Genomic DNA, 62017 nt, shown 5'->3' on the forward strand with positions numbered 1-62017 from the left:
TCACGTCCTGCCCTTCAACACTCCTGGGAGGGCTTTCCCTGAGAACCCTCATGTCTCTGCCCTCCCAGGAGGCTGTGGTTCTATGCAAAATAGGGGGTGCACCACGGGCCGTCCCCTTTCCTCTCTCTCGCCAATATCTTTCACCAAAGCTGAGCCCTGCAGGTAAATGTATCTATCTGGCTGAGGGGCCAGGGAGGGCCTTTGCCTGCAGTCTTACAAGCCAGAGTGCAGAGAAGGCAGCAACTCTGGGACCGGGACTCTGCTCAAAGACATATCTAACATGCCACAGTGGAGCTGAGATGGGCAAGACACGTGTCTCACAGGCTGGCAGCACACCAAGACAGTGGCAGGAAACTATGCTAACAAGGAAAGAGAAAAGTCACGTGTCTCGTGGCCTTCCCACCATTAGACAGTAGTCTGCGCAAGAAAACATCCAACAGTGACAGGACAACCAAGCAAATGACAAACGCCGTGCTGAATAAAGTCATCTTACATGACATTTCGTACAAAGGCCCAGATCATGGGGATGATCGCGCAGCAGAAGCAGCAAGTATCAGAGCCACCGAACCTGGGGTGAGTTACACGAGGAGAAAGGGCGACATGGGGACAGGGGCTAATGGCTCAGGGAACAGCTACCACAATGCAACCTCGGGTGTGGGGATGCCACTCATTGCGGGTACTGCCCTGGGATTTCCTTTTAGAAAGAATCGCTGGTTAAAGTGTAGTGCACAAAAAAACCAACTCCTCGATTACACTATTAGATAACATCCTTTAACTGCCCCACCCAACCTGTGTGAGTCTCACCCACTTCCCGCCTGCTCCCTCTAGTCTGAGAGTTGTATCTCCACAAAAAACACACAGTGGGGCTCAATGAGCTGCTCATGTCTGACATGGACACCTAAGCAGTGCTGGATTCACAACCTGAAAGCCTGCAAAGGAAAGTGTGCCCGGCAGAAGATAAGCTGCCTGGCAACTCAGAACCTTCTACTAAGAGAAGTAAGACATGTCACAATGGAGTCTAAGCCTACCTATCTTATGCCAGGACCTTAGAGCTGCAGGCAGGAGCACATAGGTAAAAACATATATTGAGTCCCAACACGCTCACTGTGGTGGTTGGTCTCTGTGGCGCAATCGGTTAGCGCGTTTGGCTGTTAACTGAAAGGTTGGTGGCTCAAGCCCACCCAGGGACGTATGCTTTTGCCTACATCAAGTCCTGAATTAAAACACAGCTGTCTGGCTTTGCTCTTAGAGCTCTCGCTTTGCCTGCGTGACATGCTCTATCTCAACATTTCTATCTTCTCTCTTCTCTTCACCTCTAGTCATTTCCACCAATAGGACTGGAAACGGGCCACCAAGCCTTCTACTTTAACCACAGGCGTACTGAGGTCCAATAAAAGGCACAGAAGCATTTCTTGATCCGGGGCTGAGAACTGCATGCACAGGGACCTCGTGGCGCAACGGTAGCGCGTCTGACTCCAGATCAGAAAGTTGCGTGTTCAAATCACGTCGGGGTCACTCTTTGACATTTTTTTCCCCACCAAGTCTATATCTCTGACTTCTAAAGCAAAGCCAAAAGAAGGGCGCTTTGCATTGGCCGGGAATCGAACCCGGGCCTCGCGCGTGGCAGGCGAGAATTCTACCACTGAACCACCAATGCTTCACTTACATAGGCTGAGCAGAGAGCCCTGCCGTAGACAGTAGTGATGAGGCCCATGCATTCGCATGGGACACCTATGAACAAAGTTTGCATGGCAAGCCTTGGACTGCCAAACGTTCACATGCTGATGGCAGGAATCAGATGCAGGAGACTGAAACTATGAATGTTTCTGCTTTTGCTAAGGACAGTGGTTTGGGCCAGTGTTGTGCTTGACAGAGCACGACATCAGCCTGCTCTCTGGCTGCTCCCGGGAGAAGTGGCTGACAGAAAGCACCCTCCAGACCACCAGCAATCTTGTGTTTCACAACATGCCACTGTCACTGGACTTTTCTTCTGGGAAAGCCTAGTCACTGACCTGGCCAGATTCCCTGTCCTCCCCAAAATCCTGGGGAGAAACGGGAAGAGTTCTGCGCCCTGCGCCCTCTTTCGCGTCCCTAACGCGCTCCCAACGCGCCCTACAGCCCTGGTCGGGCTCATACCACTGGGGCCTCTGCCGAGGAAGAGCCCCGGAAGCCTAGGGCCAGGCCTATTGCACAGGCATCTTAGACCAGGCCATTCCGGGATTGCTGTGTTTCACGTCCTGCCCTTCAACACTCCTGGGAGGGCTTTCCCTGAGAACCCTCATGTCTCTGCCCTCCCAGGAGGCTGTGGTTCTATGCAAAATAGGGGGTGCACCACGGGCCGTCCCCTTTCCTCTCTCTCGCCAATATCTTTCACCAAAGCTGAGCCCTGCAGGTAAATGTATCTATCTGGCTGAGGGGCCAGGGAGGGCCTTTGCCTGCAGTCTTACAAGCCAGAGTGCAGAGAAGGCAGCAACTCTGGGACCGGGACTCTGCTCAAAGACATATCTAACATGCCACAGTGGAGCTGAGATGGGCAAGACACGTGTCTCACAGGCTGGCAGCACACCAAGACAGTGGAAGGAAACTATGCTAACAAGGAAAGAGAAAAGTCACGTGTCTCGTGGCCTTCCCACCATTAGACAGTAGTCTGCGCAAGAAAACATCCAACAGTGACAGGACAACCAAGCAAATGACATACGCCGTGCTGAATAAAGTCATCTTAAATGACATTTCGTACAAAGGCCCAGATCATGGGGATGATCGCGCAGCAGAAGCAGCAAGTATCAGAGCCACCGAACCTGGGGTGAGTTACACGAGGAGAAAGGGCGACATGGGGACAGGGGCTATGGGCTCAGGGAACAGCTACCACAATGCAACCTCGGGTGTGGGGATGCCACTCATTGCGGGTACTGCCCTGGGATTTCCTTTTAGAAAGAATCGCTGGTTAAAGTGTAGAGCACAAAAAACCCTACTCCTCGATTACACTATTAGATAACATCCTTTAACTGCCCCACCCACCCTGTGTGAGTCTCACCCACTTCCCGCCTGCTCCCTCTAGTCTGAGAGTTGTATCTCCACAAAAAACACACAATGGGGCTCAATGAGCTGCTCATGTCTGACATGGACACCTAAGCAGTGCTGGATTCACAACCTGAAAGCCTGCAAAGGAAAGTGTGCCCGGCACAAGATAAGCTGCCTGGCAACTCAGAACCTTCTTCTAAGAGAAGTAAGACATGTCACAATGGAGTCTAAGCCTACCTGTCTTATGCCAGGACCTTAGAGCTGCAGGCAGGAGCACAAAGGTAAAAACATATATTGAGTCCCAACACACTCACTGCGGTGGTTGGTCTCTGTGGCGCAATCGGTTAGCGCGTTCGGCTGTTAACTGAAAGGTTGGTGGTTCAAGCCCACCCAGGGACGTATGCTTTTGCCTACATCAAGTCCTGAATTAAAACACAGCTGTCTGGCTTTGCTCTTAGAGCTCTTGCTTTGCCTGCGTGACATCGTCTATCTCAACATTTCTATCTTCTCTCATCTCTTCACCTCTAGTCATTTCCACCAATAGGACTGGAAACGGGACATCAAGTCCTGAATTAAAACACAGCTGTCTGGGTTTGCTCTTAGAGCTCTCGCTTTGCCTGCGTGACATGCTCTATCTCAACATTTCTATCTTCTCTCATCTCTTCACCTCTAGTCATTTCCACCAATAGGACTGGAAACGGGACACCAAGCCTTCTACTTTAACCACAGGCGTACTGAGGGCCAATAAAAGGCACAGAAGCATTTCTTGATCCGGGGCTGAGAACTGCATGCACAGGGACCTCGTGGCGCAAAGGTAGCGCGTTTGACTCCAGACCCGAAGGTTGCGTGTTCAAATCACGTCGGGGTCACTCTTTGACATTTTTTTCCCCACCAAGTCTATATCTCTGACTTCTAAAGCAAAGCCAAAAGAAGGGCACTTTCAATTGGCCGGGAATCGAACCCAGGCCTCCCGCGTGGCAGGCGAGAATTATACCACTGAACCACCAATGCTTCACTTACATAGGCTGAGCAGAGAGCCCTGCCGTAGACAGTAGTGATGAGGCCCATGCATTCGCATGGGACACCTATGAACAAAGTTTGCATGGCAAGCCTTGGACTGCCAAACGTTCACATGCTGATGGCAGGAATCAGATGCAGGAGACTGAAACTATGAATGTTTCTGCTTTTGCTAAGGACAGTGGTTTGGGGCCAGTGTTGTGCTTGACAGAGCACGACATCAGCCTGCTCTCTGGCTGCTCCCGGGAGAAGTGGCTGACAGAAAGCACCCTCCAGACCACCAGCAATCTTGTGTTTCACAACATGCCACTGTCACTGGACTTTCCTTCTGGGAAAGCCTAGTCACTGACCTGGCCAGATTCCCTGTCCTCCCCAAAATCCTGGGGAGAAACGGGCAGAGTTCTGCGCCCTGCGCCCTCTTTCGCGTCCCTAACGCGCTCCCAACGCGCCCTACAGCCCTGGTCGGGCACAGCGCTGGTCGGGCTCATACCACTGGGGCCTCTGCCGAGGAAGAGCCCCGGAAGCCTAGGGCCAGGCCTATTGCACAGGCATCTTAGACCAGGCCATTCTGGGATTGCTGTGTTTCACGTCCTGCCCTTCAACACTCCTGGGAGGGCTTTCCCTGAGAACCCTCATGTCTCTGCCCTCCCAGGAGGCTGTGGTTCTATGCAAAATAGGGGGTGCACCACGGGCCGTCCCCTTTCCTCTCTCTCGCCAATATCTTTCACCAAAGCTGAGCCCTGCAGGTAAATGTATCTATCTGGCTGAGGGGCCAGGGAGGGCCTTTGCCTGCAGTCTTACAAGCCAGAGTGCAGAGAAGGCAGCAGCTCTGGGACCGGGACTCTGCTCAAAGACATATCTAACATGCCACAGTGGAGCTGAGATGGGCAAGACACGTGTCTCACAGGCTGGCAGCACACCAAGACAGTGGCAGGAAACTATGCTAACAAGGAAAGAGAAAAGTCACGTGTCTCGTGGCCTTCCCACCATTAGACAGTAGTCTGCGCAAGAAAACATCCAACAGTGACAGGACAACCATGCAAATGACAAACGCCGTGCTGAATAAAGTCATCTTACATGACATTTCGTACAAAGGCCCAGATCATGGGGATGATCGCGCAGCAGAAGCAGCAAGTATCAGAGCCACCGAACCTGGGGTGAGTTACACGAGGAGAAAGGGCGACATGGGGACAGGGGCTATGGGCTCAGGGAACAGCTACCACAATGCAACCTCGGGTGTGGGGATGCCACTCATTGCGGGTACTGCCCTGGGATTTCCTTTTAGAAAGAATCGCTGGTTAAAGTGTAGTGCACAAAAAACCCAACTCCTCGATTACACTATTAGATAACATCCTTTAACTGCCCCACCCACCCTGTGTGAGTCTCACCCACTTCCCGCCTGCTCCCTCTAGTCTGAGAGTTGTATCTCCACAAAAAACACACAGTGGGGCTCAATGAGCTGCTCATGTCTGACATGGACACCTAAGCAGTGCTGGATTCACAACCTGAAAGCCTGCAAAGGAAAGTGTGCCCGGCAGAAGATAAGCTGCCTGGCAACTCAGAACCTTCTTCTAAGAGAAGTAAGACATGTCACAATGGAGTCTAAGCCTACCTGTCTTATGCCAGGACCTTAGAGCTGCAGGCAGGAGCACATAGGTAAAAACATATATTGAGTCCCAACACGCTCACTGTGGTGGTTGGTCTCTGTGGCGCTTTCGGTTAGCGCGTTTGGCTGTTAACTGAAAGGTTGGTGGCTCAAGCCCATCCAGGGACGTATGCTTTTGCCTACATCAAGTTTGAATTAAAACACAGCTGTCTGGCTTTGCTCTTAGAGCTCTCGCTTTGCCTGCGTGACATGCTCTATCTCAACATTTCTATCTTCTCTCATCTCTTCACCTCTAGTCATTTCCACCAATAGGACTGGAAACGGGACACCAAGCCTTCTACTTTAACCACAGGCGTACTGAGGGCCAATAAAAGGCACAGAAGCATTTCTTGATCCGGGGCTGAGAACTGCATGCACAGGGACCTCGTGGCGCAACGATAGCGCGTCTGACTCCAGATCTGAAGGTTGCATGTTCAAATCACGTCGGGGTCACTCTTTGACATTTTTTTCCCCACCAAGTCTATATCTCTGACTTCTAAAGCAAAGCCAAAAGAAGGGCGCTTTGCATTGGCTGGGAATCGAACCCGGGCCTCCCGCGTGGCAGGCGAGAATTCTACCACTGAACCACCAATGCTTCACTTACATAGGCTGAGCAGAGAGCCCTGCCGTAGACAGTAGTGATGAGGCCCATGCATTCGCATGGGACACCTATGAACAAAGTTTGCATGGCAAGCCTTGGACTGCCAAACGTTCACATGCTGATGGCAGGAATCAGATGCAGGAGACTGAAACTATGAATGTTTCTGCTTTTGCTAAGGACAGTGGTTTGGGGCCAGTGTTGTGCTTGACAGAGCACGACATCAGCCTGCTCTCTGGCTGCTCCCGGGAGAAGTGGCTGACAGAAAGCACCCTCCAGACCACCAGCAATCTTGTGTTTCACAACATGCCACTGTCACTGGACTTTCCTTCTGGGAAAGCCTAGTCACTGACCTGGCCAGATTCCCTGTCCTCCCCAAATTCCTGGGGAGAAACGGGCAGAGTTCTGCGCCCTGCGCCCTCTTTCGTGTCCCTAACGCGCTCCCAACGCGCCCTACAGCCCTGGTCGGGCTCATACCACTGGGGCCTCTGCCGAGGAAGAGCCCCGGAAGCCTAGGGCCAGGCCTATTGCACAGGCATCTTAGACCAGGCCATTCCGGGATTGCTGTGTTTCACGTCCTGCCCTTCAACACTCCTGGGAGGGCTTTCCCTGAGAACCCTCATGTCTCTGCCCTCCCAGGAGGCTGTGGTTCTATGCAAAATAGGGGGTGCACCACGGGCCGTCCCCTTTCCTCTCTCTCGCCAATATCTTTCACCAAAGCTGAGCCCTGCAGGTAAATGTATCTATCTGGCTGAGGGGCCAGGGAGGGCCTTTGCCTGCAGTCTTACAAGCCAGAGTGCAGAGAAGGCAGCAGCTCTGGGACCGGGACTCTGCTCAAAGACATATCTAACATGCCACAGTGGAGCTGAGATGGGCAAGACACGTGTCTCACAGGCTGGCAGCACACCAAGACAGTGGCAGGAAACTATGCTAACAAGGAAAGAGAAAAGTCACGTGTCTCGTGGCCTTCCCACCATTAGACAGTAGTCTGCGCAAGAAAACATCCAACAGTGACAGGACAACCATGCAAATGACAAACGCCGTGCTGAATAAAGTCATCTTACATGACATTTCGTACAAAGGCCCAGATCATGGGGATGATCGCGCAGCAGAAGCAGCAAGTATCAGAGCCACCGAACCTGGGGTGAGTTACACGAGGAGAAAGGGCGACATGGGGACAGGGGCTATGGGCTCAGGGAACAGCTACCACAATGCAACCTCGGGTGTGGGGATGCCACTCATTGCGGGTACTGCCCTGGGATTTCCTTTTAGAAAGAATCGCTGGTTAAAGTGTAGTGCACAAAAAAACCAACTCCTCGATTACACTATTAGATAACATCCTTTAACTGCCCCACCCACCCTGTGTGAGTCTCACCCACTTCCCGCCTGCTCCCTCTAGTCTGAGAGTTGTATCTCCACAAAAAACACACAGTGGGGCTCAATGAGCTGCTCATGTCTGACATGGACACCTAAGCAGTGCTGGATTCACAACCTGAAAGCCTGCAAAGGAAAGTGTGCCCGGCAGAAGATAAGCTGCCTGGCAACTCAGAACCTTCTTCTAAGAGAAGTAAGACATGTCACAATGGAGTCTAAGCCTACCTGTCTTATGCCAGGACCTTAGAGCTGCAGGCAGGAGCACAAAGGTAAAAACATATATTGAGTCCCAACACGCTCACTGCGGTGGTTGGTCTCTGTGGCGCAATCGGTTAGCGTGTTCGGCTGTTAACCGAAAGGTTGGAGGTTCAAGCCCACCCAGGGACGTATGCTTTTGCCTACATCAAGTCCTGAATTAAAACACAGCTGTCTGGCTTTGCTCTTAGAGCTCTCGCTTTGCCTGCGTGACATGCTCTATCTCAACATTTCTATCTTCTCTCATCTCTTCACCTCTAGTCATTTCCACCAATAGGACTGGAAACGGGACATCAAGTCCTGAATTAAAACACAGCTGTCTGGCTTTGCTCTTAGAGCTCTCGCTTTGCCTGCGTGACATGCTCTATCTCAACATTTCTATCTTCTCTCATCTCTTCACCTCTAGTCATTTCCACCAATAGGACTGGAAACGGGACACCAAGCCTTCTACTTTAACCACAGGCGTACTGAGGGCCAATAAAAGGCACAGAAGCATTTCTTGATCCGGGGCTGAGAACTGCATGCACAGGGACCTCGTGGCGCAACGGTAGCGCGTCTGACTCCAGATCAGAAGGTTGCGTGTTCAAATCACGTTGGGGTCACTCTTTGACATTTTTTTCCCCACCAAGTCTATATCTCTGACTTCTAAAGCAAAGCCAAAAGAAGGGCGCTTTGCATTGGCCGGGAATCGAACCCGGGCCTCCCGCGTGGCAGGCGAGAATTCTACCACTGAACCACCAATGCTTCACTCACATAGGCTGAGCAGAGAGCCCTGCCGTAGACAGTAGTGATGAGGCCCATGCATTCGCATGGGACACCTATGAACAAAGTTTGCATGGCAAGCCTTGGACTGCCAAACGTTCACATGCTGATGGCAGGAATCAGATGCAGGAGACTGAAACTATGAATGTTTCTGCTTTTGCTAAGGACAGTGGTTTGGGGCCAGTGTTGTGCTTGACAGAGCACGACATCAGCCTGCTCTCTGGCTGCTCCCCGGAGAAGTGGCTGACAGAAAGCACTCTCCAGACCACCAGCAATCTTGTGTTTCACAACATGCCACTGTCACTGGACTTTCCTTCTGGGAAAGCCTAGTCACTGACCTGGCCAGATTCCCTGTCCTCCCCAAAATCCTGGGGAGAAACGGGCAGAGTTCTGCGCCCTGCGCCCTCTTTCGCGTCCCTAACGCGCTCCCAACGCGCCCTACAGCCCTGGTCGGGCTCATACCACTGGGGCCTCTGCCGAGGAAGAGCCCCGGAAGCCTAGGGCCAGGCCTATTGCACAGGCATCTTAGACCAGGCCATTCCGGGATTGCTGTGTTTCACGTCCTGCCCTTCAACACTCCTGGGAGGGCTTTCCCTGAGAACCCTCATGTCTCTGCCCTCCCAGGAGGCTGTGGTTCTATGCAAAATAGGGGGTGCACCACGGGCCGTCCCCTTTCCTCTCTCTCGCCAATATCTTTCACCAAAGCTGAGCCCTGCAGGTAAATGTATCTATCTGGCTGAGGGGCCAGGGAGGGCCTTTGCCTGCAGTCTTACAAGCCAGAGTGCAGAGAAGGCAGCAACTCTGGGACCGGGACTCTGCTCAAAGACATATCTAACATGCCACAGTGGAGCTGAGATGGGCAAGACACGTGTCTCACAGGCTGGCAGCACACCAAGACAGTGGCAGGAAACTATGCTAACAAGGAAAGAGAAAAGTCACGTGTCTCGTGGCCTTCCCACCATTAGACAGTAGTCTGCGCAAGAAAACATCCAACAGTGACAGGACAACCAAGCAAATGACAAACGCCGTGCTGAATAAAGTCATCTTACATGACATTTCGTACAAAGGCCCAGATCATGGGGATGATCGCGCAGCAGAAGCAGCAAGTATCAGAGCCACCGAACCTGGGGTGAGTTACACGAGGAGAAAGGGCGACATGGGGACAGGGGCTATGGGCTCAGGGAACAGCTACCACAATGCAACCTCGGGTGTGGGGATGCCACTCATTGCGGGTACTGCCCTGGGATTTCCTTTTAGAAAGAATCGCTGGTTAAAGTGTAGTGCACAAAAAACCCAACTCCTCGATTACACTATTAGATAATATTCTTTAACTGCCCCACCCACCCTGTGTGAGTCTCACCCACTTCCCGCCTGCTCCCTCTAGTCTGAGAGTTGTATCTCCACAAAAAACACACAGTGGGGCTCAATGAGCTGCTCATGTCTGACATGGACACCTAAGCAGTGCTGGATTCACAACCTGAAAGCCTGCAAAGGAAAGTGTGCCCGGCAGAAGATAAGCTGCCTGGCAACTCAGAACCTTCTTCTAAGAGAAGTAAGACATGTCACAATGGAGTCTAAGCCTACCTGTCTTATGCCAGGACCTTAGAGCTGCAGGCAGGAGCACATAGGTAAAAACATATATTGAGTCCCAACACGCTCACTGTGGTGGTTGGTCTCTGTGGCGCAATCGGTTAGCGCGTTTGGCTGTTAACTGAAAGGTTGGTGGCTCAAGCCCACCCAGGGACGTATGCTTTTGCCTACATCAAGTTTGAATTAAAACACAGCTGTCTGGCTTTGCTCTTAGAGCTCTCGCTTTGCCTGCGTGACATGCTCTATCTCAACATTTCTATCTTTTCTCATCTCTTCACCTCTAGTCATTTCCACCAATAGGACTGGAAACGGGACACCAAGCCTTCTACTTTAACCACAGGCGTACTGAGGGCCAATAAAAGGCACAGAAGCATTTCTTGATCCGGGGCTGAGAACTGCATGCACAGGGACCTCGTGGCGCAACGGTAGCGCGTCTGACTCCAGATCAGAAGGTTGTGTGTTCAAATCACGTCGGGGTCACTCTTTGACATTTTTTTCCCCACCAAGTCTATAGCTCTGACTTCTAAAGCAAAGCCAAAAGAAGGGCGCTTTGCATTGGCCAGGAATCGAACCCGGGCCTCTCGCGTGGCAGGCGAGAATTCTACCACTGAACCACCAATGCTTCACTTGCATAGGCTGAGCAGAGAGCCCTGCCGTAGACAGTAGTGATGAGGCCCATGCATTCGCATGGGACACCTATGAACAAAGTTTGCATGGCAAGCCTTGGACTGCCAAACGTTCACATGCTGATGGCAGGAATCAGATGCAGGAGACTGAAACTATGAATGTTTCTGCTTTTGCTAAGGACAGTGGTTTGGGGCCAGTGTTGTGCTTGACAGAGCACGACATCAGCCTGCTCTCTGGCTGCTCCCGGGAGAAGTGGCTGACAGAAAGCACCCTCCAGACCACCAGCAATCTTGTGTTTCACAACATGCCACTGTCACTGGACTTTCCTTCTGGGAAAGCCTAGTCACTGACCTGGCCAGATTCCCTGTCCTCCCCAAAATTCCTGGGGAGAAACGGGCAAAGTTCTGCGCCCTGCGCCCTCTTTCGTGTCCCTAACGCGCTCCCAACGCGCCCTACAGCCCTGGTCGGGCTCATACCACTGGGGCCTCTGCCGAGGAAGAGCCCCGGAAGCCTAGGGCCAGGCCTATTGCACAGGCATCTTAGACCAGGCCATTCCGGGATTGCTGTGTTTCACGTCCTGCCCTTCAACACTCCTGGGAGGGCTTTCCCTGAGAACCCTCATGTCTCTGCCCTCCCAGGAGGCTGTGGTTCTATGCAAAATAGGGGGTGCACCACGGGCCGTCCCCTTTCCTCTCTCTCGCCAATATCTTTCACCAAAGCTGAGCCCTGCAGGTAAATGTATCTATCTGGCTGAGGGGCCAGGGAGGGCCTTTGCCTGCAGTCTTACAAGCCAGAGTGCAGAGAAGGCAGCAGCTCTGGGACCGGGACTCTGCTCAAAGACATATCTAACATGCCACAGTGGAGCTGAGATGGGCAAGACACGTGTCTCACAGGCTGGCAGCACACCAAGACAGTGGCAGGAAACTATGCTAACAAGGAAAGAGAAAAGTCACGTGTCTCGTGGCCTTCCCACCATTAGACAGTAGTCTGCGCAAGAAAACATCCAACAGTGACAGGACAACCATGCAAATGACAAACGCCGTGCTGAATAAAGTCATCTTACATGACATTTCGTACAAAGGCCCAGATCATGGGGATGATCGCGCAGCAGAAGCAGCAAGTATCAGAGCCACCGAACCTGGGGTGAGTTACATGAGGAGAAAGGGCGACATGGGGACAGGGGCTATGGGCTCAGGGAACAGCTACCACAATGCAACCTCGGGTGTGGGGATGCCACTCATTGCGGGTACTGCCCTGGGATTTCCTTTTAGAAAGAATCGCTGGTTAAAGTGTAGTGCACAAAAAACCCAACTCCTCGATTACACTATTAGATAACATCCTTTAACTGCCCCACCCACCCTGTGTGAGTCTCACCCACTTCCCGCCTGCTCCCTCTAGTCTGAGAGTTGTATCTCCACAAAAAACACACAGTGGGGCTCAATGAGCTGCTCATGTCTGACATGGACACCTAAGCAGTGCTGGATTCACAACCTGAAAGCCTGCAAAGGAAAGTGTGCCCGGCAGAAGATAAGCTGCCTGGCAACTCAGAACCTTCTTCTAAGAGAAGTAAGACATGTCACAATGGAGTCTAAGCCTACCTGTCTTATGCCAGGACCTTAGAGCTGCAGGCAGGAGCACATAGGTAAAAACATATATTGAGTCCCAACACGCTCACTGTGGTGGTTGGTCTCTGTGGCGCAATCGGTTAGCGCGTTTGGCTGTTAACTGAAAGGTTGGTGGCTCAAGCCCATCCAGGGACGTATGCTTTTGCCTACATCAAGTTTGAATTAAAACACAGCTGTCTGGCTTTGCTCTTAGAGCTCTCGCTTTGCCTGCGTGACATGCTCTATCTCAACATTTCTATCTTCTCTCATCTCTTCACCTCTAGTCATTTCCACCAATAGGACTGGAAACGGGACACCAAGCCTTCTACTTTAACCACAGGCGTACTGAGGGCCAATAAAAGGCACAGAAGCATTTCTTGATCCGGGGCTGAGAACTGCATGCACAGGGACCTCGTGGCGCAACGGTAGCGCGTCTGACTCCAGATCAGAAGTTTGCGTGTTCAAATCACGTCGGGGTCACTCTTTGACATTTTTTTCCCCACCAAGTCTATATCTCTGACTTCTAAAGCAAAGCCAAAAGAAGGGCGCTTTGCATTGGCCGGGAATCGAAACCGGGCCTCCCGCGTGGCAGGCGAGAATTCTACCACTGAACCACCAATGCTTCACTTACATAGGCTGAGCAGAGAGCCCTGCCGTAGACAGTAGTGATGAGGCCCATGCATTCGCATGGGACACCTATGAACAAAGTTTGCATGGCAAGCCTTGGACTGCCAAACGTTCACATGCTGATGGCAGGAATCAGATGCAGGAGACTGAAACTATGAATGTTTCTGCTTTTGCTAAGGACAGTGGTTTGGGGCCAGTGTTGTGCTTGACAGAGCACGACATCAGCCTGCTCTCTGGCTGCTCCCGGGAGAAGTGGCTGACAGAAAGCACCCTCCAGACCACCAGCAATCTTGTGTTTCACAACATGCCACTGTCACTGGACTTTCCTTCTGGGAAAGCCTAGTCACTGACCTGGCCAGATTCCCTGTCCTCCCCAAAAATCCTGGGGAGAAACGGGCAGAGTTCTGCGCCCTGCGCCCTCTTTCGCGTCCCTAACGCGCTCCCAACGCGCCCTACAGCCCTGGTCGGGCACAGCCCTGGTCGGGCTCATACCACTGGGGCCTCTGCCGAGGAAGAGCCCCGGAAGCCTAGGGCCAGGCCTATTGCACAGGCATCTTAGACCAGGCCATTCCGGGATTGCTGTGTTTCACGTCCTGCCCTTCAACACTCCTGGGAGGGCTTTCCCTGAGAACCCTCATGTCTCTGCCCTCCCAGGAGGCTGTGGTTCTATGCAAAATAGGGGGTGCACCACGGGCTGTCCCCTTTCCTCTCTCTCGCCAATATCTTTCACCAAAGCTGAGCCCTGCAGGTAAATGTATCTATCTGGCTGAGGGGCCAGGGAGGGCCTTTGCCTGCAGTCTTACAAGCCAGAGTGCAGAGAAGGCAGCAACTCTGGGACCGGGACTCTGCTGAAAGACATATCTAACATGCCACAGTGGAGCTGAGATGGGCAAGACACGTGTCTCACAGGCTGGCAGCACACCAAGACAGTGGCAGGAAACTATGCTAACAAGGAAAGAGAAAAGTCACGTGTCTCGTGGCCTTCCCACCATTAGACAGTAGTCTGCGCAAGAAAACATCCAACAGTGACAGGACAACCAAGCAAATGACAAACGCCGTGCTGAATAAAGTCATCTTACATGACATCTCGTACAAAGGCCCAGATCATGGGGATGATCGCGCAGCAGAAGCAGCAAGTATCAGAGCCACCGAACCTGGGGTGAGTTACACGAGGAGAAAGGGCGACATGGGGACAGGGGCTATGGGCTCAGGGAACAGCTACCACAATGCAACCTCGGGTGTGGGGATGCCACTCATTGCAGGTACTGCCCTGGGATTTCCTTTTAGAAAGAATCGCTGGTTAAAGTGTAGAGCACAAAAAACCCTACTCCTCGATTACACTATTAGATAACATCCTTTAACTGCCCCACCCACCCTGTGTGAGTCTCACCCACTTCCCGCCTGCTCCCTCTAGTCTGAGAGTTGTATCTCCACAAAAAACACACAATGGGGCTCAATGAGCTGCTCATGTCTGACATGGACACCTAAGCAGTGCTGGATTCACAACCTGAAAGCCTGCAAAGGAAAGTGTGCCCGGCAGAAGATAAGCTGCCTGGCAACTCAGAACCTTCTTCTAAGAGAAGTAAGACATGTCACAATGGAGTCTAAGCCTACCTGTCTTATGCCAGGACCTTAGAGCTGCAGGCAGGAGCACAAAGGTAAAAACATATATTGAGTCCCAACACGCTCACTGCGGTGGTTGGTCTCTGTGGCGCAATCGGTTAGCGCGTTCGGCTGTTAACTGAAAGGTTGGTGGTTCAAGCCCACCCAGGGACGTATGCTTTTGCCTACATCAAGTCCTGAATTAAAACACAGCTGTCTGGCTTTGCTCTTAGAGCTCTCGCTTTGCCTGCGTGACATGCTCTATCTCAACATTTCTATCTTCTCTCATCTCTTCACCTCTAGTCATTTCCACCAATAGGACTGGAAACGGGACATCAAGTCCTGAATTAAAACACAGCTGTCTGGCTTTGCTCTTAGAGCTCTCGCTTTGCCTGCGTGACATGCTCTATCTCAACATTTCTATCTTCTCTCATCTCTTCACCTCTAGTCATTTCCACCAATAGGACTGGAAACGGGACACCAAGCCTTCTACTTTAACCACAGGCGTACTGAGGGCCAATAAAAGGCACAGAAGCATTTCATGATCCGGGGCTGAGAACTGCATGCACAGGGACCTCGTGGCGCAACGGTAGCGTGTCTGACTCCACATCAGAAGGTTGCGTGTTCAAATCACGTTGGGGTCACTCTTTGACATTTTTTTCCCCACCAAGTCTATATCTCTGACTTCTAAAGCAAAGCCAAAAGAAGGGCGCTTTGCATTGGCCGGGAATCGAACCCGGGCCTCTCGCTTGGCAGGCGAGAATTCTACCACTGAACCACCAATGCTTCACTTACATAGGCTGAGCAGAGAGCCCTGCCGTAGACAGTAGTGATGAGGCCCATGCATTCGCATGGGACACCTATGAACAAAGTTTGCATGGCAAGCCTTGGACTGCCAAACGTTCACATGCTGATGGCAGGAATCAGATGCAGGAGACTGAAACTATGAATGTTTCTGCTTTTGCTAAGGACAGTGGTTTGGGGCCAGTGTTGTGCTTGACAGAGCACGACATCAGCCTGCTCTCTGGCTGCTCCCGGGAGAAGTGGCTGACAGAAAGCACCCTCCAGACCACCAGCAATCTTGTGTTTCACAACATGCCACTGTCACTGGACTTTCCTTCTGGGAAAGCCTAGTCACTGACCTGGCCAGATTCCCTGTCCTCCCCAAAATCCTGGGGAGAAACGGGCAGAGTTCTGCGCCCTGCGCCCTCTTTCGCGTCCCTAACGCGCTCCCAACGCGCCCTACAGCCCTGGTCGGGCACAGCGCTGGTCGGGCTCATACCACTGGGGCCTCTGCCGAGGAAGAGCCCCGGAAGCCTAGGGCCAGGCCTATTGCACAGGCATCTTAGACCAGGCCATTCCGGGATTGCTGTGTTTCACGTCCTGCTCTTCAACACTCCTGGGAGGGCTTTCCCTGAGAACCCTCATGTCTCTGCCCTCCCAGGAGGCTGTGGTTCTATGCAAAATAGGGGGTGCACCACAGGCCGTCCCCTTTCCTCTCTCTCGCCAATATCTTTCACCAAAGCTGAGCCCTGCAGGTAAATGTATCTATCTGGCTGAGGGGCCAGGGAGGGCCTTTGCCTGCAGTCTTACAAGCCAGAGTGCAGAGAAGGCAGCAACTCTGGGACCGGGACTCTGCTCAAAGACATATCTAACATGCCACAGTGGATCTGAGATGGGCAAGACACGTGTCTCACAGGCTGGCAGCACACCAAGACAGTGGCAGGAAACTATGCTAACAAGGAAAGAGAAAAGTCACGTGTCTCGTGGCCTTCCCACCATTACACAGTAGTCTGTGCAAGAAAACATCCAACAGTGACAGGACAACCAAGCAAATGACAAACGCCGTGCTGAATAAAGTCATCTTACATGACATTTCGTACAAAGGCCCAGATCATGGGGATGATCGCGCAGCAGAAGCAGCAAGTATCAGAGCCACCGAACCTGGGGTGAGTTACACGAGGAGAAAGGGCGACATGGGGACAGGGGCTATGGGCTCAGGGAACAGCTACCACAATGCAACCTCGGGTGTGGGGATGCCACTCATTGCGGGTACTGCCCTGGGATTTCCTTTTAGAAAGAATCGCTGGTTAAAGTGTAGAGCACAAAAAACCCTACTCCTCGATTACACTATTAGATAACATCCTTTAACTGCCCCACCCACCCTGTGTGAGTCTCACCCACTTCCCGCCTGCTCCCTCTAGTCTGAGAGTTGTATCTCCACAAAAAACACACAATGGGGCTCAATGAGCTGCTCATGTCTGACATGGACACCTAAGCAGTGCTGGATTCACAACCTGAAAGCCTGCAAAGGAAAGTGTGCCCGGCAGAAGATAAGCTGCCTGGCAACTCAGAACCTTCTTCTAAGAGAAGTAAGACATGTCACAATGGAGTCTAAGCCTACCTGTCTTATGCCAGGACCTTAGAGCTGCAGGCAGGAGCACAAAGGTAAAAACATATATTGAGTCCCAACACACTCACTGCGGTGGTTGATCTCTGTGGCGTAATCGGTTAGCGCGTTCGGCTGTTAACTGAAAGGTTGGTGGTGCAAGCCCACCCAGGGACGTATGCTTTTGCCTACATCAAGTCCTGAATTAAAACACAGCTGTCTGGCTTTGCTCTTAGAGCTCTCGCTTTGCCTGCGTGACATGCTCTATCTCAACATTTCTATCTTCTCTCATCTCTTCACCTCTAGTCATTTCCACCAATAGGACTGGAAACGGGACATCAAGTCCTGAATTAAAACACAGCTGTCTGGCTTTGCTCTTAGAGCTCTCGCTTTGCCTGCGTGACATGCTCTATCTCAACATTTCTATCTTTTCTCATCTCTTCACCTCTAGTCATTTCCACCAATAGGACTGGAAACGGGACACCAAGCCTTCTACTTTAACCACAGGCGTACTGAGGGCCAATAAAAGGCACAGAAGCATTTCTTGATCCGGGGCTGAGAACTGCATGCACAGGGACCTCGTGGCGCAACGGTAGCGCGTCTGACTCCAGATCAGAAGGTTGTGTGTTCAAATCACGTCGGGGTCACTCTTTGACATTTTTTTCCCCACCAAGTCTATATCTCTGACTTCTAAAGCAAAGCCAAAAGAAGGGCGCTTTGCATTGGCCAGGAATCGAACCCGGGCCTCTCGCGTGGCAGGCGAGAATTCTACCACTGAACCACCAATGCTTCACTTGCATAGGCTGAGCAGAGAGCCCTGCCGTAGACAGTAGTGATGAGGCCCATGCATTCGCATGGGACACCTATGAACAAAGTTTGCATGGCAAGCCTTGGACTGCCAAACGTTCACATGCTGATGGCAGGAATCAGATGCAGGAGACTGAAACTATGAATGTTTCTGCTTTTGCTAAGGACAGTGGTTTGGGGCCAGTGTTGTGCTTGACAGAGCACGACATCAGCCTGCTCTCTGGCTGCTCCCGGGAGAAGTGGCTGACAGAAAGCACCCTCCAGACCACCAGCAATCTTGTGTTTCACAACATGCCACTGTCACTGGACTTTCCTTCTGGGAAAGCCTAGTCACTGACCTGGCCAGATTCCCTGTCCTCCCCAAAATTCCTGGGGAGAAACGGGCAAAGTTCTGCGCCCTGCGCCCTCTTTCGTGTCCCTAACGCGCTCCCAACGCGCCCTACAGCCCTGGCCGGGCTCATACCACTGGGGCCTCTGCCGAGGAAGAGCCCCGGAAGCCTAGGGCCAGGCCTATTGCACAGGCATCTTAGACCAGGCCATTCCGGGATTGCTGTGTTTCACGTCCTGCCCTTCAACACTCCTGGGAGGGCTTTCCCTGAGAACCCTCATGTCTCTGCCCTCCCAGGAGGCTGTGGTTCTATGCAAAATAGGGGGTGCACCACGGGCCGTCCCCTTTCCTCTCTCTCGCCAATATCTTTCACCAAAGCTGAGCCCTGCAGGTAAATGTATCTATCTGGCTGAGGGGCCAGGGAGGGCCTTTGCCTGCAGTCTTACAAGCCAGAGTGCAGAGAAGGCAGCAGCTCTGGGACCGGGACTCTGCTCAAAGACATATCTAACATGCCACAGTGGAGCTGAGATGGGCAAGACACGTGTCTCACAGGCTGGCAGCACACCAAGACAGTGGCAGGAAACTATGCTAACAAGGAAAGAGAAAAGTCACGTGTCTCGTGGCCTTCCCACCATTAGACAGTAGTCTGCGCAAGAAAACATCCAACAGTGACAGGACAACCATGCAAATGACAAACGCCGTGCTGAATAAAGTCATCTTACATGACATTTCGTACAAAGGCCCAGATCATGGGGATGATCGCGCAGCAGAAGCAGCAAGTATCAGAGCCACCGAACCTGGGGTGAGTTACACGAGGAGAAAGGGCGACATGGGGACAGGGGCTATGGGCTCAGGGAACAGCTACCACAATGCAACCTCGGGTGTGGGGATGCCACTCATTGCGGGTACTGCCCTGGGATTTCCTTTTAGAAAGAATCGCTGGTTAAAGTGTAGTGCACAAAAAACCCAACTCCTCGATTACACTATTAGATAACATCCTTTAACTGCCCCACCCACCCTGTGTGAGTCTCACCCACTTCCCGCCTGCTCCCTCTAGTCTGAGAGTTGTATCTCCACAAAAAACACACAGTGGGGCTCAATGAGCTGCTCATGTCTGACATGGACACCTAAGCAGTGCTGGATTCACAACCTGAAAGCCTGCAAAGGAAAGTGTGCCCGGCAGAAGATAAGCTGCCTGGCAACTCAGAACCTTCTTCTAAGAGAAGTAAGACATGTCACAATGGAGTCTAAGCCTACCTGTCTTATGCCAGGACCTTAGAGCTGCAGGCAGGAGCACATAGGTAAAAACATATATTGAGTCCCAACACGCTCACTGTGGTGGTTGGTCTCTGTGGCGCAATCGGTTAGCGCGTTTGGCTGTTAACTGAAAGGTTGGTGGCTCAAGCCCACCCAGGGACGTATGCTTTTGCCTACATCAAGTTTGAATTAAAACACAGCTGTCTGGCTTTGCTCTTAGAGCTCTCTCTTTGCCTGCGTGACATGCTCTATCTCAACATTTCTATCTTCTCTCATCTCTTCACCTCTAGTCATTTCCACCAATAGGACTGGAAACGGGACACCAAGCCTTCTACTTTAACCACAGGCGTACTGAGGGCCAATAAAAGGCACAGAAGCATTTCTTGATCCGGGGCTGAGAACTGCATGCACAGGGACCTCGTGGCGCAACGGTAGCGCGTCTGACTCCAGATCAGAAGTTTGCGTGTTCAAATCACGTCGGGGTCACTCTTTGACATTTTTTTCCCCACCATGTCTATATCTCTGACTTCTAAAGCAAAGCCAAAAGAAGGGCGCTTTGCATTGGCCGGGAATCGAAACCGGGCCTCCCGCGTGGCAGGCGAGAATTCTACCACTGAACCACCAATGCTTCACTTACATAGGCTGAGCAGAGAGCCCTGCCGTAGACAGTAGTGATGAGGCCCATGCATTCGCATGGGACACCTATGAACAAAGTTTGCATGGCAAGCCTTGGACTGCCAAACGTTCACATGCTGATGGCAGGAATCAGATGCAGGAGACTGAAACTATGAATGTTTCTGCTTTTGCTAAGGACAGTGGTTTGGGGCCAGTGTTGTGCTTGACAGAGCACGACATCAGCCTGCTCTCTGGCTGCTCCCGGGAGAAGTGGCTGACAGAAAGCACCCTCCAGACCACCAGCAATCTTGTGTTTCACAACATGCCACTGTCACTGGACTTTCCTTCTGGGAAAGCCTAGTCACTGACCTGGCCAGATTCCCTGTCCTCCCCAAAATCCTGGGGAGAAACGAGCAGAGTTCTGCGCCCTGCGCCCTCTTTCGCGTCCCTAACGCGCTCCCAACGCGCCCTACAGCCCTGGTCGGGCACAGCCCTGGTCGGGCTCATACCACTGGGGCCTCTGCCGAGGAAGAGCCCCGGAAGCCTAGGGCCAGGCCTATTGCACAGGCATCTTAGACCAGGCCATTCCGGGATTGCTGTGTTTCACGTCCTGCCCTTCAACACTCCTGGGAGGGCTTTCCCTGAGAACCCTCATGTCTCTGCCCTCCCAGGAGGCTGTGGTTCTATGCAAAATAGGGGGTGCACCACGGGCTGTCCCCTTTCCTCTCTCTCGCCAATATCTTTCACCAAAGCTGAGCCCTGCAGGTAAATGTATCTATCTGGCTGAGGGGCCAGGGAGGGCCTTTGCCTGCAGTCTTACAAGCCAGAGTGCAGAGAAGGCAGCAACTCTGGGACCGGGACTCTGCTCAAAGACATATCTAACATGCCACAGTGGAGCTGAGATGGGCAAGACACGTGTCTCACAGGCTGGCAGCACACCAAGACAGTGGCAGGAAACTATGCTAACAAGGAAAGAGAAAAGTCACGTGTCTCGTGGCCTTCCCACCATTAGACAGTAGTCTGCGCAAGAAAACATCCAACAGTGACAGGACAACCAAGCAAATGACAAACGCCGTGCTGAATAAAGTCATCTTACATGACATCTCGTACAAAGGCCCAGATCATGGGGATGATCGCGCAGCAGAAGCAGCAAGTATCAGAGCCACCGAACCTGGGGTGAGTTACACGAGGAGAAAGGGCGACATGGGGACAGGGGCTATGGGCTCAGGGAACAGCTACCACAATGCAACCTCGGGTGTGGGGATGCCACTCATTGCAGGTACTGCCCTGGGATTTCCTTTTAGAAAGAATCGCTGGTTAAAGTGTAGAGCACAAAAAACCCTACTCCTCGATTACACTATTAGATAACATCCTTTAACTGCCCCACCCACCCTGTGTGAGTCTCACCCACTTCCCGCCTGCTCCCTCTAGTCTGAGAGTTGTATCTCCACAAAAAACACACAATGGGGCTCAATGAGCTGCTCATGTCTGACATGGACACCTAAGCAGTGCTGGATTCACAACCTGAAAGCCTGCAAAGGAAAGTGTGCCCGGCAGAAGATAAGCTGCCTGGCAACTCAGAACCTTCTTCTAAGAGAAGTAAGACATGTCACAATGGAGTCTAAGCCTACCTGTCTTATGCCAGGACCTTAGAGCTGCAGGCAGGAGCACAAAGGTAAAAACATATATTGAGTCCCAACACGCTCACTGCGGTGGTTGGTCTCTGTGGCGCAATCGGTTAGCGCGTTCGGTTGTTAACTGAAAGGTTGGTGGTTCAAGCCCACCCAGGGACGTATGCTTTTGCCTACATCAAGTCCTGAATTAAAACACAGCTGTCTGGCTTTGCTCTTAGAGCTCTCGCTTTGCCTGCGTGACATGCTCTATCTCAACATTTCTATCTTCTCTCATCTCTTCACCTCTAGTCATTTCCACCAATAGGACTGGAAACGGGACATCAAGTCCTGAATTAAAACACAGCTGTCTGGCTTTGCTCTTAGAGCTCTCGCTTTGCCTGCGTGACATGCTCTATCTCAACATTTCTATCTTCTCTCATCTCTTCACCTCTAGTCATTTCCACCAATAGGACTGGAAACGGGACACCAAGCCTTCTACTTTAACCACAGGCGTACTGAGGGCCAATAAAAGGCACAGAAGCATTTCATGATCCGGGGCTGAGAACTGCATGCACAGGGACCTCGTGGCGCAACGGTAGCGCGTCTGACTCCAGATCAGAAGGTTGCGTGTTCAAATCACGTTGGGGTCACTCTTTGACATTTTTTTCCCCACCAAGTCTATATCTCTGACTTCTAAAGCAAAGCCAAAAGAAGGGCGCTTTGCATTGGCCGGGAATCGAACCCGGGCCTCCCGCTTGGCAGGCGAGAATTCTACCACTGAACCACCAATGCTTCACTTACATAGGCTGAGCAGAGAGCCCTGCCGTAGACAGTAGTGATGAGGCCCATGCATTCGCATGGGACACCTATGAACAAAGTTTGCATGGCAAGCCTTGGACTGCCAAACGTTCACATGCTGATGGCAGGAATCAGATGCAGGAGACTGAAACTATGAATGTTTCTGCTTTTGCTAAGGACAGTGGTTTGGGGCCAGTGTTGTGCTTGACAGAGCACAACATCAGCCTGCTCTCTGGCTGCTCCCGGGAGAAGTGGCTGACAGAAAGCACCCTCCAGACCACCAGCAATCTTGTGTTTCACAACATGCCACTGTCACTGGACTTTCCTTCTGGGAAAGCCTAGTCACTGACCTGGCCAGATTCCCTGTCCTCCCCAAAATCCTGGGGAGAAACGGGCAGAGTTCTGCGCCCTGCGCCCACTTTCGCGTCCCTAACGCGCTCCCAACGCGCCCTACAGCCCTGGTCGGGCACAGCGCTGGTCGGGCTCATACCACTGGGGCCTCTGCCGAGGAAGAGCCCCGGAAGCCTAGGGCCAGGCCTATTGCACAGGCATCTTAGACCAGGCCATTCCGGGATTGCTGTGTTTCACGTCCTGCCCTTCAACACTCCTGGGAGGGCTTTCCCTGAGAACCCTCATGTCTCTGCCCTCCCAGGAGGCTGTGGTTCTATGCAAAATAGGGGGTGCACCACAGGCCGTCCCCTTTCCTCTCTCTCGCCAATATCTTTCACCAAAGCTGAGCCCTGCAGGTAAATGTATCTATCTGGCTGAGGGGCCAGGGAGGGCCTTTGCCTGCAGTCTTAGAAGCCAGAGTGCAGAGAAGGCAGCAACTCTGGGACCGGGACTCTGCTCAAAGACATATCTAACATGCCACAGTGGATCTGAGATGGGCAAGACACGTGTCTCACAGGCTGGCAGCACACCAAGACAGTGGCAGGAAACTATGCTAACAAGGAAAGAGAAAAGTCACGTGTCTCGTGGCCTTCCCACCATTAGACAGTAGTCTGTGCAAGAAAACATCCAACAGTGACAGGACAACCAAGCAAATGACAAACGCCGTGCTGAATAAAGTCATCTTACATGACATTTCGTACAAAGGCCCAGATCATGGGGATGATCGCGCAGCAGAAGCAGCAAGTATCAGAGCCACCGAACCTGGGGTGAGTTACACGAGGAGAAAGGGCGACATGGGGACAGGGGCTATGGGCTCAGGGAACAGCTACCACAATGCAACCTCGGGTGTGGGGATGCCACTCATTGCGGGTACTGCCCTGGGATTTCCTTTTAGAAAGAATCGCTGGTTAAAGTGTAGAGCACAAAAAACCCTACTCCTCGATTACACTATTAGATAACATCCTTTAACTGCCCCACCCACCCTGTGTGAGTCTCACCCACTTCCCGCCTGCTCCCTCTAGTCTGAGAGTTGTATCTCCACAAAAAAAACACAATGGGGCTCAATGAGCTGCTCATGTCTGACATGGACACCTAAGCAGTGCTGGATTCACAACCTGAAAGCTTGCAAAGGAAAGTGTGCCCGGCAGAAGATAAGCTGCCTGGCAACTCAGAACCTTCTTCTAAGAGAAGTAAGACATGTCACAATGGAGTCTAAGCCTACCTGTCTTATGCCAGGACCTTAGAGCTGCAGGCAGGAGCACAAAGGTAAAAACATATATTGAGTCCCAACACACTAACTGCGGTGGTTGGTTTCTGTGGCGCAATCGGTTAGCGCGTTCGGCTGTTAACTGAAAGGTTGGTGGTTCAAGCCCACCCAGGAACGTATGCTTTTTGCCTACATCAAGTCCTGAATTAAAACACAGCTGTCTGGCTTTGCTCTTAGAGCTCTCGCTTTGCCTGCGTGACATGCTCTATCTGAACATTTCTATCTTCTCTCATCTCTTCACCTCTAGTCATTTCCACCAATAGGACTGGAAACGGGACATCAAGTCCTGAATTAAAACACAGCTGTCTGGCTTTGCTCTTAGAGCTCTCGCTTTGCCTGCGTGACATGCTCTATCTCAACATTTCTATCTTCTCTCATCTCTTCACCTCTAGTCATTTCCACCAATAGGACTGGAAACGGGACACCAAGCCTTCTACTTTAACCACAGGCGTACTGAGGGCCAATAAAAGGCACAGAAGCATTTCTTGATCCGGGGCTAAGAACTGCATGCACAGGGACCTCGTGGCGCAACGGTAGCGCGTCTGACTCCAGCTCAGAAGGTTGCGTGTTCAAATCACGTTGGGGTCACTCTTTGACATTTTTTTCACCACCAAGTCTATATCTCTGACTTCTAAAGCAAAGCCAAAAGAAGGGCGCTTTGCATTGGCCGGGAATCGAACCCGGGCCTCCCGCGTGGCAGGCGAGAATTCTACCACTGAACCACCAATGCTTCACTCACATAGGCTGAGCAGAGAGCCCTGCCATAGACAGTAGTGATGAGGCCCATGCATTCGCATGGGACACCTATGAACAAAGTTTGCATGGCAAGCCTTGGACTGCCAAACGTTCACATGCTGATGGCAGGAATCAGATGCAGGAGACTGAAACTATGAATGTTTCTGCTTTTGCTAAGGACAGTGGTTTGGGGCCAGTGTTGTGCTTGACAGAGCACGACATCAGCCTGCTCTCTGGCTGCTCCCGGGAGAAGTGGCTGACAGAAAGCACCCTCCAGACCACCAGCAATCTTGTGTTTCACAACATGCCACTGTCACTGGACTTTCCTTCTGGGAAAGCCTAGTCACTGACCTGGCCAGATTCCCTGTCCTCCCCAAAATCCTGGGGAGAAACGGGCAGAGTTCTGCGCCCTGCGCCCTCTTTCGCGTCCCTAACGCGCTCCCAACGCGCCCTACAGCCCTGGTCGGGCACAGCGCTGGTCGGGCTCATACCACTGGGGCCTCAGCCGAGGAAGAGCCCCGGAAGCCTAGGGCCAGGCCTATTGCACAGGCATCTTAGACCAGGCCATTCCGGGATTGCTGTGTTTCACGTCCTGCCCTTCAACACTCCTGGGAGGGCTTTCCCTGAGAACCCTCATGTCTCTGCCCTCCCAGGAGGCTGTGGTTCTATGCAAAATAGGGGGTGCACCACGGGCCGTCCCCTTTCCTCTCTCTCGCCAATATCTTTCACCAAAGCTGAGCCCTGCAGGTAAATGTATCTATCTGGCTGAGGGGCCAGGGAGGGCCTTTGCCTGCAGTCTTACAAGCCAGAGTGCAGAGAAGGCAGCAACTCTGGGACCGGGACTCTGCTCAAAGACATATCTAACATGCCACAGTGGAGCTGAGATGGGCAAGACACGTGTCTCACAGGCTGGCAGCACACCAAGACAGTGGCAGGAAACTATGCTAACAAGAAAAGAGAAAAGTCACGTGTTTCGTGGCCTTCCCACCATTAGACAGTAGTCTGAGCAAGAAAACATCCAACAGTGACAGGACAACCAAGCAAATGACAAACGCCGTGCTGAATAAAGTCATCTTACATGACATTTCGTACAAAGGCCCAGATCATGGGGATGATCGCGCAGCAGAAGCAGCAAGTATCAGAGCCACCGAACCTGGGGTGAGTTACACGAGGAGAAAGGGCGACATGGGGACAGGGGCTATGGGCTCAGGGAACAGCTACCACAATGCAACCTCGGGTGTGGGGATGCCATTCATTGCGGGTACTGCCCTGGGATTTCCTTTTAGAAAGAATCGCTGGTTAAAGTGTAGTGCACAAAAAACCCAACTCCTCGATTACACTATTAGATAACATCCTTTAACTGCCCCACCCACCCTGTGTGAGTCTCACCCACTTCCCGCCTGCTCCCTCTAGTCTGAGAGTTGTATCTCCACAAAAAACACACAGTGGGGCTCAATGAGCTGCTCATGTCTGACATGGACACCTAAGCAGTGCTGGATTCACAACCTGAAAGCCTGCAAAGGAAAGTGTGCCCGGCAGAAGATAAGCTGCCTGGCAACTCAGAACCTTCTTCTAAGAGAAGTAAGACATGTCACAATGGAGTCTAAGCCTACCTGTCTTATGCCAGGACCTTAGAGCTGCAGGCAGGAGCACATAGGTAAAAACATATATTGAGTCCCAACACGCTCACTGTGGTGGTTGGTCTCTGTGGCGCAATCGGTTAGCGCGTTTGGCTGTTAACTGAAAGGTTGGTGGCTCAAGCCCACCCAGGGGCGTATGCTTTTGCCTACATCAAGTCCTGAATTAAAACACAGCTGTCTGGCTTTGCTCTTAGAGCTCTCGCTTTGCCTGCGTGACATGCTCTATCTCAACATTTCTATCTTCTCTCATCTCTTCACCTCTAGTCATTTCCACCAATAGGACTGGAAACGGGACATCAAGTCCTGAATTAAATCACAGCTGTCTGGCTTTGCTCTTAGAGCTCTCGCTTTGCCTGCGTGACATGCTCTATCTCAACATTCCTATCTTCTCTCATCTCTTCATCTCTAGTCATTTCCACCAATAGGACTGGAAACGGGACACCAAGCCTTCTACTTTAACCACAGGCGTACTGAGGGCCAATAAAAGGCACAGAAGCATTTCTTGATCCGGGGCTGAGAACTGCATGCACAGGGACCTCGTGGTGCAACGGTAGCGCGTCTGACTCCAGATCAGAAGGTTGCGTGTTCAAATCACGTCGGGGTCACTCTTTGAAATTTTTTTCCCCACCAAGTCTATATCTCTGACTTCTAAAGCAAAGCCAAAAGAAGGGCGCTTTGCATTGGCCGGGAATCGAACCCGGGCCTCCCGCGTGGCAGGCGAGAATTCTACCACTGAACGACCAATGCTTCACTTACATAGGCTGAGCAGAGAGCCCTGCCGTAGACAGTAGTGATGAGGCCCATGCATTCGCATGGGACACCTATGAACAAAGTTTGCATGGCAAGCCTTGGACTGCCAAACGTTCACATGCTGATGGCAGGAATCAGATGCAGGAGACTGAAACTATGAATGTTTCTGCTTTTGCTAAGGACAGTGGTTTGGGGCCAGTGTTGTGCTTGACAGAGCACGACATCAGCCTGCTCTCTGGCTGCTCCCGGGAGAAGTGGCTGACAGAAAGCACCCTCCAGACCACCAGCAATCTTGTGTTTCACAACATGCCACTGTCACTGGACTTTCCTTCTGGGAAAGCCTAGTCACTGACCTGGCCAGATTCCCTGTCCTCCCCAAATTTCTGGGGAGAAACGGGCAAAGTTCTGCGCCCTGCGCCCTCTTTCGTGTCCCTAACGCGCTCCCAACGCGCCCTACAGCCCTGGTCGGGCTCATACCACTGGGGCCTCTGCCGAGGAAGAGCCCCGGAAGCCTAGGGCCAGGCCTATTGCACAGGCATCTTAGACCAGGCCATTCCGGGATTGCTGTGTTTCACGTCCTGCCCTTCAACACTCCTGGGAGGGCTTTCCCTGAGAACCCTCATGTCTCTGCCCTCCCAGGAGGCTGTGGTTCTATGCAAAATAGGGGGTGCACCACGGGCCGTCCCCTTTCCTCTCTCTCGCCAATATCTTTCACCAAAGCTGAGCCCTGCAGGTAAATGTATCTATCTGGCTGAGGGGCCAGGGAGGGCCTTTGCCTGCAGTCTTACAAGCCAGAGTGCAGAGAAGGCAGCAGCTCTGGGACCGGGACTCTGCTCAAAGACATATCTAACATGCCACAGTGGAGCTGAGATGGGCAAGACACGTGTCTCACAGGCTGGCAGCACACCAAGACAGTGGCAGGAAACTATGCTAACAAGGAAAGAGAAAAGTCACGTGTCTCGTGGCCTTCCCACCATTAGACAGTAGTCTGCGCAAGAAAACATCCAACAGTGACAGGACAACCATGCAAATGACAAACGCCGTGCTGAATAAAGTCATCTTACATGACATTTCGTACAAAGGCCCAGATCATGGGGATGATCGCGCAGCAGAAGCAGCAAGTATCAGAGCCACCGAACCTGGGGTGAGTTACACGAGGAGAAAGGGCGACATGGGGACAGGGGCTATGGGCTCAGGGAACAGCTACCACAATGCAACCTCGGGTGTGGGGATGCCACTCATTGCGGGTACTGCCCTGGGATTTCCTTTTAGAAAGAATCGCTGGTTAAAGTGTAGTGCACAAAAAACCCAACTCCTCGATTACACTATTAGATAACATCCTTTAACTGCCCCACCCACCCTGTGTGAGTCTCACCCACTTCCCGCCTGCTCCCTCTAGTCTGAGAGTTGTATCTCCACAAAAAACACACAGTGGGGCTCAATGAGCTGCTCATGTCTGACATGGACACCTAAGCAGTGCTGGATTCACAACCTGAAAGCCTGCAAAGGAAAGTGTGCCCGGCAGAAGATAAGCTGCCTGGCAACTCAGAACCTTCTTCTAAGAGAAGTAAGACATGTCACAATGGAGTCTAAGCCTACCTGTCTTATGCCAGGACCTTAGAGCTGCAGGCAGGAGCACATAGGTAAAAACATATATTGAGTCCCAACACGCTCACTGTGGTGGTTGGTCTCTGTGGCGCAATCGGTTAGCGCGTTTGGCTGTTAACTGAAAGGTTGGTGGCTCAAGCCCACCCAGGGACGTATGCTTTTGCCTACATCAAGTTTGAATTAAAACACAGCTGTCTGGCTTTGCTCTTAGAGCTCTCGCTTTGCCTGCGTGACATGCTCTATCTCAACATTTCTATCTTCTCTCATCTCTTCACCTCTAGTCATTTCCACCAATAGGACTGGAAACGGGACACCAAGCCTTCTACTTTAACCACAGGCGTACTGAGGGCCAATAAAAGGCACAGAAGCATTTCTTGATCCGGGGCTGAGAACTGCATGCACAGGGACCTCGTGGCGCAACGGTAGCGCGTCTGACTCCAGATCAGAAGTTTGCGTGTTCAAATCACGTCGGGGTCACTCTTTGACATTTTTTTCCCCACCAAGTCTATATCTCTGACTTCTAAAGCAAAGCCAAAAGAAGGGCGCTTTGCATTGGCCGGGAATCGAAACCGGGCCTCCCGCGTGGCAGGCGAGAATTCTACCACTGAACCACCAATGCTTCACTTACATAGGCTGAGCAGAGAGCCCTGCCGTAGACAGTAGTGATGAGGCCCATGCATTCGCATGGGACACCTATGAACAAAGTTTGCATGGCAAGCCTTGGACTGCCAAACGTTCACATGCTGATGGCAGGAATCAGATGCAGGAGACTGAAACTATGAATGTTTCTGCTTTTGCTAAGGACAGTGGTTTGGGGCCAGTGTTGTGCTTGACAGAGCACGACATCAGCCTGCTCTCTGGCTGCTCCCGGGAGAAGTGGCTGACAGAAAGCACCCTCCAGACCACCAGCAATCTTGTGTTTCACAACATGCCACTGTCACTGGACTTTCCTTCTGGGAAAGCCTAGTCACTGACCTGGCCAGATTCCCTGTCCTCCCCAAAATCCTGGGGAGAAACGGGCAGAGTTCTGCGCCCTGCGCCCTCTTTCGCGTCCCTAACGCGCTCCCAACGCGCCCTACAGCCCTGGTCGGGCACAGCCCTGGTCGGGCTCATACCACTGGGGCCTCTGCCGAGGAAGAGCCCCGGAAGCCTAGGGCCAGGCCTATTGCACAGGCATCTTAGACCAGGCCATTCCGGGATTGCTGTGTTTCACGTCCTGCCCTTCAACACTCCTGGGAGGGCTTTCCCTGAGAACCCTCATGTCTCTGCCCTCCCAGGAGGCTGTGGTTCTATGCAAAATAGGGGGTGCACCACGGGCCGTCCCCTTTCCTCTCTCTCGCCAATATCTTTCACCAAAGCTGAGCCCTGCAGGTAAATGTATCTATCTGGCTGAGGGGCCAGGGAGGGCCTTTGCCTGCAGTCTTACAAGCCAGAGTGCAGAGAAGGCAGCAGCTCTGGGACCGGGACTCTGCTCAAAGACATATCTATCATGCCACAGTGGAGCTGAGATGGGCAAGACACGTGTCTCAAAGGCTGGCAGCACACCAAGACAGTGGCAGGAAACTATGCTAACAAGGAAAGAGAAAAGTCACGTGTCTCGTGGCCTTCCCACCATTAGACAGTAGTCTGCGCAAGAAAACATCCAACAGTGACAGGACAACCATGCAAATGACAAACGCCGTGCTGAATAAAGTCATCTTACATGACATTTCGTACAAAGGCCCAGATCATGGGGATGATCGCGCAGCAGAAGCAGCAAGTATCAGAGCCACCGAACCTGGGGTGAGTTACACGAGGAGAAAGGGCGACATGGGGACAGGGGCTATGGGCTCAGGGAACAGCTACCACAATGCAACCTCGGGTGTGGGGATGCCACTCATTGCGGGTACTGCCCTGGGATTTCCTTTTAGAAAGAATCGCTGGTTAAAGTGTAGTGCACAAAAAACCCAACTCCTCGATTACACTATTAGATAACATCCTTTAACTGCCCCACCCACCCTGTGTGAGTCTCACCCACTTCCCGCCTGCTCCCTCTAGTCTGAGAGTTGTATCTCCACAAAAAACACACAGTGGGGCTCAATGAGCTGCTCATGTCTGACATGGACACCTAAGCAGTGCTGGATTCACAACCTGAAAGCCTGCAAAGGAAAGTGTGCCCGGCAGAAGATAAGCTGCCTGGCAACTCAGAACCTTCTTCTAAGAGAAGTAAGACATGTCACAATGGAGTCTAAGCCTACCTGTCTTATGCCAGGACCTTAGAGCTGCAGGCAGGAGCACATAGGTAAAAACATATATTGAGTCCCAACACGCTCACTGTGGTGGTTGGTCTCTGTGGCGCAATCGGTTAGCGCGTTTGGCTGTTAACTGAAAGGTTGGTGGCTCAAGCCCACCCAGGGACGTATGCTTTTGCCTACATCAAGTTTGAATTAAAACACAGCTGTCTGGCTTTGCTCTTAGAGCTCTCGCTTTGCCTGCGTGACATGCTCTATCTCAACATTTCTATCTTCTCTCATCTCTTCACCTCTAGTCATTTCCACCAATAGGACTGGAAACGGGACACCAAGCCTTCTACTTTAACCACAGGCGTACTGAGGGCCAATAAAAGGCACAGAAGCATTTCTTGATCCGGGGCTGAGAACTGCATGCACAGGGACCTCGTGGCGCAACGGTAGCGCGTCTGACTCCAGATCAGAAGTTTGCGTGTTCAAATCACGTCGGGGTCACTCTTTGACATTTTTTTCCCCACCAAGTCTATATCTCTGACTTCTAAAGCAAAGCCAAAAGAAGGGCGCTTTGCATTGGCCGGGAATCGAAACCGGGCCTCCCGCGTGGCAGGCGAGAATTCTACCACTGAACCACCAATGCTTCACTTACATAGGCTGAGCAGAGAGCCCTGCCGTAGACAGTAGTGATGAGGCCCATGCATTCGCATGGGACACCTATGAACAAAGTTTGCATGGCAAGCCTTGGACTGCCAAACGTTCACATGCTGATGGCAGGAATCAGATGCAGGAGACTGAAACTATGAATGTTTCTGCTTTTGCTAAGGACAGTGGTTTGGGGCCAGTGTTGTGCTTGACAGAGCACGACATCAGCCTGCTCTCTGGCTGCTCCCGGGAGAAGTGGCTGACAGAAAGCACCCTCCAGACCACCAGCAATCTTGTGTTTCACAACATGCCACTGTCACTGGACTTTCCTTCTGGGAAAGCCTAGTCACTGACCTGGCCAGATTCCCTGTCCTCCCCAAAATCCTGGGGAGAAACGGGCAGAGTTCTGCGCCCTGCGCCCTCTTTCGCGTCCCTAACGCGCTCCCAACGCGCCCTACAGCCCTGGTCGGGCACAGCCCTGGTCGGGCTCATACCACTGGGGCCTCTGCCGAGGAAGAGCCCCGGAAGCCTAGGGCCAGGCCTATTGCACAGGCATCTTAGACCAGGCCATTCCGGGATTGCTGTGTTTCACGTCCTGCCCTTCAACACTCCTGGGAGGGCTTTCCCTGAGAACCCTCATGTCTCTGCCCTCCCAGGAGGCTGTGGTTCTATGCAAAATAGGGGGTGCACCACGGGCTGTCCCCTTTCCTCTCTCTCGCCAATATCTTTCACCAAAGCTGAGCCCTGCAGGTAAATGTATCTATCTGGCTGAGGGGCCAGGGAGGGCCTTTGCCTGCAGTCTTACAAGCCAGAGTGCAGAGAAGGCAGCAACTCTGGGACCGGGACTCTGCTCAAAGACATATCTAACATGCCACAGTGGAGCTGAGATGGGCAAGACACGTGTCTCACAGGCTGGCAGCACACCAAGACAGTGGCAGGAAACTATGCTAACAAGGAAAGAGAAAAGTCACGTGTCTCGTGGCCTTCCCACCATTAGACAGTAGTCTGCGCAAGAAAACATCCAACAGTGACAGGACAACCAAGCAAATGACAAACGCCGTGCTGAATAAAGTCATCTTACATGACATCTCGTACAAAGGCCCAGATCATGGGGATGATCGCGCAGCAGAAGCAGCAAGTATCAGAGCCACCGAACCTGGGGTGAGTTACACGAGGAGAAAGGGCGACATGGGGACAGGGGCTATGGGCTCAGGGAACAGCTACCACAATGCAACCTCGGGTGTGGGGATGCCACTCATTGCAGGTACTGCCCTGGGATTTCCTTTTAGAAAGAATCGCTGGTTAAAGTGTAGAGCACAAAAAACCCTACTCCTCGATTACACTATTAGATAACATCCTTTAACTGCCCCACCCACCCTGTGTGAGTCTCACCCACTTCCCGCCTGCTCCCTCTAGTCTGAGAGTTGTATCTCCACAAAAAACACACAATGGGGCTCAATGAGCTGCTCATGTCTGACATGGACACCTAAGCAGTGCTGGATTCACAACCTGAAAGCCTGCAAAGGAAAGTGTGCCCGGCAGAAGATAAGCTGCCTGGCAACTCAGAACCTTCTTCTAAGAGAAGTAAGACATGTCACAATGGAGTCTAAGCCTACCTGTCTTATGCCAGGACCTTAGAGCTGCAGGCAGGAGCACAAAGGTAAAAACATATATTGAGTCCCAACACGCTCACTGCGGTGGTTGGTCTCTGTGGCGCAATCGGTTAGCGCGTTCGGTTGTTAACTGAAAGGTTGGTGGTTCAAGCCCACCCAGGGACGTATGCTTTTGCCTACATCAAGTCCTGAATTAAAACACAGCTGTCTGGCTTTGCTCTTAGAGCTCTCGCTTTGCCTGCGTGACATGCTCTATCTCAACATTTCTATCTTCTCTCATCTCTTCACCTCTAGTCATTTCCACCAATAGGACTGGAAACGGGACATCAAGTCCTGAATTAAAACACAGCTGTCTGGCTTTGCTCTTAGAGCTCTCGCTTTGCCTGCGTGACATGCTCTATCTCAACATTTCTATCTTCTCTCATCTCTTCACCTCTAGTCATTTCCACCAATAGGACTGGAAACGGGACACCAAGCCTTCTACTTTAACCACAGGCGTACTGAGGGCCAATAAAAGGCACAGAAGCATTTCATGATCCGGGGCTGAGAACTGCATGCACAGGGACCTCGTGGCGCAACGGTAGCGCGTCTGACTCCAGATCAGAAGGTTGCGTGTTCAAATCACGTTGGGGTCACTCTTTGACATTTTTTTCCCCACCAAGTCTATATCTCTGACTTCTAAAGCAAAGCCAAAAGAAGGGCGCTTTGCATTGGCCGGGAATCGAACCCGGGCCTCCCGCTTGGCAGGCGAGAATTCTACCACTGAACCACCAATGCTTCACTTACATAGGCTGAGCAGAGAGCCCTGCCGTAGACAGTAGTGATGAGGCCCATGCATTCGCATGGGACACCTATGAACAAAGTTTGCATGGCAAGCCTTGGACTGCCAAACGTTCACATGCTGATGGCAGGAATCAGATGCAGGAGACTGAAACTATGAATGTTTCTGCTTTTGCTAAGGACAGTGGTTTGGGGCCAGTGTTGTGCTTGACAGAGCACAACATCAGCCTGCTCTCTGGCTGCTCCCGGGAGAAGTGGCTGACAGAAAGCACCCTCCAGACCACCAGCAATCTTGTGTTTCACAACATGCCACTGTCACTGGACTTTCCTTCTGGGAAAGCCTAGTCACTGACCTGGCCAGATTCCCTGTCCTCCCCAAAATCCTGGGGAGAAACGGGCAGAGTTCTGCGCCCTGCGCCCACTTTCGCGTCCCTAACGCGCTCCCAACGCGCCCTACAGCCCTGGTCGGGCACAGCGCTGGTCGGGCTCATACCACTGGGGCCTCTGCCGAGGAAGAGCCCCGGAAGCCTAGGGCCAGGCCTATTGCACAGGCATCTTAGACCAGGCCATTCCGGGATTGCTGTGTTTCACGTCCTGCCCTTCAACACTCCTGGGAGGGCTTTCCCTGAGAACCCTCATGTCTCTGCCCTCCCAGGAGGCTGTGGTTCTATGCAAAATAGGGGGTGCACCACAGGCCGTCCCCTTTCCTCTCTCTCGCCAATATCTTTCACCAAAGCTGAGCCCTGCAGGTAAATGTATCTATCTGGCTGAGGGGCCAGGGAGGGCCTTTGCCTGCAGTCTTAGAAGCCAGAGTGCAGAGAAGGCAGCAACTCTGGGACCGGGACTCTGCTCAAAGACATATCTAACATGCCACAGTGGATCTGAGATGGGCAAGACACGTGTCTCACAGGCTGGCAGCACACCAAGACAGTGGCAGGAAACTATGCTAACAAGGAAAGAGAAAAGTCACGTGTCTCGTGGCCTTCCCACCATTAGACAGTAGTCTGTGCAAGAAAACATCCAACAGTGACAGGACAACCAAGCAAATGACAAACGCCGTGCTGAATAAAGTCATCTTACATGACATTTCGTACAAAGGCCCAGATCATGGGGATGATCGCGCAGCAGAAGCAGCAAGTATCAGAGCCACCGAACCTGGGGTGAGTTACACGAGGAGAAAGGGCGACATGGGGACAGGGGCTATGGGCTCAGGGAACAGCTACCACAATGCAACCTCGGGTGTGGGGATGCCACTCATTGCGGGTACTGCCCTGGGATTTCCTTTTAGAAAGAATCGCTGGTTAAAGTGTAGAGCACAAAAAACCCTACTCCTCGATTACACTATTAGATAACATCCTTTAACTGCCCCACCCACCCTGTGTGAGTCTCACCCACTTCCCGCCTGCTCCCTCTAGTCTGAGAGTTGTATCTCCACAAAAAACACACAATGGGGCTCAATGAGCTGCTCATGTCTGACATGGACACCTAAGCAGTGCTGGATTCACAACCTGAAAGCCTGCAAAGGAAAGTGTGCCCGGCAGAAGATAAGCTGCCTGGCAACTCAGAACCTTCTTCTAAGAGAAGTAAGACATGTCACAATGGAGTCTAAGCCTACCTGTCTTATGCCAGGACCTTAGAGCTGCAGGCAGGAGCACAAAGGTAAAAACATATATTGAGTCCCAATACACTAACTGCGGTGGTTGGTTTCTGTGGCGCAATCGGTTAGCGCGTTCGGCTGTTAACTGAAAGGTTGGTGGTTCAAGCCCACCCAGGAACGTATGCTTTTTGCCTACATCAAGTCCTGAATTAAAACACAGCTGTCTGGCTTTGCTCTTAGAGCTCTCGCTTTGCCTGCGTGACATGCTCTATCTCAACATTTCTATCTTCTCTCATCTCTTCACCTCTAGTCATTTCCACCAATAGGACTGGAAACGGGACATCAAGTCCTGAATTAAAACACAGCTGTCTGGCTTTGCTCTTAGAGCTCTCGCTTTGCCTGCGTGACATGCTCTATCTCAACATTTCTATCTTCTCTCATCTCTTCACCTCTAGTCATTTCCACCAATAGGACTGGAAACGGGACACCAAGCCTTCTACTTTAACCACAGGCGTACTGAGGGCCAATAAAAGGCACAGAAGCATTTCTTGATCCGGGGCTAAGAACTGCATGCACAGGGACCTCGTGGCGCAACGGTAGCGCGTCTGACTCCAGCTCAGAAGGTTGCGTGTTCAAATCACGTTGGGGTCACTCTTTGACATTTTTTTCACCACCAAGTCTATATCTCTGACTTCTAAAGCAAAGCCAAAAGAAGGGCGCTTTGCATTGGCCGGGAATCGAACCCGGGGCTCCCGCGTGGCAGGCGAGAATTCTACCACTGAACCACCAATGCTTCACTTACATAGGCTGAGCAGAGAGCCCTGCCGTAGACAGTAGTGATGAGGCCCATGCATTCGCATGGGACACCTATGAACAAAGTTTGCATGGCAAGCCTTGGACTGCCAAACGTTCACATGCTGATGGCAGGAATCAGATGCAGGAGACTGAAACTATGAATGTTTCTGCTTTTGCTAAGGACAGTGGTTTGGGGCCAGTGTTGTGCTTGACAGAGCACGACATCAGCCTGCTCTCTGGCTGCTCCCGGGAGAAGTGGCTGACAGAAAGCACCCTCCAGACCACCAGCAATCTTGTGTTTCACAACATGCCACTGTCACTGGACTTTCCTTCTGGGAAAGCCTAGTCACTGACCTGGCCAGATTCCCTGTCCTCCCCAAAATCCTGGGGAGAAACGGGCAGAGTTCTGTGCCCTGCGCACCTCTTTCGCGTCCCTAACGCGCACCCAACGCACCCTACAGCCCTGGTTGGGCACAGCCCTGGTCGGGCTCATACCACTGGGGCCTCTGCCGAGGAAGAGCCCCGGAAGCCTAGGGCCAGGCCTATTGCACAGGCATCTTAGACCAGGCCATTCCGGGATTGCTGTGTTTCATGTCCTGCCCTTCAACACTCCTGGGAGGGCTTTCCCTGAGAACTCTCATGTCTCTGCCCTCCCAGGAGGCTGTGGTTCTATGCAAAATAGGGGGTGCACCACGGGCCGTCCCCTTTCCTCTCTCTCGCCAATATCTTTCACCAAAGCTGAGCCCTGCAGCTAAATGTATCTATCTGGCTGAGGGGCCAGGGAGGGCCTTTGCCTGCAGTCTTACAAGCCAGAGTGCAGAGAAGGCAGCAACTCTGGGACCGGGACTCTGCTCAAAGACATATCTAACATGCCACAGTGGAGCTGAGATGGGAAAGACACGTGTCTCACAGGCTGGCAGCACACCAAGACAGTGGCAGGAAACTATGCTAACAAGGAAAGAGAAAAGTCACGTGTCTCGTGGCCTTCCCACCATTAGACAGTAGTCTGCGCAAGAAAACATCCAACAGTGACAGGAAAACCAAGCAAATGACAAACGCCGTGCTGAATAAAGTCATCTTACATGACATTTCGTACAAAGGCCCAGATCATGGGGATGATCGCGCAGCAGAAGCAGCAAGTATCAGAGCCACCGAACCTGGGGTGAGTTACACGAGGAGAAAGGGCGACATGGGGACAGGGGCTATGGGCTCAGGGAACAGCTACCACAATGCAACCTCGGGTGTGGGGATGCCACTCATTGCGGGTACTGCCCTGGGACTTCCTTTTAGAAAGAATCGCTGGTTAAAGTGTAGAGCACAAAAAACACTACTCCTCGATTACACTATTAGATAACATCCTTTAACTGCCCCACCCACCCTGTGTGAGTCACACCCACTTCCCGCCTGCTCCCTCTAGTCTGAGAGTTGTATCTCCACAAAAAACACACAATGGGGCTCAATGAGCTGCTCATGTCTGACATGGACACCTAAGCAGTGCTGGATTCACAACCTGAAAGCCTGCAAAGGAAAGTGTGCCCGGCAGAAGATAAGCTGCCTGGCAACTCAGAACCTTCTTCTAAGAGAAGTAAGACATGTCACAATGGAGTCTAAGCCTACCTGTCTTATGCCAGGACCTTAGAGCTGCAGGCAGGAGCACAAAGGTAAAAACATGTATTGAGTCCCAACACGCTCACTGTGGTGGTTGGTCTCTGTGGCACTATCAGATAGCGCGTTCTGCTGTTAACTGAAAGGTTGGTGGTTCAAGCCCACCCAGGGACGTATGCTTTTGCCTACATCAAGTCCTGAATTAAAACACAGCTGTCTGGCATTGCTCTTAGAGCTCTCGCTTTGCCTGCGTGACATGCTCTATCTCAACATTTCTATCTTCTCTCATCTCTTCACCTCTAGTCATTTCCACCAATAGGACTGGAAACGGGACATCAAGTCCTGAATTAAAACACAGCTGTCTGGCTTTGCTCTTAGAGCTCTCGCTTTGCCTGCGTGACATGCTCTATCTCAACATTTCTATCTTCTCTCATCTCTTCACCTCTAGTCATTTCCACCAATAGGACTGGAAACGGGACACCAAGCCTTCTACTTTAACCACAGGCGTACTGAGGGCCAATAAAAGGCACAGAAGCATTTCTTGATCCGGGGCTGAGAACTGCAAGCACAGGGACCTCGTGGCGCAACGGTAGCGCGGCTGGCTCCAGATCAGAAAGTTGTGTGTTCAAATCACGTCGGGGTCACTCTTTGACATTTTATCCCCACCAAGTCTATATCTCTGACTTCTAAAGCAAAGCCAAAAGAAGGGCGCTTTGCATTGGCCAGGAATCGAACCCGGGCCTCCCGCGTGGCAGGCGAGAATTCTACCACTGAACCACCAATGCTTCACTTACATTGGCTGAGCAGAGAGCCCTGCCGTAGACAGTAGTGATGAGGCCCATGCATTCGCATGGGACACCTATGAACAAAGTTTGCATGGCAAGCCTTGGACTGCCAAACGTTCACATGCTGATGGCAGGAATCAGATGCAGGAGACTGAAACTATGAATGTTTCTGCTTTTGCTAAGGACAGTGGTTTGGGGCCAGTGTTGTGCTTGACAGAGCACGACATCAGCCTGCTCTCTGGCTGCTCCCGGGAGAAGTGGCTGACAGAAAGCACCCTCCAGACCACCAGCAATCTTGTGTTTCACAACATGCCACTGTCACTGGACTTTCCTTCTGGGAAAGCCTAGTCACTGACCTGGCCAGATTCCCTGTCCTCCCCAAAATCCTGGGGAGAAACGGGCAGAGTTCTGCGCCCTGCGCCCTCTTTCGCGTCCCTAACGCGCTCCCAACGCGCCCTACAGCCCTGGTCGGGCACAGCGCTGGTCGGGCTCATACCACTGGGGCCTCTGCCGAGGAAGAGCCCCGGAAGCCTAGGGCCAGGCCTATTGCACAGGCATCTTAGACCAGGCCATTCCGGGATTGCTGTGTTTCACGTCCTGCCCTTCAACACTCCTGGGAGGGCTTTCCCTGAGAACCCTCATGTCTCTGCCCTCCCAGGAGGCTGTGGTTCTATGCAAAATAGGGGGTGCACCACGGGCCGTCCCCTTTCCTCTCTCTCGCCAATATCTTTCACCAAAGCTGAGCCCTGCAGGTAAATGTATCTATCTGGCTGAGGGGCCAGGGAGGGCCTTTGCCTGCAGTCTTACAAGCCAGAGTGCAGAGAAGGCAGCAACTCTGGGACCGGGACTCTGCTCAAAGACATATCTAACATGCCACAGTGGAGCTGAGATGGGCAAGACACGTGTCTCACAGGCTGGCAGCACACCAAGACAGTGGCAGGAAACTATGCTAACAAGGAAAGAGAAAAGTCACGTGTCTCGTGGCCTTCCCACCATTAGACAGTAGTCTGCGCAAGAAAACATCCAACAGTGACAGGACAACCAAGCAAATGACAAACGCCGTGCTGAATAAAGTCATCTTACATGACATTTCGTACAAAGGCCCAGATCATGGGGATGATCGCGCAGCAGAAGCAGCAAGTATCAGAGCCACCGAACCTGGGGTGAGTTACACGAGGAGAAAGGGCGACATGGGGACAGGGGCTATGGGCTCAGGGAACAGCTACCACAATGCAACCTCGGGTGTGGGGATGCCACTCATTGCGGGTACTGCCCTGGGATTTCCTTTTAGAAAGAATCGCTGGTTAAAGTGTAGTGCACAAAAAACCCAACTCCTCGATTACACTATTAGATAACATCCTTTAACTGCCCCACCCACCCTGTGTGAGTCTCACCCACTTCCCGCCTGCTCCCTCTAGTCTGAGAGTTGTATCTCCACAAAAAACACACAGTGGGGCTCAATGAGCTGCTCATGTCTGACATGGACACCTAAGCAGTGCTGGATTCACAACCTGAAAGCCTGCAAAGGAAAGTGTGCCCGGCAGAAGATAAGCTGCCTGGCAACTCAGAACCTTCTTCTAAGAGAAGTAAGACATGTCACAATGGAGTCTAAGCCTACCTGTCTTATGCCAGGACCTTAGAGCTGCAGGCAGGAGCACATAGGTAAAAACATATATTGAGTCCCAACACGCTCACTGTGGTGGTTGGTCTCTGTGGCGCAATCGGTTAGCGCGTTTGGCTGTTAACTGAAAGGTTGGTGGCTCAAACCCACCCAGGGACGTATGCTTTTGCCTACATCAAGTCCTGAATTAAAACACAGCTGTCTGGCTTTGCTCTTAGAGCTCTCGCTTTGCCTGCGTGAAATGCTCTATCTCAACATTTCTATCTTCTCTCATCTCTTCACCTCTAGTCATTTCCACCAATAGGACTGGAAACGGGACATCAAGTCCTGAATTAAAACACAGCTGTCTGGCTTTGCTCTTAGAGCTCTCGCTTTGCCTGCGTGACATGCTCTATCTCAACATTTCTATCTTCTCTCATCTCTTCACCTCTAGTCATTTCCACCAATAGGACTGGAAACGGGACACCAAGCCTTCTACTTTAACCACAGGCGTACTGAGGGCCAATAAAAGGCACAGAAGCATTTCTTGATCCGGGGCTGAGAACTGCATGCACAGGGACCTCGTGGCGCAACGGTAGCGCGTCTGACTCCAGATCAGAAGGTTGCGTGTTCAAATCACGTCGGGGTCACTCTTTGACATTTTTTTCCCCACCAAGTCTATATCTCTGACTTCTAAAGCAAAGCCAAAAGAAGGGCGCTTTGCATTGGCCGGGAATCGAACCCAGGCCTCCCGCGTGGCAGGCGAGAATTCTACCACTGAACCACCAATGCTTCACTTACGTAGGCTGAGCAGAGAGCCCTGCCGTATACAGTAGTGATGAGGCCCATGCATTCGCATGGGACACCTATGAACAAAGTTTGCATGGCAAGCCTTGGACTGCCAAACGTTCACATGCTGATGGCAGGAATCAGATGCAGGAGACTGAAACTATGAATGTTTCTGCTTTTGCTAAGGACAGTGGTTTGGGGCCAGTGTTGTGCTTGACAGAGAACGACATCAGCCTGCTCTCTGGCTGCTCCCGGGAGAAGTGGCTGACAGAAAGCACCCTCCAGACCACCAGCAATCTTGTGTTTCACAACATGCCACTGTCACTGGACTTTCCTTCTGGGAAAGCCTAGTCACTGACCTGGCCAGATTCCCTGTCCTCCCCAAAATCCTGGGGAGAAACAGGCAGAGTTCTGCGCCCTGCGCCCTCTTTCGCGTCCCTAACGCGCTCCCAACGCGCCCTACAGCCCTGGTCGGGCACAGCCCTGGTCGGGCTCATACCACTGGGGCCTCTGCCGAGGAAGAGCCCCGGAAGCCTAGGGCCAGGCCTATTGCACAGGCATCTTAGACCAGGCCATTCCGGGATTGCTGTGTTTCACGTCCTGCCCTTCAACACTCCTGGGAGGGCTTTCCCTGAGAACCCTCATGTCTCTGCCCTCCCAGGAGGCTGTGGTTCTATGCAAAATAGGGGGTGCACCACGGGCCGTCCCCTTTCCTCTCTCTCGCCAATATCTTTCACCAAAGCTGAGCTATGCAGGTAAATGTATCTATCTGGCTGAGGGGCCAGGGAGGGCCTTTGCCTGCAGTCTTACAAGCCAGAGTGCAGAGAAGGCAGCAACTCTGGGACCGGGACTCTGCTCAAAGACATATCTAACATGCCACAGTGGAGCTGAGATGGGCAAGACACGTGTCTCACAGGCTGGCAGCACACCAAGACAGTGGCAGGAAACTATGCTAACAAGGAAAGAGAAAAGTCACGTGTCTCGTGGCCTTCCCACCATTAGACAGTAGTCTGCGCAAGAAAACATCCAACAGTGACAGGAAAACCAAGCAAATGACAAACGCCGTGCTGAATAAAGTCATCTTACATGACATTTCGTACAAAGGCCCAGATCATGGGGATGATCGCGCAGCAGAAGCAGCAAGTATCAGAGCCACCGAACCTGGGGTGAGTTACACGAGGAGAAAGGGCGACATGGGGACAGGGGCTATGGGCTCAGGGAACAGCTACCACAATGCAACCTCGGGTGTGGGGATGCCACTCATTGCGGGTACTGCCCTGAGATTTCCTTTTAGAAAGAATCGCTGGTTAAAGTGTAGAGCACAAAAAACCCAACTCCTCGATTACACTATTAGATAACATCCTTTAACTGCCCCACCCACCCTGTGTGAGTCTCACCCACTTCCCGCCTGCTCCCTCTAGTCTGAGAGTTGTATCTCCACAAAAAACACACAGTGGGGCTCAATGAGCTGCTCATGTCTGACATGGACACCTAAGCAGTGCTGGATTCACAACCTGAAAGCCTGCAAAGGAAAGTGTGCCCGGCAGAAGATAAGCTGCCTGGCAACTCAGAACCTTCTTCTAAGAGAAGTAAGACATGTCACAATGGAGTCTAAGCCTACCTGTCTTATGCCAGGACCTTAGAGCTGCAGGCAGGAGCACAAAGGTAAAAACATATATTGAGTCCCAACACGCTCACTGCGGTGGTTGGTCTCTGTGGCGGAATCGGTTAGCGCGTTCGGCTGTTAACCGAAAGGTTGGTGGTTCAAGCCCACCCAGGGACGTATGCTTTTGCCTACATCAAGTCCTGAATTAAAACACAGCTGTCTGGCTTTGCTCTTAGAGCTCTCGCTTTGCCTGCGTGACATGCTCTATCTCAACATTTCTATCTTCTCTCATCTCTTCACCTCTAGTCATTTCCACCAATAGGACTGGAAACGGGACATCAAGTCCTGAATTAAAACACAGCTGTCTGGCTTTGCTCTTAGAGCTCTCGCTTTGCCTGCGTGACATGCTCTATCTCAACATTTCTATCTTCTCTCATCTCTTCACCTCTAGTCATTTCCACCAATAGGACTGGAAACGGGACACCAAGCCTTCTACTTTAACCACAGGCGTACTGAGGGCCAATAAAAGGCACAGAAGCATTTCTTGATCCGGGGCTGAGAACTGCAAGCACAGGGACCTCGTGGCGCAACGGTAGCGCGGCTGGCTCCAGATCAGAAAGTTGTGTGTTCAAATCACGTCGGGGTCACTCTTTGACATTTTATCCCCACCAAGTCTATATCTCTGACTTCTAAAGCAAAGCCAAAAGAAGGGCGCTTTGCATTGGCCAGGAATCGAACCCGGGCCTCCCGCGTGGCAGGCGAGAATTCTACCACTGAACCACCAATGCTTCACTTACATTGGCTGAGCAGAGAGCCCTGCCGTAGACAGTAGTGATGAGGCCCATGCATTCGCATGGGACACCTATGAACAAAGTTTGCATGGCAAGCCTTGGACTGCCAAACGTTCACATGCTGATGGCAGGAATCAGATGCAGGAGACTGAAACTATGAATGTTTCTGCTTTTGCTAAGGACAGTGGTTTGGGGCCAGTGTTGTGCTTGACAGAGCACGACATCAGCCTGCTCTCTGGCTGCTCCCGGGAGAAGTGGCTGACAGAAAGCACCCTCCAGACCACCAGCAATCTTGTGTTTCACAACATGCCACTGTCACTGGACTTTCCTTCTGGGAAAGCCTAGTCACTGACCTGGCCAGATTCCCTGTCCTCCCCAAAATCCTGGGGAGAAACGGGCAGAGTTCTGCGCCCTGCGCCCTCTTTCGCGTCCCTAACGCGCTCCCAACGCGCCCTACAGCCCTGGTCGGGCACAGCGCTGGTCGGGCTCATACCACTGGGGCCTCTGCCGAGGAAGAGCCCCGGAAGCCTAGGGCCAGGCCTATTGCACAGGCATCTTAGACCAGGCCATTCCGGGATTGCTGTGTTTCACGTCCTGCCCTTCAACACTCCTGGGAGGGCTTTCCCTGAGAACCCTCATGTCTCTGCCCTCCCAGGAGGCTGTGGTTCTATGCAAAATAGGGGGTGCACCACGGGCCGTCCCCTTTCCTCTCTCTCGCCAATATCTTTCACCAAAGCTGAGCCCTGCAGGTAAATGTATCTATCTGGCTGAGGGGCCAGGGAGGGCCTTTGCCTGCAGTCTTACAAGCCAGAGTGCAGAGAAGGCAGCAACTCTGGGACCGGGACTCTGCTCAAAGACATATCTAACATGCCACAGTGGAGCTGAGATGGGCAAGACACGTGTCTCACAGGCTGGCAGCACACCAAGACAGTGGCAGGAAACTATGCTAACAAGGAAAGAGAAAAGTCACGTGTCTCGTGGCCTTCCCACCATTAGACAGTAGTCTGCGCAAGAAAACATCCAACAGTGACAGGACAACCAAGCAAATGACAAACGCCGTGCTGAATAAAGTCATCTTACATGACATTTCGTACAAAGGCCCAGATCATGGGGATGATCGCGCAGCAGAAGCAGCAAGTATCAGAGCCACCGAACCTGGGGTGAGTTACACGAGGAGAAAGGGCGACATGGGGACAGGGGCTATGGGCTCAGGGAACAGCTACCACAATGCAACCTCGGGTGTGGGGATGCCACTCATTGCGGGTACTGCCCTGGGATTTCCTTTTAGAAAGAATCGCTGGTTAAAGTGTAGTGCACAAAAAACCCAACTCCTCGATTACACTATTAGATAACATCCTTTAACTGCCCCACCCACCCTGTGTGAGTCTCACCCACTTCCCGCCTGCTCCCTCTAGTCTGAGAGTTGTATCTCCACAAAAAACACACAGTGGGGCTCAATGAGCTGCTCATGTCTGACATGGACACCTAAGCAGTGCTGGATTCACAACCTGAAAGCCTGCAAAGGAAAGTGTGCCCGGCAGAAGATAAGCTGCCTGGCAACTCAGAACCTTCTTCTAAGAGAAGTAAGACATGTCACAATGGAGTCTAAGCCTACCTGTCTTATGCCAGGACCTTAGAGCTGCAGGCAGGAGCACATAGGTAAAAACATATATTGAGTCCCAACACGCTCACTGTGGTGGTTGGTCTCTGTGGCGCAATCGGTTAGCGCGTTTGGCTGTTAACTGAAAGGTTGGTGGCTCAAACCCACCCAGGGACGTATGCTTTTGCCTACATCAAGTCCTGAATTAAAACACAGCTGTCTGGCTTTGCTCTTAGAGCTCTCGCTTTGCCTGCGTGAAATGCTCTATCTCAACATTTCTATCTTCTCTCATCTCTTCACCTCTAGTCATTTCCACCAATAGGACTGGAAACGGGACATCAAGTCCTGAATTAAAACACAGCTGTCTGGCTTTGCTCTTAGAGCTCTCGCTTTGCCTGCGTGACATGCTCTATCTCAACATTTCTATCTTCTCTCATCTCTTCACCTCTAGTCATTTCCACCAATAGGACTGGAAACGGGACACCAAGCCTTCTACTTTAACCACAGGCGTACTGAGGGCCAATAAAAGGCACAGAAGCATTTCTTGATCCGGGGCTGAGAACTGCATGCACAGGGACCTCGTGGCGCAACGGTAGCGCGTCTGACTCCAGATCAGAAGGTTGCGTGTTCAAATCACGTCGGGGTCACTCTTTGACATTTTTTTCCCCACCAAGTCTATATCTCTGACTTCTAAAGCAAAGCCAAAAGAAGGGCGCTTTGCATTGGCCGGGAATCGAACCCAGGCCTCCCGCGTGGCAGGCGAGAATTCTACCACTGAACCACCAATGCTTCACTTACGTAGGCTGAGCAGAGAGCCCTGCCGTATACAGTAGTGATGAGGCCCATGCATTCGCATGGGACACCTATGAACAAAGTTTGCATGGCAAGCCTTGGACTGCCAAACGTTCACATGCTGATGGCAGGAATCAGATGCAGGAGACTGAAACTATGAATGTTTCTGCTTTTGCTAAGGACAGTGGTTTGGGGCCAGTGTTGTGCTTGACAGAGAACGACATCAGCCTGCTCTCTGGCTGCTCCCGGGAGAAGTGGCTGACAGAAAGCACCCTCCAGACCACCAGCAATCTTGTGTTTCACAACATGCCACTGTCACTGGACTTTCCTTCTGGGAAAGCCTAGTCACTGACCTGGCCAGATTCCCTGTCCTCCCCAAAATCCTGGGGAGAAACAGGCAGAGTTCTGCGCCCTGCGCCCTCTTTCGCGTCCCTAACGCGCTCCCAACGCGCCCTACAGCCCTGGTCGGGCACAGCCCTGGTCGGGCTCATACCACTGGGGCCTCTGCCGAGGAAGAGCCCCGGAAGCCTAGGGCCAGGCCTATTGCACAGGCATCTTAGACCAGGCCATTCCGGGATTGCTGTGTTTCACGTCCTGCCCTTCAACACTCCTGGGAGGGCTTTCCCTGAGAACCCTCATGTCTCTGCCCTCCCAGGAGGCTGTGGTTCTATGCAAAATAGGGGGTGCACCACGGGCCGTCCCCTTTCCTCTCTCTCGCCAATATCTTTCACCAAAGCTGAGCTATGCAGGTAAATGTATCTATCTGGCTGAGGGGCCAGGGAGGGCCTTTGCCTGCAGTCTTACAAGCCAGAGTGCAGAGAAGGCAGCAACTCTGGGACCGGGACTCTGCTCAAAGACATATCTAACATGCCACAGTGGAGCTGAGATGGGCAAGACACGTGTCTCACAGGCTGGCAGCACACCAAGACAGTGGCAGGAAACTATGCTAACAAGGAAAGAGAAAAGTCACGTGTCTCGTGGCCTTCCCACCATTAGACAGTAGTCTGCGCAAGAAAACATCCAACAGTGACAGGACAACCAAGCAAATGACAAACGCCGTGCTGAATAAAGTCATCTTACATGACATTTCGTACAAAGGCCCAGATCATGGGGATGATCGCGCAGCAGAAGCAGCAAGTATCAGAGCCACCGAACCTGGGGTGAGTTACACGAGGAGAAAGGGCGACATGGGGACAGGGGCTATGGGCTCAGGGAACAGCTACCACAATGCAACCTCGGGTGTGGGGATGCCACTCATTGCGGGTACTGCCCTGAGATTTCCTTTTAGAAAGAATCGCTGGTTAAAGTGTAGAGCACAAAAAACCCAACTCCTCGATTACACTATTAGATAACATCCTTTAACTGCCCCACCCACCCTGTGTGAGTCTCACCCACTTCCCGCCTGCTCCCTCTAGTCTGAGAGTTGTATCTCCACAAAAAACACACAGTGGGGCTCAATGAGCTGCTCATGTCTGACATGGACACCTAAGCAGTGCTGGATTCACAACCTGAAAGCCTGCAAAGGAAAGTGTGCCCGGCAGAAGATAAGCTGCCTGGCAACTCAGAACCTTCTTCTAAGAGAAGTAAGACATGTCACAATGGAGTCTAAGCCTACCTGTCTTATGCCAGGACCTTAGAGCTGCAGGCAGGAGCACAAAGGTAAAAACATATATTGAGTCCCAACACGCTCACTGCGGTGGTTGGTCTCTGTGGCGGAATCGGTTAGCGCGTTCGGCTGTTAACCGAAAGGTTGGTGGTTCAAGCCCACCCAGGGACGTATGCTTTTGCCTACATCAAGTCCTGAATTAAAACACAGCTGTCTGGCTTTGCTCTTAGAGCTCTCGCTTTGCCTGCGTGACATGCTCTATCTCAACATTTCTATCTTCTCTCATCTCTTCACCTCTAGTCATTTCCACCAATAGGACTGGAAACGGGACATCAAGTCCTGAATTAAAACACAGCTGTCTGGCTTTGCTCTTAGAGCTCTCGCTTTGCCTGCGTGACATGCTCTATCTCAACATTTCTATCTTCTCTCATCTCTTCACCTCTAGTCATTTCCACCAATAGGACTGGAAACGGGACACCAAGCCTTCTACTTTAACCACAGGCGTACTGAGGGCCAATAAAAGGCACAGAAGCATTTCTTGATCCGGGGCTGAGAACTGCATGCACAGGGACCTCGTGGCGCAACGGTAGCGCGTCTGACTCCAGATCAGAAGGTTGTGTGTTCAAATCACGTCGGGGTCACTCTTTGACATTTTTTTCCCCACCAAGTCTATATCTCTGACTTCTAAAGCAAAGCCAAAAGAAGGGCGCTTTGCATTGGCCGGGAATCGAACCCGGGCCTCCCACGTGGCAGACGAGAATTCTACCACTGAACCACCAATGCTACGCTTACATAGCCTGAGCAGAGAGCCCTGCCGTAGACAGTAGTGACGAGGCCCATGCATTCGCATGGGACACCTATGAACAAAGTTTGCATGGCAAGCCTTGGACTGCCAAACGTTCACATGCTGATGGCAGGAATCAGATGCAGGAGACTGAAACTATAAATGTTTCTGCTTTTGCTAAGGACAGTGGTTTGGGGCCAGTGTTGTGCTTGACAGAGCACGACATCAGCCTGCTCTCTGGCTGCTCCCGGGAGAAGTGGCTGACAGAAAGCACTCTCCAGACCACCAGCAATCTTGTGTTTCACAACATGCCACTGTCACTGGACTTTCCTTCTGGGAAAGCCTAGTCACTGACCTGGCCAGATTCCCTGTCCTCCCCAAAATCCTGGGGAGAAACGGGCAGAGTTATGCGCCCTGCGCCCTCTTTCGCGTCCCTAACGCGCTCCCAACGCGCCCTACAGCCCTGGTCGGGCTCATACCACTGGGGCCTCTGCCGAGGAAGAGCCCCGGAAGCCTAGGGCCAGGCCTATTGCACAGGCATCTTAGACCAGGCCATTCCGGGATTGCTGTGTTTCACGTCCTGCCCTTCAACACTCCTGGGAGGGCTTTCCCTGAGAACCCTCATGTCTCTGCCCTCCCAGGAGGCTGTGGTTCTATGCAAAATAGGGGGTGCACCACGGGCCGTCCCCTTTCCTCTCTCTCGCCAATATCTTTCACCAAAGCTGAGCCCTGCAGGTAAATGTATCTATCTGGCTGAGGGGCCAGGGAGGGCCTTTGCCTGCAGTCTTACAAGCCAGAGTGCAGAGAAGGCAGCAGCTCTGGGACCGGGACTCTGCTCAAAGACATATCTAACATGCCACAGTGGAGCTGAGATGGGCAAGACACGTGTCTCACAGGCTGGCAGCACACCAAGACAGTGGCAGGAAACTATGCTAACAAGGAAAGAGAAAAGTCACGTGTCTCGTGGCCTTCCCACCATTAGACAGTAGTCTGCGCAAGAAAACATCCAACAGTGACAGGACAACCAAGCAAATGACAAACGCCGTGCTGAATAAAGTCATCTTACATGACATTTCATACAAAGGCCCAGATCATGGGGATGATCGCGCAGCAGAAGCAGCAAGTATCAGAGCCACCGAACCTGGGGTGAGTTACACGAGGAGAAAGGGCGACATGGGGACAGGGGCTATGGGCTCAGGGAACAGCTACCACAATGCAACCTCGGGTGTGGGGATGCCACTCATTGCGGGTACTGCCCTGGGATTTCCTTTTAGAAAGAATCGCTGGTTAAAGTGTAGAGCACAAAAAACCCAACTCCTCGATTACACTATTAGATAACATCCTTTAACTGCCCCACCCACCCTGTGTGAGTCTCACCCACTTCCCGCCTGCTCCCTCTAGTCTGAGAGTTGTATCTCCACAAAAAACACACAGTGGGGCTCAATGAGCTGCTCATGTCTGACATGGACACCTAAGCAGTGCTGGATTCACAACCTGAAAGCCTGCAAAGGAAAGTGTGCCCGGCAGAAGATAAGCTGCCTGGCAACTCAGAACCTTCTTCTAAGAGAAGTAAGACATGTCACAATGGAGTCTAAGCCTACCTGTCTTATGCCAGGACCTTAGAGCTGCAGGCAGGAGCACAAAGGTAAAAACATATATTAAGTCCCAACACGTTCACTGCGGTGGTTGGTCTCTGTGACGCAATCGGTTAGCGCGTTCGGCTGTTAACCGAAAGGTTGGTGGTTCAAGCCCACCCAGGGACGTATGCTTTTGCCTACATCAAGTCCTGAATTAAAACACAGCTGTCTGGCTTTGCTCTTAGAGCTCTCGCTTTGCCTGCGTGACATGCTCTATCTCAACATTTCTATCTTCTCTCATCTCTTCACCTCTAGTCATTTCCACCAATAGGACTGGAAACGGGACATCAAGTCCTGAATTAAAACACAGCTGTCTGGCTTTGCTCTTAGAGCTCTCGCTTTGCCTGCGTGACATGCTCTATCTCAACATTTCTATCTTCTCTCATCTCTTCACCTCTAGTCATTTCCACCAATAGGACTGGAAACGGGACACCAAGCCTTCTACTTTAACCACAGGCGTACTGAGGGCCAATAAAAGGCACAGAAGCATTTCTTGATCCGGGGCTGAGAACTGCATGCACAGGGACCTCGTGGCGCAACGGTAGCGCGTCTGACTCCAGATCAGAAGGTTGCGTGTTCAAATCACGTCGGGGTCACTCTTTGACATTTTTTTCCCCACCAAGTCTATATCTCTGACTTCTAAAGCAAAGCCAAAAGAAGGGCGCTTTGCATTGGCCGGGAATCGAACCCGGGCCTCCTGCGTGGCAGGCGAGAATTCTACCACTGAACCACCAATGCTTCACTTACATAGGCTGAGCAGAGAGCCCTGCCGTATACAGTAGTGATGAGGCCCATCCATTCGCATGGGACACCTATGAACAAAGTTTGCATGGCAAGCCTTGGACTGCCAAACGTTCACATGCTGATGGCAGGAATCAGATGCAGGAGACTGAAACTATGAATGTTTCTGCTTTTGCTAAGGACAGTGGTTTGGGGCCAGTGTTGTGCTTGACAGAGCACGACATCAGCCTGCTCTCTGGCTGCTCCCGGGAGAAGTGGCTGACAGAAAGCACCCTCCAGACCACCAGCAATCTTGTGTTTCACAACATGCCACTGTCACTGGACTTTCCTTCTGGGAAAGCCTAGTCACTGACCTGGCCAGATTCCCTGTCCTCCCCAAAATCCTGGGGAGAAACGGGCAGAGTTCTGTGCCCTGCGCCCTCTTTCGCGTCCCTAACGCGCTCCCAACGCGCCCTACAGCCCTGGTCGGGCACAGCCCTGGTCGGGCTCATACCACTGGGGCCTCTGCCGAGGAAGAGCCCCGGAAGCCTAGGGCCAGGCCTATTGCACAGGCATCTTAGACCAGGCCATTCCGGGATTGCTGTGTTTCATGTCCTGCCCTTCAACACTCCTGGGAGGGCTTTCCCTGAGAACTCTCATGTCTCTGCCCTCCCAGGAGGCTGTGGTTCTATGCAAAATAGGGGGTGCACCACGGGCCGTCCCCTTTCCTCTCTCTCGCCAATATCTTTCACCAAAGCTGAGCCCTGCAGGTAAATGTATCTATCTGGCTGAGGGGCCAGGGAGGGCCTTTGCCTGCAGTCTTACAAGCCAGAGTGCAGAGAAGGCAGCAACCCTGGGACCGGGACTCTGCTCAAAGACATATCTAACATGCCACAGTGGAGCTGAGATGGGCAAGACACGTGTCTCACAGGCTGGCAGCCCACCAAGACAGTGGCAGGAAACTATGCTAACAAGGAAAGAGAAAAGTCACGTGTCTCGTGGCCTTCCCACCATTAGACAGTAGTCTGCGCAAGAAAACATCCAACAGTGACAGGACAACCAAGCAAATGACAAACGCCGTGCTGAATAAAGTCATCTTACATGACATTTCGTACAAAGGCCCAGATCATGGGGATGATCGCGCAGCAGAAGCAGCAAGTATCAGAGCCACCGAACCTGGGGTGAGTTACACGAGGAGAAAGGGCGACATGGGGACAGGGGCTATGGGCTCAGGGAACAGCTACCACAATGCAACCTCGGGTGTGGGGATGCCACTCATTGCGGGTACTGCCCTGGGACTTCCTTTTAGAAAGAATCGCTGGTTAAAGTGTAGAGCACAAAAAACCCTACTCCTCGATTACACTATTAGATAACATCCTTTAACTGCCCCACCCACCCTGTGTGAGTCTCACCCACTTCCCGCCTGCTCCCTCTAGTCTGAGAGTTGTATCTCCACAAAAAACACACAATGGGGCTCAATGAGCTGCTCATGTCTGACATGGACACCTAAGCAGTGCTGGATTCACAACCTGAAAGCCTGCAAAGGAAAGTGTGCCCGGCACAAGATAAGCTGCCTGGCAACTCAGAACCTTCTTCTAAGAGAAGTAAGACATGTCACAATGGAGTCTAAGCCTACCTGTCTTATGCCAGGACCTTAGAGCTGCAGGCAGGAGCACAAAGGTAAAAACATATATTGAGTCCCAACACGCTCACTGTGGTGGTTGGTCTCTGTGGCACAATCAGTTAGCGCGTTCGGCTGTTAACTGAAAGGTTGGTGGTTCAAGCCCACCCAGGGACGTATGCTTTTGCCTACATCAAGTCCTGAATTAAAACACAGCTGTCTGGCTTTGCTCTTAGAGCTCTCGCTTTGCCTGCGTGACATGCTCTATCTCAACATTTCTATCTTCTCTCATCTCTTCACCTCTAGTCATTTCCACCAATAGGACTGGAAACGGGACATCAAGTCCTGAATTAAAACACAGCTGTCTGGCTTTGCTCTTAGAGCTCTCGCTTTGCCTGCGTGACATGCTCTATCTCAACATTTCTATCTTCTCTCATCTCTTCACCTCTAGTCATTTCCACCAATAGGACTGGAAACGGGACACCAAGCCTTCTACTTTAACCACAGGCGTACTGAGGGCCAATAAAAGGCACAGAAGCATTTCTTGATCCGGGGCTGAGAACTGCAAGCACAGGGACCTCGTGGCGCAACGGTAGCGCGGCTGGCTCCAGATCAGAAAGTTGCGTGTTCAAATCACGTCGGGGTCACTCTTTGACATTTTATCCCCACCAAGTCTATATCTCTGACTTCTAAAGCAAAGCCAAAAGAAGGGCGCTTTGCATTGGCCAGGAATCGAACCCGGGCCTCCCGCGTGGCAGGTGAGAATTCTACCACTGAACCACCAATGCTTCACTTACATTGGCTGAGCAGAGAGCCCTGCCGTAGACAGTAGTGATGAGGCCCATGCATTCGCATGGGACACCTATGAACAAAGTTTGCATGGCAAGCCTTGGACTGCCAAACGTTCACATGCTGATGGCAGGAATCAGATGCAGGAGACTGAAACTATGAATGTTTCTGCTTTTGCTAAGGACAGTGGTTTGGGGCCAGTGTTGTGCTTGACAGAGCACGACATCAGCCTGCTCTCTGGCTGCTCCCGGGAGAAGTGGCTGACAGAAAGCACCCTCCAGACCACCAGCAATCTTGTGTTTCACAACATGCCACTGTCACTGGACTTTCCTTCTGGGAAAGCCTAGTCACTGACCTGGCCAGATTCCCTGTCCTCCCCAAAATCCTGGGGAGAAACGGGCAGAGTTCTGCGCCCTGCGCCCTCTTTCGCGTCCCTAACGCGCTCCCAACGCGCCCTACAGCCCTGGTCGGGCACAGCGCTGGTCGGGCTCATACCACTGGGGCCTCTGCCGAGGAAGAGCCCCGGAAGCCTAGGGCCAGGCCTATTGCACAGGCATCTTAGACCAGGCCATTCCGGGATTGCTGTGTTTCACGTCCTGCCCTTCAACACTCCTGGGAGGGCTTTCCCTGAGAACCCTCATGTCTCTGCCCTCCCAGGAGGCTGTGGTTCTATGCAAAATAGGGGGTGCACCACGGGCCGTCCCCTTTCCTCTCTCTCGCCAATATCTTTCACCAAAGCTGAGCCCTGCAGGTAAATGTATCTATCTGGCTGAGGGGCCAGGGAGGGCCTTTGCCTGCAGTCTTACAAGCCAGAGTGCAGAGAAGGCAGCAACTCTGGGACCGGGACTCTGCTCAAAGACATATCTAACATGCCACAGTGGAGCTGAGATGGGCAAGACACGTGTCTCACAGGCTGGCAGCACACCAAGACAGTGGCAGGAAACTATGCTAACAAGGAAAGAGAAAAGTCACGTGTCTCGTGGCCTTCCCACCATTAGACAGTAGTCTGCGCAAGAAAACATCCAACAGTGACAGGACAACCAAGCAAATGACAAACGCTGTGCTGAATAAAGTCATCTTACATGACATTTCGTACAAAGGCCCAGATTATGGGGATGATCGCGCAGCAGAAGCAGCAAGTATCAGAGCCACCGAACCTGGGGTGAGTTACACGAGGAGAAAGGGCGACATGGGGACAGGGGCTATGGGCTCAGGGAACAGCTACCACAATGCAACCTCGGGTGTGGGGATGCCACTCATTGCGGGTACTGCCCTGAGATTTCCTTTTAGAAAGAATCGCTGGTTAAAGTGTAGAGCACAAAAAACCCAACTCCTCGATTACACTATTAGATAACATCCTTTAACTGCCCCACCCACCCTGTGTGAGTCTCACCCACTTCCCGCCTGCTCCCTCTAGTCTGAGAGTTGTATCTCCACAAAAAACACACAGTGGGGCTCAATGAGCTGCTCATGTCTGACATGGACACCTAAGCAGTGCTGGATTCACAACCTGAAAGCCTGCAAAGGAAAGTGTGCCCGGCAGAAGATAAGCTGCCTGGCAACTCAGAACCTTCTTCTAAGAGAAGTAAGACATGTCACAATGGAGTCTAAGCCTACCTGTCTTATGCCAGGACCTTAGAGCTGCAGGCAGGAGCACAAAGGTAAAAACATATATTGAGTCCCAACACGCTCACTGCAGTGGTTGGTCTCTGTGGCGGAATCGGTTAGTGCGTTCGGCTGTTATCCGAAAGGTTGGTGGTTCAAGCCCACCCAGGGACGTATGCTTTTGCCTACATCAAGTCCTGAATTAAAACACAGCTGTCTGGCTTTGCTCTTAGAGCTCTCGCTTTGCCTGCGTGACATGCTCTATCTCAACATTTCTATCTTCTCTCATCTCTTCACCTCTAGTCATTTCCACCAATAGGACTGGAAACGGGACATCAAGTCCTGAATTAAAACACAGCTGTCTGGCTTTGCTCTTAGAGCTCTCGCTTTGCCTGCGTGACATGCTCTATCTCAACATTTCTATCTTCTCTCATCTCTTCACCTCTAGTCATTTCCACCAATAGGACTGGAAGCGGGACACCAAGCCTTCTACTTTAACCACAGGCGTACTGAGGGCCAATAAAAGGCACAGAAGCATTTCTTGATCCGGGGCTGAGAACTGCATGCACAGGGACCTCGTGGCGCAACGGTAGCGCGTCTGACTCCAGATCAGAAGGTTGTGTGTTCAAATCACGTCGGGGTCACTCTTTGACATTTTTTTCCCCACCAAGTCTATATCTCTGACTTCTAAAGCAAAGCCAAAAGAAGGGCGCTTTGCATTGGCCAGGAATCGAACCCGGGCCTCCCGCGTGGCAGACGAGAATTCTACCACTGAACCACCAATGCTTCGCTTACATAGCCTGAGCAGAGAGCCCTGCCGTAGACAGTAGTGACGAGGCCCATGCATTCGCATGGGACACCTATGAACAAAGTTTGCATGGCAAGCCTTGGACTGCCAAACGTTCACATGCTGATGGCAGGAATCAGATGCAGGAGACTGAAACTAGAAATGTTTCTGCTTTTGCTAAGGACAGTGGTTTGGGGCCAGTGTTGTGCTTGACAGAGCACGACATCAGCCTGATCTCTGGCTGCTCCCGGGAGAAGTGGCTGACAGAAAGCACTCTCCAGACCACCAGCAATCTTGTGTTTCACAACATGCCACTGTCACTGGACTTTCCTTCTGGGAAAGCCTAGTCACTGACCTGGCCAGATTCCCTGTCCTCCCCAAAATCCTGGGGAGAAACGGGCAGAGTTCTGCGCCCTGCGCCCTCTTTCGCGTCCCTAACGCGCTCCCAACGCGCCCTACAGCCCTGGTCGGGCTCATACCACTGGGGCCTCTGCCGAGGAAGAGCCCCGGAAGCCTAGGGCCAGGCCTATTGCACAGGCATCTTAGACCAGGCCATTCCGGGATTGCTGTGTTTCACGTCCTGCCCTTCAACACTCCTGGGAGGGCTTTCCCTGAGAACCCTCATGTCTCTGCCCTCCCAGGAGGCTGTGGTTCTATGCAAAATAGGGGGTGCACCACGGGCCGTCCCCTTTCCTCTCTCTCGCCAATATCTTTCACCAAAGCTGAGCCCTGCAGGTAAATGTATCTATCTGGCTGAGGGGCCAGGGAGGGCCTTTGCCTGCAGTCTTACAAGCCAGAGTGCAGAGAAGGCAGCAACTCTGGGACCGGGACTCTGCTCAAAGACATATCTAACATGCCACAGTGGAGCTGAGATGGGCAAGACACGTGTCTCACAGGCTGGCAGCACACCAAGACAGTGGCAGGAAACTATGCTAACAAGGAAAGAGAAAAGTCACGTGTCTTGTGGCCTTCCCACCATTAGACAGTCGTCTGCGCAAGAAAACATCCAACAGTGACAGGACAACCAAGCAAATGACAAACGCCGTGCTGAATAAAGTCATCTTACATGACATTTCATACAAAGGCCCAGATCATGGGGATGATCGCGCAGCAGAAGCAGCAAGTATCAGAGCCACCGAACCTGGGGTGAGTTACACGAGGAGAAAGGGCGACATGGGGACAGGGGCTATGGGCTCAGGGAACAGCTACCACAATGCAACCTCGGGTGTGGGGATGCCACTCATTGCGGGTACTGCCCTGGGATTTCCTTTTAGAAAGAATCGCTGGTTAAAGTGTAGAGCACAAAAAACCCAACTCCTCGATTACACTATTAGATAACATCCTTTAACTGCCCCACCCACCCTGTGTGAGTCTCACCCACTTCCCGCCTGCTCCCTCTAGTCTGAGAGTTGTATCTCCACAAAAAACACACAGTGGGGCTCAATGAGCTGCTCATGTCTGACATGGACACCTAAGCAGTGCTGGATTCACAACCTGAAAGCCTGCAAAGGAAAGTGTGCCCGGCAGAAGATAAGCTGCCTGGCAACTCAGAACCTTCTTCTAAGAAAAGTAAGACATGTCACAATGGAGTCTAAGCCTACCTGTCTTATGCCAGGACCTTAGAGCTGCAGGCAGGAGCACAAAGGTAAAAACATATATTAAGTCCCAACACGCTCACTGCGGTGGTTGGTCTCTGTGGCGCAATCGGTTAGCGCGTTCGGCTGTTAACCGAAAGGTTGGTGGTTCAAGCCCACCCAGGGACGTATGCTTTTGCCTACATCAAGTCCTGAATTAAAACACAGCTGTCTGGCTTTGCTCTTAGAGCTCTCGCTTTGCCTGCGTGATATGCTCTATCTCAACATTTCTATCTTCTCTCATCTCTTCACCTCTAGTCATTTCCACCAATAGGACTGGAAACGGGACATCAAGTCCTGAATTAAAACACAGCTGTCTGGCTTTGCTCTTAGAGCTCTCGCTTTGCCTGCGTGACATGCTCTATCTCAACATTTCTATCTTCTCTCATCTCTTCACCTCTAGTCATTTCCACCAATAGGACTGGAAACGGGACACCAAGCCTTCTACTTTAATCACAGGCGTACTGAGGGCCAATAAAAGGCACAGAAGCATTTCTTGATCCGGGGCTGAGAACTGCATGCACAGGGACCTCGTGGCGCAACGGTAGCGCGTCTGACTCCAGATCAGAAGGTTGCGTGTTCAAATCACGTTGGGGTCACTCTTTGACATTTTTTTCCCCACCAAGTCTATATCTCTGACTTGTAAAGCAAAGCCAAAAGAAGGGCGCTTTGCATTGGCCGGGAATCGAACCCGGGCCTCCTGCGTGGCAGGCGAGAATTCTACCACTGAACCACCAATGCTTCACTTACATAGGCTGAGCAGAGAGCCCTGCCGTATACAGTAGTGATGAGGCCCATGCATTCGCATGGGACACCTATGAACAAAGTTTGCATGGCAAGCCTTGGACTGCCAAACGTTCACATGCTGATGGCAGGAATCAGATGCAGGAGACTGAAACTATGAATGTTTCTGCTTTTGCTAAGGACAGTGGTTTGGGGCCAGTGTTGTGCTTGACAGAGCACGACATCAGCCTGCTCTCTGGCTGCTCCCGGGAGAAGTGGCTGACAGAAAGCACCCTCCAGACGACCAGCAATCTTGTGTTTCACAACATGCCACTGTCACTGGACTTTCCTTCTGGGAAAGCCTAGTCACTGACCTGGCCAGATTCCCTGTCCTCCCCAAAATCCTGGGGAGAAACGGGCAGAGTTCTGCGCCCTGCGCCCTCTTTCGCGTCCCTAACGCGCTCCCAACGCGCCCTACAACCCTGGTCGGGCACAGCCCTGGTCGGGCTCATACCACTGGGGCCTCTGCCGAGGAAGAGCCCCGGAAGCCTAGGGCCAGGCCTATTGCACAGGCATCTTAGACCAGGCCATTCCGGGATTGCTGTGTTTCACGTCCTGCCCTTCAACACTCCTGGGAGGGCTTTCCCTGAGAACCCTCATGTCTCTGCCCTCCCAGGAGGCTGTGGTTCTATGCAAAATAGGGGGTGCACCACGGGCCGTCCCCTTTCCTCTCTCTCGCCAATATCTTTCACCAAAGCTGAGCCCTGCAGGTAAAATGTATCTATCTGGCTGAGGGGCCAGGGAGGGCCTTTGCCTGCAGTCTTACAAGCCAGAGTGCAGAGAAGGCAGCAGCTCTGGGACCGGGACTCTGCTCAAAGACATATCTAACATGCCACAGTGGAGCTGAGATGGGCAAGACACGTGTCTCACAGGCTGGCAGCACACCAAGACAGTGGGAGGAAACTATGCTAACAAGGAAAGAGAAAAGTCATGTGTCTCGTGGCCTTCCCACCATTAGACAGTAGTCTGCGCAAGAAAACATCCAACAGTGACAGGACAACCAAGCAAATGACAAACGCCGTGCTGATTAAAGTCATCTTACATGACATTTCGTACAAAGGCCCAGATCATGGGGATGATCGCGCAGCAGAAGCAGCAAGTATCAGAGCCACCGAACCTGGGGTGAGTTACACGAGGAGAAAGGGCGACATGGGGACAGGGGCTATGGTCTCAGGGAACAGCTACCACAATGCAACCTCGGGTGTGGGGATGCCACTCATTGCGGGTACTGCCCTGGGATTTCCTTTTAGAAAGAATCGCTGGTTAAAGTGTAGAGCACAAAAAACCCAACTCCTCGATTACACTATTAGATAACATCCTTTAACTGCCCCACCCACCCTGTGTGAGTCTCACCCACTTCCCGCCTGCTCCCTCTAGTCTGAGAGTTGTATCTCCACAAAAAACACACAGTGGGGCTCAATGAGCTGCTCATGTCTGACATGGACACCTAAGCAGTGCTGGATTCACAACCTGAAAGCCTGCAAAGGAAAGTGTGCCCGGCAGAAGATAAGCTGCCTGGCAACTCAGAACCTTCTTCTAAGAGAAGTAAGACATGTCACAATGGAGTCTAAGCCTACCTGTCTTATGCCAGGACCTTAGAGCTGCAGGCAGGAGCACAAAGGTAAAAACATATATTGAGTCCCAACACGCTCACTGCGGTGGTTGGTCTCTGTGGCGCAATCGGTTAGCGCGTTCGGCTGTTAACCGAAAGGTTGGTGGTTCAAGCCCACCCAGGGACGTATGCTTTTGCCTACATCAAGTCCTGAATTAAAACACAGCTGTCTGGCTTTGCTCTTAGAGCTCTTGCTTTGCCTGCGTGACATGCTCTATCTCAACATTTCTATCTTCTCTCATCTCTTCACCTCTAGTCATTTCCACCAATAGGACTGGAAACGGGACATCAAGTCCTGAATTAAAACACAGCTGTCTGGCTTTGCTCTTAGAGCTCTCGCTTTGCCTGCGTGACATGCTCTATCTCAACATTTCTATCTTCTCTCATCTCTTCACCTCTAGTCATTTCCACCAATAGGACTGGAAACGGGACACCAAGCCTTCTACTTTAACCACAGGCGTACTGAGGGCCAATAAAAGGCACAGAAGCATTTCTTGATCCGGGGCTGAGAACTGCATGCACAGGGACCTCGTGGCGCAACGGTAGCGCGTCTGACTCCAGATCAGAAGGTTGTGTGTTCAAATCACGTCGGGGTCACTCTATGACATTTTTTTCCCCACCAAGTCTATATCTCTGACTTCTAAAGCAAAGCCAAAAGAAGGGCGCTTTGCATTGGCCGGGAATCGAACCCGGGCCTCCCGCGTGGCAGGCGAGAATTCTACCACTGAACCACCAATGCTTCACTTACATAGGCTGAGCAGAGAGCCCTGCCGTAGACAGTAGTGATGAGGCCCATGCATTCGCATGGGACACCTATGAACAAAGTTTGCATGGCAAGCCTTGGACTGCCAAACGTTCACATGCTGATGGCAGGAATCAGATGCAGGAGACTGAAACTATGAATGTTTCTGCTTTTGCTAAGGACAGTGGTTTGGGGCCAGTGTTCTGCTTGACAGAGCACGACATCAGCCTGCTCTCTGGCTGCTCCCGGGAGAAGTGGCTGACAGAAAGCACCCTCCAGACCACCAGCAATCTTGTGTTTCACAACATGCCACTGTCACTGGACTTTCCTTCTGGGAAAGCCTAGTCACTGACCTGGCCAGATTCCCTGTCCTCCCCAAAATCCTGGGGAGAAACGGGCAGAGTTCTGCGCCCTGCGCCCTCTTTCGCGTCCCTAACGCGCTCCCAACGCGCCCTACAGCCCTGGTCGGGCACAGCCCTGGTCGGGCTCATACCACTGGGGCCTCTGCCGAGGAAGTGCCCCGGAAGCCTAGGGCCAGGCCTATTCCACAGGCATCTTAGACCAGGCCATTCCGGGTTTGCTGTGTTTCACGTCCTGCCCTTCAACACTCCTGGGAGGGCTTTCCCTGAGAACCCTCATGTCTCTGCCCTCCCAGGAGGCTATGGTTCTATGCAAAATAGGGGGTGCACCACGGGCCGTCCCCTTTCCTCTCTCTCGCCAATATCTTTCACCAAAGCTGAGCCCTGCAGGTAAATGTATCTATCTGGCTGAGGGGCCAGGGAGGGCCTTTGCCTGCAGTCTTATAAGCCAGAGTGCAGAGAAGGCAGCAGCTCTGGGACCGGGACTCTGCTCAAAGACATATCTAACATGCCACAGTGGATCTGAGATGGGCAAGACACGTGTCTCACAGGCTGGCAGCACACCAAGACAGTGGCAGGAAACTATGCTAACAAGGAAAGAGAAAAGTCACGTGTCTCGTGGCCTTCCCACCATTAGACAGTAGTCTGCGCAAGAAAACATCCAACAGTGACAGGACAACCAAGCAAATGACAAACGCCGTGCTGAATAAAGTCATCTTACATGACATTTCGTACAAAGGCCCAGATCATGGGGATGATCGCGCAGCAGAAGCAGCAAGTATCAGAGCCACCGAACCTGGGGTGAGTTACACGAGGAGAAAGGGCGACATGGGGACAGGGGCTATGGGCTCAGGGAACAGCTACCACAATGCAACCTCGGGTGTGGGGATGCCACTCATTGCGGGTACTGCCCTGGGATTTCCTTTTAGAAAGAATCGCTGGTTAAAGTGTAGAGCACAAAAAACCCTACTCCTCGATTACACTATTAGATAACATCCTTTAACTGCCCCACCCACCCTGTGTGAGTCTCACCTACTTCCCGCCTGCTCCCTCTAGTCTGAGAGTTGTATCTCCACAAAAAACACACAATGGGGCTCAATGAGCTGCTCATGTCTGACATGGACACCTAAGCAGTGCTGGATTCACAACCTGAAAGCCTGCAAAGGAAAGTGTGCCCGGCAGAAGATAAGCTGCCTGGC

At 52.1% G+C, this 62017-nt stretch overlaps 8 non-coding genes across 8 annotated transcripts; 2 read left to right on the forward strand and 6 right to left on the reverse strand.

Moving 5' to 3' along the window:
- Nucleotides 1–8583: 8583 nt before the first annotated feature.
- Nucleotides 8584–8654, reverse strand: TRNAG-GCC (transfer RNA glycine (anticodon GCC)). Its single transcript has one exon. It is a non-coding gene; the product is annotated as a tRNA-Gly (tRNA).
- Nucleotides 8655–15437: 6783 nt separating this feature from the next.
- On the reverse strand, nucleotides 15438–15508 carry TRNAG-GCC (transfer RNA glycine (anticodon GCC)). Its single transcript has one exon. It is a non-coding gene; the product is annotated as a tRNA-Gly (tRNA).
- A 6944-nt stretch (nucleotides 15509–22452) lies between these two features.
- TRNAG-GCC (transfer RNA glycine (anticodon GCC)) lies at nucleotides 22453–22523 on the reverse strand. The gene has a single exon. It is a non-coding gene; the product is annotated as a tRNA-Gly (tRNA).
- A 2322-nt stretch (nucleotides 22524–24845) lies between these two features.
- TRNAG-GCC (transfer RNA glycine (anticodon GCC)) lies at nucleotides 24846–24916 on the reverse strand. Its single transcript has one exon. It is a non-coding gene; the product is annotated as a tRNA-Gly (tRNA).
- A 9189-nt stretch (nucleotides 24917–34105) lies between these two features.
- On the reverse strand, nucleotides 34106–34176 carry TRNAG-GCC (transfer RNA glycine (anticodon GCC)). Its single transcript has one exon. It is a non-coding gene; the product is annotated as a tRNA-Gly (tRNA).
- A 23201-nt stretch (nucleotides 34177–57377) lies between these two features.
- TRNAN-GUU (transfer RNA asparagine (anticodon GUU)) lies at nucleotides 57378–57451 on the forward strand. The gene has a single exon. It is a non-coding gene; the product is annotated as a tRNA-Asn (tRNA).
- A 2319-nt stretch (nucleotides 57452–59770) lies between these two features.
- Nucleotides 59771–59844, forward strand: TRNAN-GUU (transfer RNA asparagine (anticodon GUU)). The gene has a single exon. It is a non-coding gene; the product is annotated as a tRNA-Asn (tRNA).
- A 541-nt stretch (nucleotides 59845–60385) lies between these two features.
- Nucleotides 60386–60456, reverse strand: TRNAG-GCC (transfer RNA glycine (anticodon GCC)). The gene has a single exon. It is a non-coding gene; the product is annotated as a tRNA-Gly (tRNA).
- Between the last annotated feature and the right edge of the window lie 1561 nt (nucleotides 60457–62017).

The sequence above is a fragment of the Pleurodeles waltl genome, chromosome 4_1, assembly GCF_031143425.1.
Source record: "Pleurodeles waltl isolate 20211129_DDA chromosome 4_1, aPleWal1.hap1.20221129, whole genome shotgun sequence".
Lineage (NCBI taxonomy): Eukaryota > Metazoa > Chordata > Amphibia > Caudata > Salamandridae > Pleurodeles > Pleurodeles waltl.